The sequence below is a fragment of the Trachymyrmex cornetzi genome, unplaced genomic scaffold, assembly GCF_001594075.2.
Source record: "Trachymyrmex cornetzi isolate Tcor2-1 unplaced genomic scaffold, Tcor1.1 scaffold58, whole genome shotgun sequence".
NCBI lineage: Eukaryota > Metazoa > Arthropoda > Insecta > Hymenoptera > Formicidae > Trachymyrmex > Trachymyrmex cornetzi.
Genome location: NW_017299893.1, coordinates 260,637 through 332,725, shown reverse-complemented (window position 1 = coordinate 332,725; position 72,089 = coordinate 260,637). Strand labels below are relative to the sequence as shown.

General features: G+C 30.8%; 6 protein-coding genes and 1 pseudogene across 9 annotated transcripts in view; 4 read left to right on the top strand and 3 right to left on the bottom strand.

The window, feature by feature from the left end:
* Window positions 1-204, bottom strand: part of LOC108766409 (protein krueppel) — a 453-nt gene extending 249 nt beyond the window's left edge. Inside the window, exons 1-2 of the mRNA XM_018515692.1 lie at window positions 131-204; window positions 1-21 (exon numbers count right to left, since the gene is read on the bottom strand). The exon at window positions 1-21 is cut by the window's left edge and continues 249 nt beyond it. Coding sequence (XP_018371194.1) covers window positions 1-21; window positions 131-186 — 77 coding nt within the window. The 5' untranslated portion in view covers window positions 187-204. The remainder of the gene's footprint in view (window positions 22-130) is intronic.
* Window positions 1-13,671, top strand: part of LOC108766383 (uncharacterized) — a 29,666-nt pseudogene extending 15,995 nt beyond the window's left edge.
* LOC108766408 (zinc finger protein 880) lies at window positions 3,985-7,397 on the bottom strand. Its single transcript, XM_018515691.1, has 5 exons — window positions 7,358-7,397; window positions 5,213-5,274; window positions 4,702-4,880; window positions 4,346-4,580; window positions 3,985-4,247 (listed from the first exon to the last, which is right to left on the bottom strand). The coding sequence occupies exons 2-5, from the start codon at window positions 5,243-5,245 to the stop codon at window positions 4,188-4,190; spliced, it is 507 nt and encodes a 168-aa protein (XP_018371193.1). The 5' UTR covers window positions 5,246-5,274; window positions 7,358-7,397; the 3' UTR covers window positions 3,985-4,187.
* Window positions 13,672-15,458: 1,787 nt separating the features above from the next.
* On the bottom strand, window positions 15,459-24,158 carry LOC108766407 (poly(A)-specific ribonuclease PARN-like domain-containing protein 1). Of its 2 annotated transcripts, none has more exons than XM_018515690.1 (12): window positions 23,929-24,158; window positions 23,610-23,844; window positions 23,122-23,406; window positions 22,842-23,046; window positions 22,608-22,709; window positions 22,418-22,537; window positions 22,239-22,344; window positions 22,040-22,139; window positions 21,861-21,947; window positions 21,209-21,297; window positions 19,327-19,425; window positions 15,459-15,682 (listed from the first exon to the last, which is right to left on the bottom strand). In XM_018515690.1, exons 1-12 carry the CDS (start codon window positions 24,054-24,056, stop codon window positions 15,622-15,624), a joined length of 1,617 nt encoding a protein of 538 aa, XP_018371192.1. In that variant the 5' UTR covers window positions 24,057-24,158; the 3' UTR covers window positions 15,459-15,621. The 2 variants fall into 2 exon arrangements, with proteins under 2 accessions (XP_018371192.1, XP_018371191.1); XM_018515689.1 differs by lacking the exon at window positions 15,459-15,682 and adding an exon at window positions 17,592-17,744.
* Window positions 24,159-27,200: 3,042 nt separating this feature from the next.
* On the top strand, window positions 27,201-50,998 carry LOC108766405 (laccase-4). 3 transcript variants are annotated; one of them, XM_018515684.1, is made up of 10 exons: window positions 37,207-37,226; window positions 37,722-38,277; window positions 38,775-38,874; window positions 40,868-40,988; window positions 43,335-43,545; window positions 44,081-44,479; window positions 45,568-45,930; window positions 47,171-47,446; window positions 49,913-50,128; window positions 50,823-50,998. In XM_018515684.1, exons 2-10 carry the CDS (start codon window positions 38,151-38,153, stop codon window positions 50,972-50,974), a joined length of 1,965 nt encoding a protein of 654 aa, XP_018371186.1. In that variant the 5' UTR covers window positions 37,207-37,226; window positions 37,722-38,150; the 3' UTR covers window positions 50,975-50,998. The 3 variants fall into 3 exon arrangements, with proteins under 3 accessions (XP_018371188.1, XP_018371186.1, XP_018371185.1); XM_018515683.1 differs by lacking the exon at window positions 37,207-37,226 and having other exon boundaries at window positions 37,233-38,001; window positions 38,092-38,277; XM_018515686.1 differs by lacking the exons at window positions 37,207-37,226; window positions 37,722-38,277 and adding an exon at window positions 27,201-27,394 and having other exon boundaries at window positions 50,823-50,997.
* Window positions 50,999-51,892: 894 nt separating this feature from the next.
* Window positions 51,893-54,160, top strand: LOC108766391 (uncharacterized). The gene is made up of 5 exons (XM_018515652.1): window positions 51,893-52,274; window positions 52,336-52,431; window positions 52,842-53,092; window positions 53,212-53,461; window positions 53,864-54,160. Exons 1-5 carry the CDS (start codon window positions 52,029-52,031, stop codon window positions 53,957-53,959), a joined length of 939 nt encoding a protein of 312 aa, XP_018371154.1. The 5' UTR covers window positions 51,893-52,028; the 3' UTR covers window positions 53,960-54,160.
* Window positions 54,161-55,663: 1,503 nt separating this feature from the next.
* On the top strand, window positions 55,664-66,413 carry LOC108766390 (sodium- and chloride-dependent GABA transporter 1). The gene is made up of 11 exons (XM_018515651.1): window positions 55,664-56,001; window positions 59,624-59,929; window positions 60,561-60,695; window positions 61,001-61,129; window positions 61,934-62,063; window positions 62,837-63,208; window positions 63,674-63,890; window positions 64,827-64,979; window positions 65,087-65,290; window positions 65,722-65,892; window positions 66,066-66,413. The coding sequence occupies exons 2-11, from the start codon at window positions 59,629-59,631 to the stop codon at window positions 66,201-66,203; spliced, it is 1,950 nt and encodes a 649-aa protein (XP_018371153.1). The 5' UTR covers window positions 55,664-56,001; window positions 59,624-59,628; the 3' UTR covers window positions 66,204-66,413.
* The last annotated feature ends 5,676 nt before the right edge of the window (window positions 66,414-72,089 follow it).

The window sequence follows — 72,089 nt, the reverse complement described above, 5'->3', positions numbered from 1 at the left end:
CTTTTTAGATTCCCTTTTTGACTACAAAATGATCGTAGCAACATTTATCGTTTGTTATCAATTAATTTAAGCATAGACATTGAATTACCAAATAATTTATCTAATTTTTGTTGTTCACTTAAATACTCACGTAAATGATCTTTCACATAAATCGCATTGATGAGGTTTTTCATCTCTATGAATCATTTCATGCAGATGCAAGTGCGAATGACAATGAAACTTTTTATCACATATTCTACATTTATAGGGTTTAAGTTCATTATGTACCTCCTCATTATGTTGTTTCAAAGCTATCGAGGTGGCAAGTTGCTCATCTTTAAAATTAAGAAAGATTATTGTTGTAAAATGAATATGATAATGGTAACATAAAACGGATAACTGTTGAAATAATACAAAGTTGCCAAAACACTAAAAATATCAATTATAAGAACTATATAAATCTTACCGCAATGATTGCATACATATTTTTTTGTGTCATCCATTATCTTCGACTATCGATTCAAATATTACGAAACTAGAGATTGGTGGATATTCCTCTTTTTTTTCAAATTCACTTCTCAAACTCTTCAGATATATTCCTTGGTTAACTTTATTTTAACGTTCCCTAAATTCTTTTCGTTTAAGTTTATATCCACCTAAAACTGTAAAAAAATATAATTTCTTAATAACATAAATTGTTTATCGAAGAAATTGTATCACGGAAGATCGCGGTTAACATATAATTATATTTCTCATTAAACAGCTTAAAACACTTGAAAATGGCAAGTGAATACATTGTCTAAAACAGCCGACGTAACATTGACAATTTAGATATAGAATTTTCAAAGATACGTGTACTGGTTCTTTGTGGATATCGAATATATTTTATCAATTTACACTTTAACAATAAGAAAATAACTGTATGAAATCTTTGTCGAAGTCTACCATCATCTTTTAACGCTTTTTACTGCTAAATTGATATATTTTATCGTTAGTTATACTCGATATGTAATTAAAAATTTTTATTCTATATATGAATGTTTCTTTATTTTTCTTCTAATTTACGCAAATAAAATATTAGATTGAAATTTACGCAAGTAAAATGTAAGATTGAAGACATGAGACGTTAAAATAGATAAATGTAATTCAAATGGACAATGAGTACGAACAGGAACATGTAAATAAGAAATCGCCATCAAGGTTGAAAGCAACATCTTTGGTCTGTTTTCTGTTCCTATACTATAGACTGTTCTAGAACTTTCTTTCTCGCTTTAAACAAATATCAAACGTATATCTATCTCACTTTTAGTTCCAAAAGTGGTACACTAGTCCAGCCACAGAAAACAGACCTATTGTATAAATGATTATTAAGCATGAAGAAAGGAAGATTTAGAATAAACCGTACAATTGTTTGTCGTACTTTAATATCTGTTAATAAGAAATTAGAAAATTTAATGAGCAATCGACAATAGTTAAAATCTATTTGACAATGAGAACAGTTTCCAGGCAATAAAGTTATAATAAAATTATAGTTGTCACGAAAAGTAAAAGAGAAGAAATGGAACAATGTGTCAAAGGTAGACTAAATATTAAAAAAAGAAATTTATAAAATTAGAATGACGCCTAGATTAAAAAATGACGTTAGAATAAAAACCAAAATTTTAATGATATAATAACTTACATACAATACTTACATACAATGAGCTTACGGCTTAGACATAGTAATCAAGATTATTACGATATATACGGAATTTCAAATTGTTTGCTGACAACTAACCACGTCGAAATCTTGAAAACAACTGAGACACAAAACGAACATATATGTATATATATACATATATATATATATATTTTTTTTTTATGTATACAGGGTTGGCAACGTTATCACATAAAAGTAACTCGTTATCATCACTCAAAAAAAATATAACGAGTCGTTACTTTTTTTCTTGACATTAATAAAATATTTTGTAGCGTTACTCATTTGCAGAATATACTGAATATTGCAGCCTTTGTACATTACTCGACTAATCATGAAACTTTATCCCTAGGATGAAAAATGAAAAGTGAAAAATTTCTCCATTAATGGTTAAAATTTTCACTTTTCACTTTCCATCCCAGGAATAAAGTTTCATGATTGATACCCTGAATCGCAAATGATTTTCGCTTGCTGATTGGCTGACAGCGGCCATCAATCAAAAAACCAAGAATATTGTGTCCGCAAACTAAAAATGAATTGTTTAGATTATTTATTGTTAAAGAATTATTACACATAACATTTTATTTCATCGAAAAGATCGCACTGTAGATCGCACGCCAGTCGAAATGTTGCTCACTTTAGTAAGCATTCGATTCACTCGCACGCGCAGCGATTCTCCGAACTGAAGAATTTCAATAAAATTTACCAGCGTAGAAAACGATAGAAATATTCATGATGAAATCGCATATGCTAATAGAGTGGAAAATGCGATTATTGATGGTGGACAAGACAAAACAACGTCTTTATCGTTCTCAAAACAAAATATAACTGATTGGCTGAAAATTTGTGGTCAAATTTTATACAAACTACAACTGACTAAAAAAGTAGAAATTTCTAAATTTTCTAAAACAGCCGAGATTATTGGAAAGAAAATTGCGGAATTTGTAACAGAAAAGATTCGTAATTTATATATAATACATTTCGAATAAATTAATAGCAAATAGGCAATTACTAATTTAGGTAATAATTCATTAATTATCAATTGTCAATGTAATAAAGTAGTGATGAAATGTTAGAATTAATCGTGTTAATACCTTCTTGTGTGATGCATTCTTCCGCCAAAAGTAATTCTTCATCTTCTTCGAAATGAAAATCACGAATCATTTCTGATATAAAAATTCCGCAATTTTCTTTCCAATAATCTCTGCTCTTTCAGAAAATTTGAAACTTTCCATTTTTTCAGCCAGTTGTAGTTTGTATAAAATTTGACCACAAATTTTTAGCCAATCAGTTATATTTTGTTTTGAGAGCGATAAAGATGTTTTGTTTTGCCAACATCAATAATCGCATTTTCCACTCTATTAGCATATGCGATTTCATCATGAACATTTCCATCGGTTCCCACACTGGTAAATTTTATTGGACTACTTCTTCAGTTCGGAGAATCGCTACGCGCGCGAATGAGTCGAATGCTTACTGAAGTGAACAACATTTCGACTGGCACGCGGTCTACTCACTGCGTTCAGAATCATCATTCGAAATTCAGAATCATCCACCCAGGTGTAATTTTATCATTAACATTCGATGAAATAAAATAAAATTTAGAAAGATATTGATATTTTTCTATATACATAGTACAGTTTTCAAATTATTACAATAATTATTTAAAAAATCGATTTCTTCAAAACTATGGGTCAATGGCTGAAACGGCCGAATAGGTATCGTTTTTTTTCGCTCGAAAAGTGCCTGTAAAAAGCGCATCAAAATCCCCGATACCGTCATCTAGTGTTCCCCTTGCAAGTACGAAAAATAGCTAAAATAGATAAATTTCTAGCAAGTATTGCGATATTGGATATGTATTGCATTTGATCATATAGATAATACAGATAAAATTTAGATTTGTTATAAATTCTATGCGTATAATACATAATATTCTATCAGATACAAAAAACAGCTATAATTCTAACTGAAGCAGTAAAATATTTTTTTCGTGTTGCTTACAGATCGATCGCCTACATGCACATGAATATAAGATTATGATTTGTGTTTTTAAAACCGAGAATTTACGTTTTTAAAGTAGAAAATGGTGCATGTGGACAATCGAGGAAATAATTTTTGTGCGCAAACCAACTGTCGGCAAATATAGGCAAACGGTACTGTAGGCAATTAATTTGTTGGCAAACGGAGTTCTGCCTCTTCGAAATTGCACGTCTATCTATATTTATATTAAGAGGTTTTTACGTAGACCTTTATCATAAGATTATTATGGCGATGATTCAATAATCGAGACAACAAATTACTAATGCTGTATAATATCAATTGCTTTAATATAATTCATGTTTCCTAGCTTACAATAGTATATACATAATATGTATGTACTATTGTACATACATATAAATGTATCACATTATATGTGAGTAATAAGCATACATACAAAAATATAATCATCACGTACAGTCAAACTTAAAAATTCAACCTTGTCACACATCGAACACTCATACGGCTTTTTATCTCAATGTATAAACCTGTGATTGTTTCTGTCATATTTTCTAAGGAAAGCTTTGCCGCAAATCTAAAATACAGAACATTTATTATTACGGAAAGATAAAAATAAACAGTCAAATGAGAAATAATTAGAAAAAATACTAATAATAATTTTGTAGCACGTACCTCGCAGGCATATGGTTTCTCGCCTTTATGTATTTTTATGTGCCGTTTTAAGTAGCAATGATAAGCAGATGTAAATTGACATTGGTCACATTTATACTGCTTTTGGGAATGAATTGTGTTTACATGATAACTCAAATAGTTCTGAGTTTTGAAAACTTTCTCACATATGGTACACTTATAATTTGTATCAATACAATGCATGACCTCTATATGCCTTCTTAGAGATGATTTGCAACTACAAAATGACAGTAGCAACATTTATCATTTGTTATCAATTAATTTCAGCATATATATATATATAGACATCGAATTACTAAATAATTTCTCTAATTTTTGTCATTCACTTAAATACTCACTTAAATACTTTTGCGCAAAGCTCGCATTTATAAGGTTTTTCACCTTTATGGACTTTCTCATGTTCGCGCAAATTCCGTTTATTTTTAAACGCTTTATCACATTCTCCGCATTTGTGGGGCCTATCGTCAGTATGTACGTTTACGTTGTTGCAAAGTTTTTGAGGAAATAAACTGTTTATCTTTAATAATAAAAAAGAAAATTGTTATAAAACGAATATGAAAATAACACGAACTATAGCAATCAATGCCTTAAACGATCTAGCTGGATCTTAAATGATTCTATGATTCTGTGTGAATTTATATACTACGTATGTAGTCTTTTGAAACGTACATCGATATGATTTTTTGGTCTTTAAAACGCTAACTCTACTAAACTACCGCAGTAATATCACGAATTAAATTGCCTAGCAATTTAACAATTTTGATGCTTTTTCGCACGATCTTATAATGTTAAAAGACATATTAGAATCTGTAAATAATTAATTATATATATTATTGCGAAAAATATTACCTCGGCCGGGAGTCGAATCCGGATTTTTTGCATTCTTGCGAGGGTCCTAAGTCTTTATATTACTGAGATTAAATATGAAAATATTAAGATAAAACGTATAGTTGAGGTAACATAAAGTTATAAAAATATTCGTTATAAAAAATAACAAGTGAGGATTCAACAAAATAGCGAGACATTTAGCTCTGTTATTTATCGACGATACATAAAAGCGTATTGAATAAATTTCATTAACAGATTCTTTATATACATTATTATAGATTAAAAACGGGACAAAACAGTAAAGAAGGTTCTACTATAAAAACGGTTCAAAAAGAAACTAAGCAAATTGAGCAGCTGCAATTCTTCTTTAACATTTCCTAAAAAAAAAAAAACAGAAATGCATTTAAAAAATTAAAAAAGACTTTCTAGTACCTATCTATAATATTTTGAGGATTCTGTACCACAAGCACGTATGTTTAAATTGAATTTAAAAAGACAAAGGAGATTAACTATGAATTTTCTTTTTCTTAACGTCAAAGTTGTCAGGTGATACTATTGTCTTTATATCTAAACGTATTAAGAGTCGAATAAAAATAGCGAATGAATGAAGGCTGAGATGTGAGTGCTGACATCCCCAGGAATTCTGCCGTACTTTAAAGATCGGTCTCTGTCTATCTTGAGGAAGGCAACGTCACGGTTTCATGAACGTCATGGTTGTTGCATGACACATAACGTTACATCATGAGCGAATAAATTTATGCCTCTCTGAATTGTCAAGAGAGAACATTCTACAATTATTAATTTATAATGCTAAATTAAATGTTAGATTCGAGATCATTTTCCATACAGCACAGAAATATTTCAAAAATGTTTTAACTGAAAAGTGAAACATTTCATAAAAGTTACGAAATATATCTGCAACATGTCTGAGACAGCTCCGAATAGCAAAATGTCCACGATTCTTGCACATGAAACCTTGTTGAAAGATTGCTGAAATGTTACAGGAAGAATCTGCAATCTTTTTGAAATATTATCAAAAAGATTTCAGCTATTTCTAGTACTTATATAATAAATTTAAATACTGTTTAAGTATCAATGAAACATAATAATTTATATATCATTTGAAAAAATAAAGTGTTTATAAAAGGGTAATAAGCTTAGCACACTGACAGTGCAATTAGATTTTTATCGGTTATTTACTTCGAATGATAATTCTTGGAGTAACCGACGTTGGAATAAGACCTTAGCAACTTCGTAATGGAAGAAGAATTTGGAGGTTTTCATAGAACAGCGTATCAATATTAATAATGAAGACTAGAATTATGTTATTGTAAGTTTTTGTGCACTGAGAATGGTTCTGTGAGAACCGAAACGTTTGGAGAGAATTATTATATTGTAAATGTTAAAGTAAAAAGCTAGTTGCAGTCAGGGTGCTAAGTTCATTACCCTTTTATAGACACTATGTTTTTTCAAATTATATTTTATTGAGCTTTCGGAGACTTAGTTTTAATTTAAATATTATTTCTGAAGTATATTTTAAAATTTATTAAGAGTTTTGTGATCTGTTTACAGATTAAAATAAACTTAAAGTATTTCTCAAAAAAATGGTAATTATATCGCCAACTATTTTGATTAATTGATCACTCAAATAGCACCGATTATTGCGGAAAGTTTTTAAAAATGTTTCAATCTTTCACATTTCATATGCAACAATTCTAAAAGGATTCTGCGATATGTCATATGAAATGTTTTAACAGAAATATTTCTAAAATCTATCATATGCAATAAATTGAAAAACACATTTAAACAGAACAAAAAATTATGATGTTAAAATGGCTCCAAAACGTTTACTAAAAGTCATTTTTTAAATCAATTACGATTCGATTTAACGTTATTTTGATGTTATTGCGAATTGTTCTACTTTAATTGCAAAAAACTTTTCTATATGAATAATAAAACATATTTACAACAACGGATGAAGATCATTATATATTTTCTGTTGCTGTCAGGTTTTCATCATGATGCTCAAGATGAAACGATTAATTATTCGTTGCTACCACGTTGCTATTGTTATGTATCACGCAAGGATTAAAATAAATTAACAACTCGCGGCGTTTCTTCCCTTGTAGAAGAGAACTATTTTATTTGGCAAATGATGAGAACTACCTTTCACGCAACCTCTTACAAGTTCAACCATCTTAACTTGACGGACAACTGCTCCTAGTGGCGAAAGAACAGTGCACAAGAGGGACAACACTTCAATCACGCCATCTAGTAAATTTCATTGCCGTGGATTCCCATAAGGCGCTTTGTACAATGTACCATCATTACTTAAGGAGGTTGTAAGGCAAATGCAATATGTTAAGAACTACTTGAAAAAATTACAGACTATTCTAAATTTCATTTAATAATAATAAAAAAAAAATAGAGACAAATGACCATCTGGATCAAAAGTTATTTAAATAAGTAGTAATATTTTTTAAATTTGTACTCTAATATAAATATATGAAAATGTATTATAAAATAATGATAAAAATCTTAATTTTTTAATATAAATACTCTAGGAATTCAACAGTATTTTTGTGAAGTTATCTTGAGATGCAGACATTAATTGTTCAGTAAATAAATAAAATTTGTTATTTGTTATAAACTAATGGTGAATCTCAATGAAACTTTGCATAAGTCATGTTTAGTACTTAATATATCTATATAAAAACATTTAGATTTTTCTTATTATTTTAACAATTTTTGTTTATAACAATAAAACTAATAACAAATAAAATAAATAACCTATAAAAATGTGTTGCTCAATAAAACCAGAATGTTATGAACACAAATTTCACATGTATGTAGTTTGTTTAAACCGAAAATATTAATATAGGTATGTATTTTATGCCTTTACAACCTCCTTAAGGCACATAATGCGAGGCAATAGCGATACTCGATAGACATAGCGATAGCGATAGGAATCCAACAATAAGGCGATAGCGACAAATTTCCGATGAGTTGGAATTCTGTTTTGTGTCTATAGTCTTATAGCCCAATCAGCGTTCAGATTTTTCATTCTATTTATACACGCTATAATCTCTTTTCACGTTCAATTCCAGTTTCGATTCCTATTTTCATTGTGATAAACTTAAAAAATAAATCATTTCAATTATTGTGATAATAATTATACCATATGGATAGTACATTATGATATACAAGACATCAATGATAATCAAGTGGGCGATAATGAAAAATTCGGTCAACTTTTAATCGATCTTGTAAAAAAATCGATCTGCTTAAAAAATACTTAATTGAAGGCAATTTTTGTCCTGTAATATACAGTTTGCTCTAGAAATTTCGACAATTGATTACATATACAGGATGTCCGGAAAATCGCCCACAATACTTCGGGAAGTGATTCTGGAAAAAGAAGGAAAAAAAGCTATGTAAACTTAGGTCAGGAAAGTCGTCTCTGAATTATAATCACTTTTATGTAAAAGAATTGTAATTAATTTTTTATAATCATAATTATAATTTATTTTATAGTGTTTTAACATACATAATTACATTTCAGATTATTTTGACGTTATTTAGAATACACCACGTGGAGGCATAGTCCGCTTGGCATTCCTCTTTTTTTATTCTCTTTATTTAAAATTTTTTTGCCAAGCGGACTATATCTCCATCCTAGATAATGCCGAAATGTAATTATTTATGTTAAAACATGTATTTTACTATTGGAAAACCAATGTATAGCCAATATTGATCAAATATTGAGGTCCCAATATTGGTCCAATATCGGAAAACCAATATTAGCCAAATAAACTTTTTGTAAATAAAATAAAGTATAAATATATTCAAGATAAAAATATAGAAAAACTTAAATTCTGAATTTCTTAATTTTTTAATTAAAAATTCTTGAATTTTAAATTAATTTTTCTATTATCTTTTCAAATCTTTTTGATTTAAGTGTAATATGCAAGCATCTCCGAAATAACTCATTAACAAACCCCAATCACTTTAATTCATAACATAGTTTGCAAGTACATGTATGGTTTTCCTCGAAAAAAAAAATCTCGACTACTGCGACAAGCATGCACGACAGGTATCGTCCGTGATCCTAAATTATTCGTCGTTCTCTATTACGGAGCCGGGGAATCTTTGGCAGGTACCGCGCGACCCGACGCGACGTCGATGAAACGCAGAAAAGTCTCATCTATCATGTCGAAACACGTAACGCGAAAATAGTCGCAAGGATACGTTCGGGGCTGGACTTGGCGTTGAGCTCACGCGAGTGTGCGCGACTATGCCCGTGCGAGATTATCGGATTCCCAAGATCCCTGATAGTAGCAAATTATAGTAGCACGAGGCTGTGGATTGATCTCACCAATTTTGATTAACCGAATCAGTTGATGGCTCACAATCATTTCCAGAACTCACGGTTAATTCTTAACCGCGAGGTTCAACTTATCCTTCATCTCTTTTCAATTCTAGAATTTGATAAGTTAATAAACCTCGGTTAAGAGTTATGGCGAATTCAATTGGAAGCACTAGTACACACTGGTGCATATTAAAGCATTGTACACTGACTTAACTTGAGTATAAAAATGAAATGCAGATATTTCGAATTATGAAATACATATTTTATCTAATAGTACAATAAAATTAATTGAGTATTTCACGATTTAATTGATTTCTATGTTTATTTATAGACATATCTTCACGTTATTTTGTGTACAACGGCTTTAATGTGCACCAGTGTACACTGAGTGCGTCCAGTCAAATTCGTTATTAGCTACTGTGAGTTGTGAAACTGAATCTAATAGCGTTTTCGGCCCGATCGAGTTTGCACCAACCTGGGTTATTATGTTTATTTATAGACATATCTTCACGTTATTTTGTGTACAACGGCTTTAATGTGCACCAGTGCACGCTGAGTGCGTCCAGTCAAATTCGCTATTGTGAGTTGTGAAACTGAATCTAATAGCGTTTTCGGCCCGATCGGGTTTGCACCAACCTGGGTTGGATTAATGACGTTTTGTACTCTTCTATTGGTAGAGCGGGTGACGTCAACCAATAGGAAAGATTAATCACACCAATGTTGGTGCAAACCCGATTGGGCCGAAAACGCTAAGTGTCAGTCGTGATTGGTCAATTCTGCTGAACAGCAAATGAGATTGATCAGTTTCAACAAAGGGGTAATCACTCAATCATTGGACAGAGTCCTCGAAGTCATTATAAAATTTATATGAAATCTCTATGTATAATTCGATAATTATCATATGCAATCACGAGAAATCATTGTATAATATTAAATAAAATCGTATATTTTAACAAATGACTCCATATATGTAGTAAAAAAAAATGATTTATATTCAGATGAAATCATATGAACTCATGTAATCTGTGGGACAATATTTCAGCTAGTGGTTACCTCCTCGAGTAACAAACGATCGATTAAGTTAATCGGAGTTGATGAGATCGGCTTTATGTTATTGTCGTTACGTTATCACCGATTTCTGTCACAGACAGATCACTCGGAAGTGGAGTCAAGGGATATGGACTGGATATTACCTCGAGATTGTAGACAAATTCGCAAACTCTATGATTTTTCTACCGTTCCTGATTTTATCCACATTTATAAGGAATTTCAGTTCAGAATACATATATCTTCTAACTTAATTTTATCTTTTTATTCTGTCTTGGTATACGTTTTATTCTATTTTCGTATATGAAAAAATCAAAATTTACAATTACAAAATTAATTAATAAATGGAAATTGATTATTTAATAAAAGACTTAATTAATTCTTGCGTAAAGAAAGATGCATTTTTTTAAAACTGTGTTTCTAATACGACCAATCGAACCAGATATTTTAATCGTATAATAATAAATATAGATACCTCTGGAAAATCTATGTACATGCCGTGCTTCATTGGTTTGCCAAAGATATTTCAAGCCGTGGGAAAGGGCAAAGTAGGCTCATTCCTTTAAGAGCATGCGAAAGATGTATTATTACGCAATGATAAGAAGAATATTACGAGATGCAACATGAAGGCAAGGGCTGCTGTCGATTACGGACACGCTGGGGATGATAAAAATATGCGCCGAGAGTCAACTTTGACTTCTTTGTATATCTACCTAATACGTAGCACCTCTTTAGCTTCATAAATGTCGAATCAATTTTTATTTAGAGAAAAAAAAATTTTATATAAAATCCTTTTGAATTTATTAATTTATCGCTAAATTTTCAAAATTAAATGTCTTGATAAATGTCGAATCGATTTCTACTTAGAGAAAATTTCATAGAAAATCTCTTTGAACTTATCAATTTGTCACTCAATTTTCAAAATTAAATACCTCAAATAATTAAATTTCGATTAAAATTTTGTTAAAGTGCGATCTATCCAGTTAAAAAACAATTTTTAGTTTAGAAAAAAGAGAATAACAACATGAGTAAAACTTCAATTTTTGGAGATGCTTCATACTATTTTTTTTACATATATAGAAGGCTACATGTAATAAAAAATAAATTAATAACCGTTTTATTGAAAAATCATATTTACTTTTATAACAATTCTAATATTATATACCGTTAGTTTTTCCTTTGGCTTTTATTTTCGCCAGCACTCTTTCGGAGGAATAAATTGAGGATGCTTTATCGTTCAAAGCTATAGCTTTATATTTTTTATATATTTCGCAATAGATACGGGCACGCGGTATGCAATGTACGTGAAATATTTCGTTCCAATATTTTCGAACACTAGGAAAAGTGCTTTCTATCCGACAAAGAAGGATGGAACAAAATGAACGTGCGAAGTATTAATAATTTCACGAAGGCAAATGCAGCAGACACGGGGTTATTTCTGCGAACAACGCGATCCTCGGGAGTCCGTCAATTGTCGGTCGGCTATGCGATAAATATATCACGTCTACAACGGACCAGCATCCGCATAATATTGTTGCTAGCGAAGAAACACGTCATACAAATACCGTTCAGACGCGAGAAATTAATCTCCCGCTATCTCCAATTTGTGAGACACGAAAACGTGACGTCCCGAAGGATCCTTGAGAAAGCTGCTATTACAGCCGGTCAAGCCTACGCTCTAGGCCAGGGGCTAGGCTAGGCTATTTCCGCGATTCAGCTTATGAACCGAAATAGTCGTAGAGAGGAACTTCGGAACGAGAAAATGTTGGGACTATCCACGGGGATCCCAGTGTGTCTGGCTAGCGCAAGATTGTCTCTGCACTTCTTTTCACCCAATTTTTCATCGTCGTTCAACGGCACCGTTGAGAATTCAAATTTTCATCCTTGTGTTCACTTAGTTTTCTAAACACAGCGGGATCAAGCTAGACAGTCTAACAGAGACATCGATATAGATCTTTGTGGATTATATAATATCTCTTTCGAAAATACGTGGACACAGCGGCGAATATAAATGCGGCTGGCTTTCGTATAAAAGTATAAAAGGAATTACAAACACCGGTTATTTCAGTTTGAAAAATCTTTTTGGAAACTTTGTTTTTTCCTCATGTTTTAGAGATACTTATATAGAAAATTTATCATAACAATCAATATATTAATTAACATATATATAATTATAAATATATATATATATAAACTTATAATTATTATTTTAATTTAATTTATTGTTTAATTCCAAATGTATGCATTTTCATTAAATCATTAAATAATATAAAGAAGACAAATATAATATATATATAAATTCTGTGTACGAACGGCAGTAAATTTATATAAACTTATTAAGAAAAGGAACTGATAAACGCACCTAATACATTGAACAAGACATATCTCTAAAGAAATAAAAAAAAGAAACATATTTTTATTTTCTTTGCTAAATAGTTCACTTAAATAATTTATAATTCTTGACAGAATTCGGAGTAGAATTCTGTTATAATTTTGTATTCGTGTAATACGAAAGATATCTGAGGAATCAGAATATACATACGTAGATAAAAATATACATCAAAATACATAGCATATTTATTTAATAATAAAGCAAAATTCGTGAAATCTGACGTGAATTATAGTGACGTTAATTACAGTATCGTCTAGTGACTTCGAAATATAATGGAAGAGTATAATTCGAAAAGCCAAGCTTTTTCCCCTTTTTTAATTGTCACTGTGAGCGGCAGGTACATGTCGGCGCGCTCACACTTATTCGTACCACTCGGATCGTGATTGCTCTCCGGTCTGTGCACAACAGCTATTTCCACTGCCGTCGGCGACGATGCGACAGGTGCTAAGTTATGCCAGGCGGTAGTGCATCGGCGACGAGGCGAGGATTTCAAAATCCGCCAACGAGAGAAGCCCGCAACGGAGTATTTTCAATCGTCCGTATGGTCGCTGGGCGATATTCCTCCGTCGTCCTGGGAACGGCACCGGGCCGATAGGTGAAGGCGAACGGATAGGTGGGTTCGCAGAGCATATTTCTGGCCGAAGTCACGAGATACGATTTTACGGGCGGTGAGCGAGCGGTAACGAGCCCGTCATTCGAGAGGGAGGAAAAGATAGAGAAAAAGAGGGAGAGAAAGAGAGGAAGGGAAGTGCCAAAGACGAAGACAAAGGATACGCGTAATATACATGTGACGATGAAGAGGGACGGGGGAAGTGGAGGAATGGTATTCGAAGAGAGGACGGACTCACGTTGCTTTTGGTAGACTCGACATTGCCGAGCAGCAGCCAATTTTCGGGAAAATTCCATTAATACTCGTGGCTTTGTCCCACTTCGAATTGATGATTCGTCGTCGTTCTATACGCGCGTTACACATTAAGACAAATTATTTCATATGATTATTATGTGAATATTCATATCGTGTCTCTTTCCTTCCACATATACAGTTTTTAACAAATTTACTATCCATTTTTTTTTCTCGATATTTCTTCCTTTGAAAAATTTTTTCATTATTTGATGTTAGAATCATTTGATGTTATCTCAAATCCAAATTGATCCATGAATTTTAAAATACATACTACTCAAGATTACAATGACAAACAAATTCATTATAAACACTACAAACAATGATGGGCGAGATACTCTTAAAGTTTATCTAGATACAGATATAACAGTTACATGTACGAAAATTTATCTAAATACAGATATAAATACATATATTAAAATATGTATAGGTATAGATATCAGATACTTTAAAAGTATCTTCAGATACGTTTTAGATACTCTTAAATTAATTTTATTGTAATAATGTGTAAAAATGTATTAGTTATTAAATTTATTCATTGATTTTTGTTATATTTAGATAATTGAAAAAACTTATAAAATTATCGTAAAACGATTTAGGATATACCCTGGTAGCAAGCTGACGTCAAAATGACGTCATTTGACGTCAAAAAGACGTCATTTGACGTCAAAACGACGTCAAAATGACGTAGCTTGCTACCTGAGTAAGAATTATAAGACGATATCATTCATCATTATTCATCATAATTTTACAAACTAAAAATGCTTCAAACATTGTATTTCCAGCTTAACTATATGTTAGGAATTCCACAATCTAAGATCAATGGCTGCAAAAAAAGCAGCTGTGTTAACTGTAAAATTCTTTAATATCACTGATTTGCATTTAGATCTAGTGAGGAACTAAGGGAAAGACCAATCATGTTGTAGAATTTTGCAATAGTAAAGCTGCTTTTTTTCTGCGGAGTGGAATCAATCGACAATCACACATAAAATAGAATTATGACTAAGCTGAGGAAATGTATCTGAAAAATGCATCTGAAAATCAGTCCAGATGCTGTGTTTTTTTTATTTAGATACAGATACAAATACTCGAATTTGAATGTATCTCAGATACAGGTTGGATATACAAAATCTAGATACATGTATAGAGATACTACCTAACACTCATTATAAACAATATCTTTCAATTAAGGTGTTAAAAATTAGTAATCACCCATTTAAGTTGGTGATAACTCGATATCAAAGCAATCATTCACTCCTTCTTAAAAATATATTCAGTCTTTTGTTAAAAGGAACACGAGACATCTCATGAAAGGCGATATTGGAGTTAATAATGCATGAGGAGTCCTTACACAGAAATCCAATTTAATATTGGAAATTACTTATTCTGAGTATCAAAAGTTGTTCAGTTTTTTTATTATTCAGAATAATTAATTATTACCTTTCAGTATCAAATTTCTGTAAGCGAGGTATAGAAATATATATTATAATATTATGATGATAAAATAAAATTTATACATCGTACATGATACAATAATTGCGATGATGTGCGATCATATGTTCACATGATAGATGTTCCGGTATGTTGAAGACTCGCCAATGGATTTCAATTTCACAGACAAGCGCCGGCGTGCGTTTACACTGCTGCCAAATGTGTTTACGTGTGTCGTGATCCAGTACCGTTTTTATAAGTTTGAGAAATGTCGTCCGCCCACGCCGACGTTATATTTTCTGTATTTGTACACGTTGATCGTCCGCCAGGATTGCATTTGCGTACGTGGAACTGCACGAGATTGATATCTCAATACGATTTTTTTCAACGCGTGTTATAAGTCATTAAATCGTAAAATAGCGTAATAAGATTAAATAAGATTAAAAAGCAGTGAAAAAGATAATTAAATCTAATAATCGACCAAAAATGTTAATTGTCTAATTAATCATGTTAGAAGTAGTCTATTATGTAAGATCTGACTCTCCTTCACACATATATTTGTAACTCAAGGATCAGTTAAAAATATAGTATTATACAAACATTAGTATTATATAAACATTATGAAAAAGACAGTGTTCACACAAATTGAATTTTTGTTACAAAAAATTGACTTAAAAATGTTAACGATTACTTAGATCCTTAAAATATAATGTGATAACAATGAATTTTTCGGCGACGTTAAACCTTGCAACAGATGATCGTTGTTTGTTGCAAAAAATAAGATTCAAATATTAAAACTTTCAATTTTCAAATCTCCAAAAACATCCATCACCATATAGACCATATAGACAATCTTATTTTTCTTCTTATTTCAAGATCTGATCGAGCGAATCACGATTATTGCATCGTGAGTATCAATCGATTTTGAGACGTTTCGATTTTAGCAGTTTAATTAACCCAATTCCGTAGTCCTGGGTCCGAGCCCATGCAGTCGACCTTAATTTTGTCTATGTAGTATGAGAGGAGGGACCATTTCTCGAGGAGTCCACCTGCCATCAGATACCAGCGCGACCAAGCTGACTGTCCAGCCGTACGCCCACACAAATTGCTGCCGCATTATTTCGAGTGCTTTGGCCTTGGGTAGTGGCCAGAGAAAACTTTTGCGAGGATATCGGTGGAACGCAACGTGATTCTTCCTCAGGACTTCGATCGGAAGATGGGTTGCTCGGAAGCGTAATCGGTGACTCTAACTTACGAATTCTTTATTTTCAACACTTAGCAACGGATACCTCGGAAGAAATTTCGATACAATTTTGTACTTTTTTAAATAAAACCGTACGAATAAAAAGGCATAATAATAAAAACATAATATAACTTTAATTATATTTTTTCTAAAGCATAAATTGAAAGAAAGATTTTATTTCCTAAGTGCATTTTGCAATATTACAATGAAAATTGCAGTTTTACTTTTTCAGAACCTATAATAAACCGGACGCTGAAATATAGTTTCACAAAGGATTTGCCTCATTTTCTTTCGCAGATAAATTTCCGCTTTGAGAAAAGTATCACGGAACACACGTGAGGAAGTTCTAACATACGATTATCCGGAATGGCTGGACGATGACGAGAGGAAGAGAATCGAGGAAAAAAGAACACGACGAATAATCATGCGTGGCAATCGATGGTTCATGATTGCGGTATAATTGGATTTTTTTTTTTCAAAAAAGAAAGAGAATCTTTGGTAAGTGCGATCACTTCCTGCTCGATTCGAAAATGAACTTCAAGCTTCGTCCAACTTAGAACTCTCGCGACGAGTCAAAATAATAATAACTCCTGTGAAGATTCCGTTCCTGAGCTGAATCTTAAATTTAAACAGAATGGCGACAAGCATTGCGGCGAAGCGTAAAATACTTGTCGTTTCTGCATCTCGGTCGCGTACCGCTTTGTGTTCCGCTCTCTTAACTCTACGGGATAAACAACCTTGTTGTTCGTGTTACAAATGACTTTTTGTACGCAGTGTTTCAGAGCCGTCAATTTTCATTTCGGTGACAGATTCGTTCACCAATCTGGAATCAATGTTCTTAGAGGTTCTGGATTGCAAACAAAAAGACATCGTGTAAAATAATTACGGAGTTACTAAAACACTTCATGTTTTATTATTATTACATTAAAAAAAAGTATCTCATTATCACATCTTCAAAATCTTATTCTTTTAAATAATATTCTTTAACTCATATCCTTTTTTTAAACTTAAATAGAGTCAGATAGATAATATATTCTTCAAATATAGGTATTATAAAACACTGGATTCTTTGCTACATCTTCAAGATATTTACAGTCCGTTTAAGAGCTTCTCTGAAACTTTTGATGCAGTACCCATGCGAAGATCCCGCCAGAAACGACTAAACTGCCCCTGTAATTAAAAAGAACAGCCGATTATATTATATTGTGTATATTATATTTTCATACATATAACAATGAAATATTGATATGACAATGAAATAAAATACATTTGAATTACACGAATAATTCTGTATCATAGTATTTACGAAAAAAAAAATTAATTTTGATTCACGTATTTTTTATTCGAAAAAGACTCTCATTACTATACTTATAGTATATAAATAAACCGCCAAATTTTATTTCAAATCATAGAAATAATAAAAAAAATTATTGTAACTATTTTTAAAATATATTTAACATTAAAATTTTAATAAAATATATTTGACTTTAAAATATAAATTTTAATTCTTCCGTTCGATATGTAAAGATCGTATATGAAATAAATATGAAAAGAACACTTTATTGGACAGGTCAAGTTATTTTGATAAAGTTGAATGTTTTACAAGCAATCGCGGAAAAAAATCATGAAAATACTGAGACTATCGAGTCTCTATATAATAAAATAGAAGAACTTTATTATACGGAATATGAGAGTGCGAATGCAAATTTGGCGACCTAAATATAACATTTTCATTGCGCTCAAAACGCGATAATGACGAACGCGGATTGATATATCGATCACACGGGACAGCCAGGAAAACAAGGAACGCGAATCTTTTACCCGCAAACGTTAGGTAACGTAACGACCGACTAGATCGGTCGTTAATGCCTTCGCAACAATTGGCAATGCGAGTTGCGGCTTCTGCATCCATGGCAATGTCGACGCTAATTAGAGACTTCGCAAACGCAGCCCAATTGGGAGCCATTAATTTGTTTGACGTAATATGTTCAGTGGCGTTCCGCCACTTATAGGAATCAAATCGGCCTTGCGATTGCTGATTGAAATCGTAATTATGACATCGTGATGTGCTCGGAAAACGGTACATCAGGACAAGGTGTTCCAAAATCATCTATTTTTTTCGGCCGCAAACGGCTAATATTTCATTTTTAGTCTCTTCTGCATTGATGCTTAAACAAGTCGCCAAATTTTATTTTAAATCATAGAAATACACTTAAAAAAAAGAATTGTAACTATTTTTAAAATATACTTAACGTTGAAATTTTAATAAAATATATTTTAGTATATTTTAAAGTATATTTCTATGATTTGAAATAAACTTGGCGACTTATTTAAACATCAATGCAGAAGAGACTGTAAGAATCAAATTTAACTTTAAAATATAAATTTTAATTCTTCCCTTTGATACATAAAGATCGTGGAATAAATATAAAAAGAACACTTTATTGGACAGGTCAAGTTATTTTGGAAAAAGTAGCGATGCTTTTAAGACACTTTGAAAATATGATATAATTACCGTAAGTGAATCATGAAGCAATGAATATCGATAATCAAAATCTCTTCCAGATATAAACATCGTAGATTGCCAATAAACAAAAATAATTGCATGAATTTCTTCAAATAAGTTGAACAGGCTGATACGTTTATTCCACGCGTCTGATTTCGAAAGACCATTTGTTAACGGGATGCATGCCAAATTATTATGCTATGTCTGTGTAGAACAGTCTGATTAATTATCAATTCTTATACGTACCATAGGATAAATTGAACCGAGGGTGAATGCCGTATTGGATTATAAGGCACCACGTATAGCTCATTGTTTTTCTTGAAGTGTAGTAATATGTCTCGTGCGCTGTAACAATTAAACAATTAAAGAAATCGTTTTTGATCATTGCGTCGCAAACGAGAACGTGTCCAACAATCTTGATCGTCCCGCGCGACAAGATAAACGTAATAACGCGTTAAGCCAATTTCGCGTGACAAAAGTTGCACACGTGTGGCAACATCAAGTGTAATAATAGACCGTTAATAATAATGTACACGGTGGTGTAGACAGTGGCGGTCTTTTAATAAGCCCTGTAAATATATCTGCAAAAGTTCGTTGGTAAAAGCGACATAAAGACGGGAACAGTGCCAATGACGAAGAAAATCTTACGCGTACAATATGACGGCATCGAGTCAATTATCCGTTGTACGAATATTCGGAAAAGTTTCATAAAAAGTTTCATTTCTTGCAATAATCTATGAGATAATTTACTTTTTAATTTCAACGAAGAAAAGTCTTCTGTATTATCTTCTGTGCAGAAACGCACAAGTAAATGTTGCAAAGTATTTTCTTATCAAATCATTTGGCGATAGGGAGACAAAATTACTCTCAAGAATGATAACAGCAGGTACAATCTAGCAAACAATCCGTAACGATAGACCAGTGAATGCAGCATATAAAACATTATTTTATTTCATCAATAAAAAAAAATGAAACTGACGAAAGTGTACTGTGCGAATATTTGCAGCATTCAAACAGTCGCGAACAGTACTTAATACGCGTCCTCCTTAGAAAATAGGCGAATTGTAGCAAATTTACTGAATTAGCGATATATATTCGTCGGTTTGTGTTTTCAGACTATTCGGATTAGACAAGCACAGTCGATCGATCAATCGTACAACTAGACCAGAGAAATAAACTTTGGCCGAATGTATTTCGGCATTACAAAGCACTGTAATAATTCGGAGTAACATTATGTCAATCGAATAAATAAATCGATCACCTTAGTCATAAAATATAGTTTGAATGAAGATTTTAGATACAACTGAGATAAACATGTCTATCCGTTAAAAATATTGTACGATCTTTATTTTCTGACTGGCATTTTCAGTTTCTCTTTTATTAAATCTACAAACTCTCAATAACTCTCAATAACTTATTTTTCTAAATAAAAATAATTATCATTTTTCTAGAAATATAAAAATTAAAGACATTTGAGCTTATTTGATTAATAAATATTTTTTGTTTTGTGACAATTAGAAAATGATATTTTAAAAAATACTAAATTGATTGGAAAACTATCAATGTTTTATTCACGATATTCTGAATGCCTAAGTAAGATCGGTCTCTAATTTATTCTATACGTAGAAAAAGAAAAAATGTGAGTTTCGTACTGTAATATAATTGCTTTATATGAAAATGGATAAAGAAGGTATACTAAAATCACATTTTGTACGGTACATTGATGAGTATATGCGACTGCCCTTGAAGATTATCCAAAATAGTTCTGCTACCTTGTATTGAAGCTTCATACTATTATAAATTTTCCTACTTTTGTATAACTATATATTTAATATTTATATTTATCCAATATGTAGAAGAATAAACCAAAGATAAGTTTCAGCCTCTATCGAAAAAATAAAGATTTAATTTCTTAGGATTTTTCGTGTCGCGTTGTGATATTTTCACATATATCTCGAAATCGGACGCAGTTGGCAGCAATCGCTTTTTCACTATATGTGTAAAGTTGCGTCCTATTTCTTATACATTTAAAATTTGTGTAATCCTTCTCGTTATTTATATATGTAGAACATGGGAAAATATTTTAAATAAAAAAAAAGAGATTTAATAGAAAATAAAGATTACTAACCTTCCGTGATTTGCTACTGCAACTAACATGCGTTTCGGTGTACATTGTTTCACGTCAACCATGCCAAACTTCGACATTTTTTCAGCTATCTGAGCAAATATTTCACAACAATACAAATTGGCAATAAATCATTCACTTTATACATATATCGCATGTATATATACAGCGATATACGAAATAAATATTTAACTCCCAAAAGGAACATATATTTTATATGACGCTAGAAACGTCCTTGGGACCCATTGAAGCTTTTTATTAGTATTTCTTTAAAAAAAAATTTGCAATACACTTGACTTAGACGCAAATATATATTACGAGACTTACAATTAGCGTACACGAATAGAACAAAAACTGTGAAAAAAATACGATTGTGAAATATAACAATTATTCCGAATTATTACACCAAAAATTAGGGCTACATTCCAAAACGTCCTCTCTAAGAAAAATTGTACTCAAAATATATATTATATACGCGTAACGTATATTACTTTGAGCAAAACTTTCTCTGAAGAGGACATTTTGGAATGTAGCCTAAGAAAATATAGCAGAGTCACCAAGTCCTATATATGTTTCAGTCAAGTACGGATTAAGATTCCAAGGTTTTGAATGAATTTTCAATATATATATTATATACAATAATTAAATATAATACCTGTAGAGGAGTTACTGGGTTTGATGTTAACATTTTCACATAAAGCCATTTTGGTCGAGTGGATATAGGATCAGGCCCGTTAAATCTCTATAAAATGTATGTCTTGTATATTTAAAAAAAAATGGTATATAGTCGACTATTCTTTTTGCAAAATAATAATAATTTCATATTTTTCTTACCAAATATGACGTATTGCCACGTATGATATTTACACAGTTTGCAAAGCTTTTTATGCTATTTATCAATTCTGTATGTGTAAACTCCTTTGAATTTAAGCCTCTAAAATTATACATAAGACTGAGTATAATATGTATGCTTATACTAAGAGCGGAAATAAATAATTGTTGCTTTTTAATTATGTAACAATCGATAACTTACTGTCCATATTTCTTTGTAGCAAATACGTGAGTCATTCTAATAAATAAATAACCGGCAAAGTAAGCATCCCATCCGGCAGTATGATATTTTTTAGAAGAATCAGTATCTAAAAATTAAAGAATATAATTCATAAATTAATAATAATATTAAACAGAATCAAGGAATATAAAAAAATCTACCAATTAATTCGTCTGAATCTGTCGTCAGTTCAATAACAGGTGATCCTGGCATTATATATTTTCCATTACTTCCTGTAAAATGACTCATTAAGCCGCTTAAAGTATTATGTTTCCACTTTTCTGAAAAGAAAAAATTACTTAATATGTTTATACATAATCATACAAATAAATAAATATTTTAAATAATTACCTTGTGTTTCGAGAGTTCTTTTCAGTTCATAACTTAAGAATTTGGTGTCAAAAATTGTTGGAAACAGTTGATGTATGTTATTCTTAAAATTAATATATTTTTCTGCAAAAAACATTATATTCATAATTAATTACAATTTAATTTTCATCTCCATGATATATATTGTAAATAATAAATTAAAAAAAAAAAATATATATATATATAAATATGCTATTATTACACAATTATACTTACGTGGTAACGGCTTATAAAATTGTTGATGTATAAACATAAAATCTAAAAAAGCATTATGTGCAATTATAGGTTTTTTCAAAGTAACCAAAAGATTGAATACTTTTGAAAAACCTACATATGATTCAAGCAATGCATTTTCTAATATAGAACCTTCTTCCTGTTCCAGAATTTGTCTCGATTCTGGTAGTACTTTAATTACAGTTATCTAAAAAGTTACAAAAATAAAAATTTTGAAAAAAATATTTGAGCGTTTATCTCCTAAAGAGCAGCATGATCATACCACATTGTTCCCAGAGAAAGTCCAAATATTTGAGAAACGTTTCCTCAATTCTTTATGCATAAAGTATTGAAAAGTTGGAGTAGGGGATTCAACTTTAATAGAATCTACTTCATCACTAGCTGTCTTTAGCCATTCAAATATTTGAATGACTGCATCTTTAAAATCATCTTCCTCCTTGTAAGAAATAGATTGTTCCACATTGTTGAACAATGTATTCTCTTGTAGCTGTCGTTCTAAGAGTGTCTTGTCGACCTGATCAAGGTACGAAATACCATTGTAAGCAAGCTGAAACATTTTTACACATATATTCTTTTACTAAATAAAACATTAGATATAATTTGAGATTTTTAAATCAGATAGCAAGTTAACGTTATTTATCATCATTTTGAAGTCAAAATGACAACAAATAATGTCAGCTTGCTATCTACGAAATGAATTGCTAGTAAGAAATAATATCTGTAACGGATATATATAGAATGCATATATACTTCATTAAAATCAAATCCATACATGGTCAGGAACTCTAGCGACGCTATCTGCCAAAGAAAGTGTCTATTTTTTGACGGTATAGTTCTAGGCAGCAGAAAGAAATTAAAAGCCTCCGCAGTGTATTTATTCTCATCGTGAACTCGTTGAAATGCCGAAATACCGAATTGAATTATTATGTACGGCTGAATGTGACTCCTATTTTTCTCGTAGCGCTCGTGTATGGAATCGAATAAGCTACGGTAAAACATCAAGTATTATCATCTCATTATCCATCGAAACCTTACTTATTCGAATTCGTTCCCGGCAGTATAAACTAACCTATTTCTTACATCATCGCCTTCTATGCCTGTGAATTCTCCATCAATCGCTATGAAGCTAGCGTTTTTCAACGTGTGCTCCAGGTGTGGATACACCTTGTTGAAATTCTGATTCGTGACTTCAATCATATTTTTTCACACGTTCGAAATAATTTTAAGTGCGAAGTAACTTCGAGCGCGACCATCTACTCCAAAGTGCAAAACAGTGTGATGGCGCCATTGCGAATTAAATTCAGCTCACAGCTGTTTGCGGTGGTATCGCCATCATGCTCGTTCATGGTACACTAATTTCCAATTTCTTCGTCGGTGGCGTCGGTGCTTTCAATAATACTAAAGCCGGTATTCATAGTCGATTCTTATTTCAAGACCGTCTTAAGTCCGGATCTACAATAAGGTTTTAAGCCATAAGAAATGGGCGAATCACAGTCGCTTATTCTTCTCGGATTCGACTGTAATTGGTCAATTTCTTACGGCTTAAAACACCTATTGTAGATCCGGGATAAGTAATGTCTTAAGACGCTAATGCAGCTCTCTGATTGGTTCGTAACTTCTTAAGACCGTACTTAAGGCAGTCTTGAATATAAGATCTGACTACGAATACCGGCCTAAAAGTGCTTTTTTCAAATACATATTATGAAAGTCTTCTATAACATTAGGAACAAATGTATCACGTTAATGAATATATTTATAAGAAATTTTTTTACATTTCTTTAAACTTGATTTTTTTCTAAAACAAATAGTGTGAAGATTAACCTTTTAATTTTTTTTTATGTTTTCACATTACTATTAATCTTTCTATTACTTTTTAATGTAATAGAAAGATTAATAGTTTATAAGATTTATTTTAAATATTTTGTAAATATTTTTGTGGCTTTAGATTGCACAGATTATAAATATTTATTATAAATATTATGAAATACTTATTAGAATATATAGTTATAATAAATGCTATAAAAATATTTAATGAGACATTATAATCCAAATAAAAAATACTTATTAGAAATATTTATTTATATTTATCATAAATATTGCATAAAATATTTAGTCTATATTTTAATAATATTTCGAATAAAGCTTTATATAAAATATGTATAAAAAATATTTATATAACACATTTCAAAAAATGAATATTAATAAATATTTATCATAAATATTCTGTGCTGTCTGGGATATATATGCCATGGACAAATTTTATATAATATATGATTATGCATGTTTATGAATATTTATGTATGTTTATACATATTTATACATATTCCTACAGGAAAATCTTTTTACCGGATTCTGGAATGTTATTGTAAATGAATTTTTATCTAAGTGCTAATTCAAATTTATATTACTTTACAGTTTTTATTATTAAAGTTTTGATAGCTTAAAATAACATTTATTAAGACTGTTTAACATTAAAGTTTATTTTTTACATTAAAATTTATTTTAGTTATTCTACATCTTGCAACTTATAAAGATATAAAAAAATGTAAATAATTTTTAATTATGAATTTCATCCAGAGTGTTAAATGTAAGAAAAATATGAGTAGCATTCAAAGGTTAAATAAAATTTCCTTTTAAGAGACACAGTCGACACAAACAGTTGTTCTATCCTTCTTAACATTAAATAACAAAAATAGAATGAAACTTCCCAACAGCAAGTTGATCAAATAATGTCTTAACAATGTCTTAATGACGTCTTTAACATCAATAAAATGTTATTAAAACATTTCCTATTAAAAAAAAATCACGTCACACAGTTGTATGATGAAATCATGTAATTAAAACATGTAAATTACGTAACGAATTGTTCCAAATCAGTACGTGATTTTTTTAAATCACGTAATTTGAAAAATATATTAGAAATAATTTCATCTATTATGTGATTTTATAGTTATTGAATTTTAAAGAATTGAATGATAGAAATAAAAGAAAAAAGAACGTATCATATATATGACTTTTCATCTTCTTACTGAGTCGACTTTGTCTCCTAAAAGAAAAGTTTAAATAAATATGGTATTATTGATTACTCTTTTTTATTAATTCTTGAAGTTCAATTAACATTGACTTTTGCTATTCAATTAATTTTATTTTTTTAAATTAAAAATTTGTGTTAAGAAAGGCTATGAATCAAAAAATCAACATAAATATGTAAATAAAAGAAAACGATATAATCAAGAACACATATTAATAACAAACATCGTTTCGAATCCGATTGGGTCATCTTCAAATGTTACATAAAAACATATTCAAATTGAACAGTTAAAATGATATAATAAATTACAATATCTGGTACGAGCCGGTCACAAAATAAATTTTTATTTTTTTAGCACATTATTTGTAAGAACGATTTTGTTGAAATATTTAAAAGTTTAACTATTATATACAAATCTGATTATAATATATTTTAGTTGGACTATCAAAATAATTGTAGGACGCTTAAACTGGTTGCTTAGGATGTTAAAACTTTTTGCAGCGTTATTTGCATCATCATCATCTCTCTCTCTCTCTCTCTCTCTCTCTCTCTCTCTCTCTCTCTCAACGTTCTACATAATTATTTTATTGGTCCAATAAAATTATTTTCAGATTTCTAGCTAAATTTTTAGATACAAAACCATTCTTCCCGTGTGTGTAGGTATTGAATAAACTATAAATTGTTAAAAATTTTAAATATCTATTGTGTAAATATAAAAAAGTATATAATATACATTTTATGAAAAATAAAGCCTCTTATAATTGAGATAAATTGAAATAGTTCCAAAAAATAATCTAAAAAATTAGTAAGAATTTTTAAGAATAGATAAAATATAGAAACAAATAAGAAATAACATCATTAAATATAAATTTACGCACAAATAAAAATTTAACAAAATATCATAATTCTAGAAAGAAGCGGTTATATTACAAAATATAATCACTCCAATTTTCGCGTTTGCGAAGAATATAATTTACAAATTTACATATAAATTATATGCGCTATCAGAATAATTAATTAATTAATTAATTAACAGTATTTCGCGATATCGTTAATAACATCGTTGAGAAATGCTCTGAGTAAGAAGGATACTATCGCTAAAAGGTCAGAGTTCACGATTTCCCTGAAGATTAACAGGTATCGTGCAGATCCTTCGAGGAAATACATGTATGTAATCTCTTCCGTGCCAAGAGACTGTAAACGGCACGACATACACGTTATAGTGTTTCCGTACTTGAAACATCTTTCTTTTAATCGAGAATCGACTCTCTCTCTGGCAATGAACTTACTCAAGCAGCGCTAGTGTGTCTGCGGCAACGACGCTGGACAGTCCTTACCTTCTCTCGGTGGCTTGCTTTTCCACGCTCTCGCGTCTCTCACGATTCTCTGGCTATCTCAGCTAACAAGTCCCGATCCGCCAGGTGCACCATGCTCTTCAGATTCGGGATCTTTGTTGGCCTGAGTTCCGTGGTCACAACCATCATCTACTTCACGCCCATACCAGGTAAGTAAAAAGTCCATAGAAGGAAAAATTTTTTAAATCAAAAGCAAAAACGTCTATTTTGTGAAATAAACGCGAGATGAAAGTATATCCTGTGCTTTATTTGTGAGAGCAATTTTCTTTGTTTATCGTGAAACATTCAGTTTATATTTTAAAATATCAGATCAGATTGAAAGATCGTCTTGTGCGGCTACATTTGGTATAGCTTTCTTGACACCGCAATACTTTTAGCAGAAACGGATAAAAAAGTAAAAAAAGTTGCTAATAAAGGAATAACTAATAATGAAAGATTACATATATCTATTTTATTTGTTCTTATCTTGCTTCAAAATTTTTTATTAACGCTTGTGAACTTATGGATTACATTTATTTAGATAAATATTTTTTACTCAGATTTTTATTTGCTCTACTTTTTTGTTGTAACCTATTTAAAATATAAATTTACAAATATAAGTATAATTTAATTATATTAAAAACAAGTATTTAAACAACTAAAAAAATCTAAGTAAAATATAATATTTATCTAAACAAATGTATTCCAAAAGTTCAAGCATTCATTAAAAAATTTTAAAGTACATATAAATTTCATTCCAAACATGATCAAATGTTTTAGTATCTATATGTTTTTATATTTTTGCTTTGATAAATAAATGATGCCTTTATTTCAATTTATTTATGCACTATCCCAGGAAAAAATGTATTATATGAAATTATATAAAAATATATATAATTGTATATTACATATATTTGTATATAATTATATATAAAATTATATGTAATTATTATATAATTATATATATAAATTATATTTAAAGTATGTCCATTTATATACAAATATATAAAATTGTATATAATTTTATATAATTATAGGTATATAAAATATTTTTCTCGAGATATTATCATATAAATTATGTAAATATCTATTACTATTTTATAATTAAATATGCAAAAGAATTCGAATAGAAACTGACAAATGATTTTTTAATATTATTTATTCATGTTATTATTTTTTTAGTTTTATATTTATAATCAGTGTGATATTATAGTTATTTCCAGACTATAATCCACACTGAATTTTATCCACGCTGAATTTTATCCAAAATAAATTTTAAAAGTACACAATACAAAAATATCATAATAAAGATCAATTTTTATCAATATTTTATTATTAAAACAGAATTTTATATCAAAATATAGAAAGTATGATATGAAAGACTAAAATACTACAACCATAACAGATAAACCGCAAATATTCTGACACGCCCTAGATCGTACTTATTTTATTTATTTATTTATTATTTATTTTTTATTTTAATCCTTAGATCGTACTTATTAAATTTAAAATAAAAATCTAGCTCAAGATTTTTGCAATGCAAATGACGGTAACAGAAAGCTCAATTTATGAGCAAATAATTAGGTCAAAAATATAAAATGATTTGTTAGAGTGTGTGTGTGTGTGTGTGTGTATGTGTGTGTGTGTGTGTGTTACTTAGTTAAAATATAATATATAGGAAACATTTCGACTTTAGTCTTCCTCAGTCCATTAAAATAATAAATAAAAGATATTAAATTCACATTAAAAAAATCAGCATTATATATAAATTCGTATGCGTCGACATTAACTATATATTATTAAATTGTTTCTCACATGACTCACAGAGCAGAATATTTTTATTAAAATTATAACACGATTCTTCTCTCTCTTCGAAAATTTTGAGATAAGATTAAAATATATTCAGGTTATGTTTTACTGTTTACTGGTTACGAAATTGTTTACGAAAGATTCCCATATATGGAAAGAAATATAGAAGCTTTCCTATTCCAAAGCACAATATATTTACAAGTTTCTTTTAAGCATGCTTGAAATATTCTGATAGTGAAGAGGTGAATGATCTTAATCAAAATTTACCGTTATTTTCATCTCTGTTACTAATTTCACTGTAAGGATGCTGATTGCTCGAGGCTACATTTCTCGGGTATAACAAGCGAGATAGCATTTACTATACGTCAACTTGACATACTGTACTGTACTGTCATGCTTCTAGACATACCATCAATCTTAGCATTATCTGATGGAAAGCGGGTAAAGAGTATCTTTCTGAAATAGCAAAAAATAGAAAAAACCATTTATTATTATAAAAACAAAAATACAACAAAGATTTAATTATCTAATAACATTTCTGTCATGAATGTATATACAATGACCTCTTTTTCATAAATTGATAGCAATTAAAGAATTTTATTTTTATTTTATGCGTGCAGAATATAAAATATTTCTATTTCTAAAGAAAAAAATCTTGGTATTATTTATTTTTTAAATAATATATAATTAAATAAAATTTTACTTGCAATTTTACGTTTTGTTTATGCGGAAAAATCGTATACCTATATGTAATTATTATTTTTATTTTTACAAGTTTTGTGTGTGTTACCTTGTAAAAGTGGTTTGCTTTCTCATACTCACAAAAAATGCGAATGTATTTTTTTTAGTATGTCAATGAAATACAGCAGTCAATGCATACATAACACCAAAAGTTTATTTTGTAAACACATTTATATGCATTTAATTCTAAAAGTGACTCGAATGCCTTGAATACAAGGAAGTAATTATATTAAAGTAAATTTAATTTTCTTTTATACTCATTATATTGCACAAACCCTTAGCAGTATATCTTTATACCGAATTTAAGTATATTTTTAAAATCATATTTTTATCATTTGGAGGTCATCTTTGTTGAGCATATTTGGATATAAGAAAAAATATATATTGATATATGTACGTACTTGCTACTACTATTGATATATGTACATGCTTTCCTGATAATACATGCATCATAACATTATTCATAGATAATACATTTATCCTTAATTTCATTCCGTAAACAGTACAGCAATAAATTTCTTGGTCAATCCTTTCTAATTCGAAAGGAAAAGAAGAATGCTTTTTGTATGTCACATCCACGCCAGTCATAAATGTTGCTAAAATGTACCAAAATAAAAATCGGGAGTCCTGTGTAAAAGTACAACGCATCGCAATGATTTATACGCTCACACGATTTCGCTTTTCAATAATGTCACTTCCGTTTTAGAGATGCATTTGTTTTAGAGCTGAATTTGTTATTAGTCGTAATGTAACAGTGGTCAAAGTGTCAATACTTTTTTTATAGCTGACTAAATATCTTTTACTTTCTCCTCTTTTATACTCCAAAGCAGTACGTCGTGCCATATCCTTTGATTGCTTGCACCTTTTGACAGCAAATTTCACCGGTGTTTTACTTTCTAATATTTTAATTGTACCTTATAAATCAGTATATTTAAAAAAGTGCTAGAAATTTATAATCTTCTTGCTATAACATTTTACTCACTTGCTAATAAGTCATTTATTTACAATTAGGAGATAAGATCTTGATGAGGTTAGCTTTTTCATTTACGTATAAAATATATTTAAAACTTTTTAAATTACTTCGAGATTATAACAATACTTGAATTCTTCGAAAAATTTAATATTTTAGTTGTAGTATTATAATTATCATTTTAATTTACAATAAATTAATTATATTACCAATTTTTATCGAAAATGATTAAGAAATCTATATATTCTTTATCAGCTTTTCAAACTTGATTATTATAATAAAGGATATAAAATTGTGAAACTGTTAGATTGAATAGATATTTTTTCAACTTTTAATAACTATTTTAAAGATTATTTATTTATGTATATAATAATGTTAAACTATTTTTATTTTAACTTTCCATGATATTTACAACAATTGTAATATAAATTACAAATCGCGTGTAAAAATGTTCCGATTCATGCCAGTTTCTCGTAATAATTTCTACACGTTTGCTAATCAAATACACAAATTGTATAAGAAATAATTAATTTGTATGAAAGATGTATTGATTAATTATGTCGACAAAATGCTATAATTATACTGTCAACTTTTATTTATCGTATTATTTGGGTAATGAATAAATGAGCGTATATAATTTCCGTAGCTTCATCAATGATTGTATCGGGATTTATATCGCATATTTTATAGGTAATCGATGTATCATATACAGTATACACATACGCGATTGTGTATTTGCAAATATTTGGTGATGAATCGATCGTCCCGATCAGCCTTGTGTAAATGTAACTCGCACACGAAACCATTCATTTCCTAGAAATTGTATTAGCGAAATACATATACGAGATGCTTGTATTTAATGGATTGTGAAAAGTACGAGAGATGCTTTTCGTCAAATTAAACGAGTGAAAGCGTCAATTATTACACAGTAAACGTGGAGTTTTTCTGTGTACGAAGCCGTCCCAACTGTTGTGATACACATATTAACATTTCGAGAGTCTTATTTCGAAAATTGATAAATAACAAAAGAAAATATTTTGTTATCATTAGATTGAACATAATGCAGAAAATGTGAGAATATTTGCAACCTATATAGGCTTTGTATATAGAATTAATGTATATACTTATATAGAGTAAATAAATTATTTTATATTGTAACTATAATCCTCCGCTGGCAAAATGAATTTTAATTCTTCCGTTAGTAATAGTTTTTCTACACAAAATATAGATGATGTCTTTAAAGATCTCAGTTGCGAAGAGATAAAATAGTTTATTCAACTGTGTACATTAATTCTACATAAAACTTGTATAATTGTCATGTTTATAATTGTTATTGCTATGTTTTTTCTCTGGGTATATATTCGAGATTACATTTTCTATATATAAGTACGTCAAAATTATTAATCTCTTTTTTAAATCAAATAAAATCTTGGTTACCTAATGATTCATAGAAAGAAATCAATTGTTAAACGCAAGATACGAAGTCATTAAGTAAAACATTTGTACACCTGAGAGATTTTTACTCAAATGCTGTTTAGCATAACGATTAAAACAAAAATTTATCAAAAAAAGAGAGATACAATTTTCTCCTTGGGATACGTCTTTCACTTTCTCACGTGATGTCTTCAGTCTCTTATTGATGACTTCGATAATTTCACGACTGAGCAATTTCACTTTGAGCAATATTCAAGCAGTGTTACAGTTAAGTTACAGTGAATAATTGCATTACTAACTCTCTCTGCTGCATTTTCACAGGCAAATGAAGACGGAAATACAATATAATAGAGTTAAAGGAGAGATGCCAAATAAGAGAAAGAAATAATGTAAATTGTTATTCATGACTGATTAGAATGCGATTATTACTTACGAAGTTAGAAAGTAATATTTGCTTGGCGTGACGTGATAATGACAACCGTTTTTTAAAATGCCGATTAGATAACTTAATATCATTACGGATCTATGTAATGCAATTTAATGTTATCTAATATGCATTAGATAATAACTCGTAAAAGAAACGTAGAAATTTCACATTTTGCGATATGTTTGCTTCAGTTGTCGTAATTGTGTGAAATATTAACTATCAATTATTGTATTAAAAAAAGTTTTTATTTATGTAACATCCTCCATATCGAGGAGGTAAATACTTAATCGTGGGATAGAGTCTTCAAAATCATTATAAAATTCATATAAAATCTCTATGTATAATCCGATAATTACGTATGCAACCATGAGGAATCATTGTATATTTAAATAAAATCGTATATTTTACCAAATGACTTCATATATAGTGAAAAAAATTATTTGTAATCAGACAAAATCATATAAAATCAAATGAAATCATATAATCAGTGAGACAATATTTCAACTAGTGATTTACCTTCTCGTTTCATATCATTAAGATTACTAAGAGATTAAATTCGGAGAAAGATATTTTAATGTATATCAATTTCAAAGTATAATGAGTTTTCTACAATAAGCCATTAGTTACCACTTGTAACATATACTAGAGATAAGTTAGAATTACATCATAAATCTTAAAAAACTTACATCCAGCATAAATCACATAAGATCGTTACGTCACAACACTTCAGTCAATTAGAAGGGTAGTAGTTCTCAGAGCAAACAATATACTATACATATAATTGATTAGTCATAACTAGACTGCGGAACTTTATGCAAAATACTTAACTGAATGTTTTGTATAAAATGCATATTTTGCAATTTTGTAAATTTACAAAATTGCAAAATATGCATTTTATACAAAACATTCAGTTAAGTATTTTGCATAAAGTTCCGCAGTCTAGTCATAACATAATCTAAGTTTTAAATGGTTTTAAATTATAAAGAAATAGAATTTAGCCATCTCAATGCAGTCAGTGATTACTAACTTATGATACACTACTGACTCGCTTATAATACGCTCTGATGACTTCTGATCATCTGATGTACATATAGAAAAGACGGTTTTACTAAAATATCTAAAAATTAGCTGGATACAAATCTGGAAATAATTTTGTTGGACCATCAAAATATTTATGTAGGATGCTCAAATTGGAATGTCAAAACTTTTTTCAGCATTGCTCATCATGCTTGAAAGTCCTATGCAGTTATTTTGGTCCAACAAAATTATTTTCAGATTACTTTCTGTATCTAGCTGAATTTTTAGATACTCCAGCAAAATTGTTCTCTGTGTATTAATGGCTTATTATAGAAAGCCCATTGTACTACTCGTGTCTTTATAGATTCACACGACTATTAGTCTTCGAAACTGATCTTTCCTTTGTCTACTATCTTTAACATGTTTGTTTGCAACATGTAGAGAAAATGCTTAAATTGTTACGATGACAGGAAATACAATCGTTTTCTCTATTGTTTTGTATGTTATCCGTAATTCATTTCCGCAAAGAGAAATGCAAAGCAATGTCGTTTTCACAAATTTTCATTTTATTTAATCTTTGTAAGCTTAAATGGACTAACATATCTTAATTAGCTTTACTACATTTGTCATTTAATTCTTTTGCTTGCTATACATCTATAATAATTTTTAACTTAAAAAGAATTCGATTGTTTAAAGAAAAGAAGCGGTCTTGTTTGAAAAAAATTTAAGATTTGATTGAAAAATGGATTTAGAAAAAAGAGGCATTGCATTATAGGTAATAAATTTTATTACAATTTTCATGATTTCTTTCTTTTCTTTTCTTTTTAAAAAATTAATTTTTATTATTATTATTTTCTATCAATTCAATATATATTTCTTATAAGTTTTGCTTATATCAATTGTATTTAATTTTATATTTCCAGAGTTTTATAAACACTAATATCTATATATCTCTTTCATCTTTCCTTTTTTTCTTTGCTACAAAAGGAAATTGTTTAATATTGATTTTATATCTTAAATAGCGCATAAAGAGAAAAACTGTATTTATATTACATACGTTTTGTATATACATATTGTGATAATTTGAATAATTCTTTTGATACGATGTTGTAACAATTTTCGCGAGCTATACTTCCGCTTAAATAATCGAATTTATCGATTTCATACCTTCATCTGAGTTTATTATACAGATACATTTAAAATATCCGATTATCTTTCTCTCTAGAAAGTTTCGCTCGATCGAGCAACGATGTCGCAATCTCAGTGAATGACCGAAGAAACGCAAGCTTAAGCGTATCCCGTTAAAGCGAAACGTTACTTGTTTTCCATATAGTAGCGTGATGACTGTTTCTGTCCATCCACATAAGTAAGAGTGGAATCGATTGGGCATCAGTGAAAGCGAAATCTATACGCCGGCTGGACCAGCATGAAGGAGAAAGGTCGGGAGATGAAAGTGTTCGCGTGGTCGGCTGATGGAGATGGAACCCGGGGTCTATAGTGCCGGGGATGGTAGGGGCCCTCGATCACAGGGGGGCCCGCTGGCGAACTTTCACTCGGCGTTACACAGCCTCTGACACATATCTCGGGCATACAGGTCGCCTTATGTTTAACACCACGTAGGAAATGCGAGGCGTTGGTACAATCGCGGGGATATGTGTAAAAAACCGGTCGGCTATACGATCATGGTCCTTGGTCTTCGAGTACCTGGACCACCACTGGACGAGAGAGGGAAAATGATACGTCACGATTTGTACGATCGCGCTTCAACGAAATTGGGCCTCCTCGTTAGTTGACTACCGGGTGCGCGACGATATCGGCCGTTACACGGCGGGTTCATGTATCGATAATTGACAGTGGTGCAGTGATTTATGAAAATCATTTTGTTCCAATCATCCTTAGGCATCTTTAGGACATCATTTCGCTTCATTTTTCGATTTCATTAGCCATTGATAGAAAAATATCTGGTCACAAGTGTTGTTCCGATTCGAACTCATCATCGAGCTGTCATTTACAAGACATTCACTAGAAATCGATTCATACAATTATATTTAGATATAAAATAACTGTTACTAATTTATTATTAATTATTTCTACGGATAAAACAAGATTAAACCGCGTGTCGCGAATAAAAACAGCTAATATAGAGACAAGTTAAATAGCAAGTGACTAGCACTTTTGGAGAGACTATTTTCTATTCGCAAAAATGATCAATAATTTTTGCTAAGAAATTTTGTAGAAAAGCTGAGGACATTTGTTACATTAAAAGCTAAAGAAATTTGCTGCAGCTAAGAAGATGACATGCATTTATTTTTATGTTAATAAAAATCAATCTCAAAGTAGTAAAATAATGTACGGCAGATGGATGGAGAGATCAATATAAAATATAAAATGAAAGATGCCGCGTTGTCATTTATCGCTTCAATAATTTCAGATCGATCGATTAACTTATCCGCCATCAAACATATATATAGTTATAGTGATTTTTTGCAATAATGTAACAGGCAATTTATATTCGAGAGAGGAAAGGTTTTGATATCATCAACTTTAATAATCATTTTTACGTAACAAAATATTTTTCTATTGTTGATGACCCTATTATTCGATGCAATCTAAACAAACGTTGGTAGTAACGTTGTAATTTACAAGCAGTCTGGCATTTCCATGTAGCGAATGCTCGTAAAATATTATCGTGGATATTTTTATTACAACTTGAGTGCTATTTTGATCGTTATTTTTTTGAGAGTCCACTTGTGAGTTCACCTGCTTTAAATAGTTTTACGCGAGTAAGCGAGACTCAATCCTCACAGCGTACGTAGGCATACTTAGCTTCAGTCATAAGGCAATAAGGAAGTGAGGAGGAACGTTGAAATAGCGAAAGGGAGCGGGAGAGAAACGTCGTTCCAGCCATGAATTTCGGAGTCTCGGTGTTCCTATCAGTCTACGACGGGGAGTGCGACTGTATCCGCGGTTTCGTTGTGTCGGTTCCACGTAAATGTCCGCAGTGGTGCAGTGACATAAAGATCTATATTCTCCCTCATATACGTCTTCTCGTTATGTTTTTTTTGCGCATGATCGTTAAGGATACCTTTAATCGTGTTTCTTTTTGTGTTTATTTCTTTCTATCGCGTTATTTAAAGACATACGCTGCTTTCTGATTGATAACTTCCCGCGTGTTGCGTAGTCATTAACTGCGGGATACGTTGCACCGATCACCTATTGACGCAAATGTGACTTGCGTTTTATAACGGAAGACTACATATGTAGAAGGCCAATGCTAAAAAAAAAACGGAATAAAATAAACTGCAGCGACGCAGTGCACTGATAGTTGTAAATTAAATTGCGCACAAAATAGAATCTCTGACTCAGATTTGAAATATTTTCTAGATTTTGTATAAATACAAATTTTATTAAAAAATCGTAAACTACTTTGAAATTAATTAACGGATTAATATATTCAACAATTATTTATTATACAGAATTTTAATAATATATTATCCTATACTCTATGCGCTATAATGATTCGCTCCCGTGCATCAAATAGATTTCTGTGGTGAAATTCGTGCGTGAAGTGTGAATAATGCTTTCGATCAGGACTTTCAGATATGTGATTCTGCATGTCAGACGCACGATCGGATTACGACACGTTATATGAATGTTATACAATAGATTAGATTGGTTTCTACATAATACACTTTTACGTGACTTTTACGTGATAATGACCTAATCGGGAACGAAAGCAATCACATAAACGTCCCTGACCTTACTAGCTCTTCTGATTTTCCTCTATTTATTTGTAAAATAGAGATATTTGCGCGCATTTAAGAAAATATGATTGCTATTTGTTACATTTATCATCATATATACATCTATTATAAAATCTTTCAGTGATCTGTCAACTTGCAATTATAACCGAACGAAGAACTTGTAATTTGAAACAGTTTTTAGCAGTTAATGCGTGATAAATAGCATTTGATAAAATCAAATATGTGATTAGTCGCGGTGAATAATCATCCGTTAATTCTGTCTTTTCAAATATAATCTTAGCAATTCGTTCACAGTTGTCTCATGAAAGTTGATTGATGAACGGCTTGTTTTAAAGCCGGGACCAGGAAGGAGTCTGCCTAACGAGAACGAGGCAAGCAACGAGGCAGACTCGACTTTCAGTCTCATCTGTATAAATGGATACTCTTCTCTTTTCAGAGCCGGTTTCCTCCACTGACGTTTTCTCCATCACCATTTTCTAATTCTTGACATCGACATTTGGTTCAGTCTTCAGCAAAAAATCATCAATCCAATTAAAAAAATTGACTCTTATTAATAGAAACTTATGATACCTTGACAATTGATTATTAAAAATACACACTCGCTACTTTAATAGCGTATGTTCACAATTTTCGTAACTTAATCGACGCATATATGTATGTTTTATAAAAATTAATTGTTCATCCAAAATCTGTCAATCTTTAAAGCTCACAAGGAATAAATGCCGTCACCTCTTGTTATCGTCGGATAACAACGTTGGTTGGCGATGTATTCTTCTAAATCTGTTTCTCATCATGTGACGACACCGACTACGTATATTTTACGATGTCTGGTGGTTGTCACTATGATCGTCGCTGCGGCCACGTTTTTGCATGTTAACAATTATAGGCCCAGTAAGTTGAAATAATTAGTATGTAAAAATTAAACGCGCCGATATATTTAGCCTTGTGCTTCGTATAAGTTTGATAATCTTTTAATTTTCTCTATTCAAACAGTAAAAGTATTGAAATATATTTTTATAATAACGTAAGAAACTGAATACATGCAGAATTTTTAATAAGTAGCTGAATTTTATTATCAATTAAAAACGGCTTAAATCATTTTTTTTTCTAATGATAGGGATCAGCTTTTCTATATGTTAGCGATAATTTGTAATAATGTGCAAAGTGCATTTATGTTCTTTCTAATCTGCGCAACGACTCCGATGTATATGCGCATCATTAACTTTTCTTTACTATATGGCACTTTCTATGCAGTTTGGACTTTCATCTTTACAGATTGTCGGTTTGCATTTTTCCTCCGATTGCCGGGGGCAAGGAAAATTGTTTTCTTCGCTTCGAGTATAAAAATATTTTTTCCTTTCTTAGCTCTTTCTATCTTTCTTTTTCAGAACAAACATTCCTATCCTGTGACAGACCATGTCATCATTTGGATTGGCCTATGATCTGTCGAGTGAAACTCACGTTAGAAGTCTTCCAATCGCTCAGCAAGTAAGCCAGAAATCACTTAGTTATGCCTTACATCTGTCTTATGAGAATATAATATCCGTATATTCATGATATAAGATACAGGAAAAACTTTGTTACGAACACTGGAAAAAGAGTGTGGTTGCATTAATTGAAATTTTAGTTGAAAATGAACGAACCAGAATTTCCTGGTTGAATCCATTATAATATTAATTGAGATAACCAGAATACTAATTAATTTGAAAAATTTCTGTTTTGTTAATTTTCAACCAGAAATTTTTCTCAGCAAAACGTTAAAAGGCATATGATCCATTTTGTTCTTTACGTGTTTATCAAATAATTATCACGCTGATTATCACGCTAATGTCGATAATCGAAGGTGTTTTAATAACTTAATAAATTATAAGCGAATTATAATATTTTTATCCTTTTATATTTTTATTTCTCTTATATTTCTCCCACAATTAAAAACAATTTTTTAAAAGATTTTTTTGAAATAAATTTTTTAATTAATTCTTAATTGCTTATTTTGTTTTTTATATTTCTTAAGAAGAAATATAGTCGAGAGATATAGTTGTATTAATATTTATGAAAAATAGAAAAAGCGGCAAACAAATCGGAGAAGAAAGATTAAAAATTAGACAAAAATGCCTTATAGGAAAATATTACGAAATATTGCGCAACGTTGATTTTCTATAATTTTTGTCTTTATTTTATAAAATATTTTTATTATAAATAATAGCATCTTTATTATATTAAGGTTAACGTGAAAAGTCACATTAATTTATTTGCTAAATTTCTTACCGAGAAAAATACTTAAATATTCGAAAAAAAGATGAACTCATAGGGAAAGTATCTTTATATGTATACCTAATAAAACACGTTTCAGATCGTAATCGCCTCACGCGAGGAAACTACGATCTATTTCTCTTCATGTGCGTTTCATGATATGATTACAGAGTTCCTTTTTGCGATTGCAACATCGCTGCATTGCATTGTAAAGATTTTTGCCGTTGTTACGTTAACCAATGTAGCAATTATTTCAGCATAACGCTGCAAAAAAAACGGTTTCGAGCTCGTTGATATAATAACCGTTATGCAATTCTTAAGCGTTAACCGATGTAATACGAAAGACTCCTGTGATCAGTCGTGCGATGTCCGTCGAAACCGACATGCAAAACAAATCGCGTTAGACACAGGACTGTGTATTTCTATCAAGAAGATCAAATCGGCATACGGTACCTCATACCTATTACCTGATAAGCGCAAAGTTAAAGGATATATCAAGTGTACAGTCTCTGCAAAAAGTGACTGAAATTGAAAATTTATATTTTTCATATAAAAATGAATAAAGTTAGATATGAATCAGTTTAATAAGACTATTTAAATTTAACAATAATATAGTTTGAGTGAAAATTTTTTCATTTTATCTTAATTAGTTTTAAAAAATCTACTTCTTATTAAAATAATTTTTTATTTAGATTTTAAATTGTTGCCAAACTTTTTATATTATTTTGAAATACAGTATTAAAAAATCTGTAATTTTTCATAACATTTTCTAAAAAATTTTACTAAAAAATATGTGTAATAATATATCTATAAATAAATAATATAAATAATTCGCCTTATTCCACCTTTTACAAATCATGCAAATAGTCCATATAATTATAAGGCTAATTGCCTTATTCAATTGAAACATTGTGATCATTAGATTGTTTTTCTTTAATTGCAATTTTGATTTATTTTCGTGCGTTTTTAAACATTTTAAAAGATCAATGGCAAAACAAATAGATAAAAAAAGCTTTTTTTAGAAGTTTTATTTCGCTGATTTGTTTTTGTGCATTGATAGAAGATGGTATAACAATTCCATTTATTCCGTAGATGCTTGTCTAAAAAACAGATATAATTGCTACATAAAATACACGTCTTATTTACGTTACATGACAGTTGTATTCGATGTTTGCTTGATGTATGTGCTTTAGACATCAGAATTACGACTTTACGACATTTCTTATAGATCATGTGGTGACTGTCCATTGAATCAGACGGCTTGCTTGGCCAATCATTGCATTTCCGCGGATGGACAGAGACGAGGTATACTTACGGCCAATCGTCAAATGCCAGGACCTAGTATTCAGGTACGACCTCGATATTCAACCACCGATCAATAGTCTGAGTGCATCACACTTATCGCCGGGAATTCAATGAAGTTTATTGTAAAAGCGCAATTTGCTTACAATATTGCTCGCTATTTTTCTACACTTTCCCTCTCTTTTTAATTAAAACATGTTCCATAACGACTTATTCGCAAATTAATAAATAATTGAAAGCAGGAGATACAAAGTTATTATATTTTAATGCTTCAGTGGATGCGCATTAAGTAAATTTTCCATATTGTTTTGCTATTTTATGATCTGAGACACGGAAAATTTCATACAAAAAAAAATAGTTTTTTGTTAAAGGATTAAAAAAATTACCTGTATACAGATCTGAAAACAATTTTTGAACTATCAAAATAATCATGTAGGACGTGTTCAAATTCGTTGCTAAAATATTAAAACTTTTTGTAACAAATTAAATTTACTAAACGTGGCTTAAATATACAATATATGTATAAATAAAAGAGTAAAAAAGCCACACGCCAGATGTCGTTAGCGGCAGTCATATATTTAAAAATTACTTATTTAATTATTTTACATACTAAAGATGGCCACATCTTGGCCGAAACGTTTATGTTAACTTGATGAATTTTTAAATATATGATTTTCGCTAACGACATCCGGCGTGTGGCTTTTTTGCTCTTTTATTTATATTTTTGTAACAAAGTTTATGCTTAAATTTTCTACGTAATTATTTTGATAGTCGAACAAAGTTATTTTCATCAGATCTAAATCATGTAAATTCTTTAATATAAATAAATCGTTCTTTCTATAGAATTTGGCCTGATGAAAGTGAATATTATCAAACTAAATCTATAATTAGTTATTAATTAAACTCATGAATAATTCATTTTGAATTTTACATCAAAAATCGAGATATTAAATTAATTTGGTAGATATTATTAAATTGATTAGTAATATACGATTAATTCCACAATAAGAACGTCTTTTTACTATTATCATTGCTATAATTTTAGAGAAATGTTGAATTAATTATAGGTATGTATATAATTAAATTCATATACAGAGTCATGCATCAGTTATCGGATGGCTTCGTCAACATCAATATGCCTTCATTTGCAATCAGTAATTCGTAATTGCATGAAAGTGGATGTTTTATCTCGTGGTAAAATTAAATGTCGTGTGATGATTGAGACACGTACTCAATACTCTCGGTAATTGATTACACCGCATGAATATAGGAATAATCTCGAGCACGTACCTTATTTAACTGAGTGAACACTTTGAAGTGAAGCGAATTTTGCTAGGCATCTGATTGCTCTTCTTCGGCCGCAAATATTTCGAAGCTTTAGAAATGTTGATTGAAATTAAGTACCTTTTCTCGGAATCAAGTGGTAATTACTTCTTTTAGTAGCTTTTAATAAATCTTCTATAATGTTTTATATAATATTCTTTAATATACTTTTAATACATTTATTTTTAACGGAGGAAAAAGGTCAACGTATCAGTAGCCATGCTATTAAAATCTAATATTTGAACTTAAAAGCATTTAAAAAAAGAAATAAATGTTATGAACTTCTCAAAATAATTTCTCAATTAAATTTCAGTATTCGAATATTAAAAAACATGTAAAATTAAAAGGAAAACAAGAATTTTTTGATATAAATGTATATGAAGCTTTTAATAGATTTGTTATACGGAAAGAACAATTTTACTAAAAGATATTAAATTTTATCGAAGGCAGATCTAAAAATAATTTTGTTGGAAACTCAAAACTAGTTGTTGAAATATTAAAATGTTTTGCAGCATTGCCAATCATGTTTCAGATTCTTACATAAATTATTTGGATAGTCCAACAAAATGAATTTCAAATCTATATGCAGCAAAATTTTACATCTTACAGCAAAATCATTATTTCCGTGTACATATACATTTAATGTATTTATACCATCGTAACGATGATTTAAAGTAAAAAAAATAAAAAGAAACAATCTATAAAGATAATTTTAAAACACATTTATATTATACATATATCTGTTACAAAATACATTTATATTATGTATTATATATTACATATCTTCGTATTGCGATTAAATATAAATCAAGTTTATAATTACGTGTTCTTCTTTAATTCAATTCGAAACTATCTTTTTAAACATCAATTCAATTAGGCATTAATTTCTCAATGTGCATTACGATGCGATTGTTAAAAAATTTCTTTTAGATATTGTGCGATTATTTTATTTTGCATGATCTGATGTCGGCACAATCTTAATCAATGTCACAGTAAACATATCTAGATCGACTTTTTTTTAAAATTAAGTATCTAATTGCGAACTTTCATACAAGTTTACGTTTTTACAGGTTTGTGAAAACGATATCCTAGTGGTGGATGTAATAAATCGTCTTCCTGGTAAAGCAGCTGCGGTGCATTGGCGAGGACAAGCGCAAATGGAAATGCCTTACATGGATGGCACTCCGTTGGTCACACAATGTCCAATACCAAGTTACACCACTTTTCAATATAAATTTCGTGCTTCCATACCCGGCACACATCTCTGGCATGCACATGCAGGTTGCTAGCTAATTGTTATTTACGTTGAATGTTTCATGAATCGCGATCGAAAAAATTTACAAAATTAATATAATAATAAGTATTTATTGTGCAATGTGTACAAAATTACAAATATATAATTAACATTTATATACTTTGCAATTTATAATATTGCTATTGAATTAATTAAACTACTAATACATTTGTTTAACGTATTTAATAATAAATTAAAGCTAAATTTATTTATAAAAATATATTTTCCCGAATTTTAATTATCTATAAAGTTATTTATGAAATTCAAAATTAATTTAAAAATGTTTTTATCTTCAAGTTATTTTACATTAAATGTAATTATACAATAATGGATTTAATGATTCGTGCAGATATTCATGATATGATTCGTGAGTTGTTTTAGATTAAATATAATCAATGAATTTAATGATTCGTGATATTGATACTAGCTTTATATTATCAATTTATCTTTGATTATTAATTATTAATTATGATTTTTTTAAATTGTTTGACTGACCTGTTTTTTGAAAAAAAATGTTTTCAGGAGCCGATGTCACGGATGGCATTATCGGATCATTGATCGTGAGACAAGCGGACCTTCGAGAACCTCATCGCGCCCTTTACGACATCGACGATCCCAATCACGTAGTCCTGGTGACCCAATGGCAACATTCGCTTCCGGAAGTATCGTTTAATCAGGGTTATTTGAAACCAGCGATTCTTTTAATCAATGGGAAAGGTCGTCAACCCAACGGACCCGCAGTTCCTTTAAGTTCATTCACGGTCATTCCAGGACGACGTCATAGATTTCGTATCGCTAATGCCGGAGGCGCTGGTGCATGTCCGGTGACGCTTTTCATCGATGGCCATTCGTTTCTCTTGATCGCGCTTGACGGACATCCTATAGAGCCACGACAAGTCACATCGATTACTCTGGCTAAAGGTTGGAGTTTCGTTTAATTTCTTCGTAATCGGATCTCTGTACAATCCTTATCGACATGCGACATGTCGATACTGCATAAAAAGAATATTTTTGCTCAAGCATTTAGCAAAATAATTATGTAAGAAGCTCAAGCTGCTTGCGTTCAGCAGAGAAAGCAGCTTTGCAATTTGTTGTAAAATTCTTTAATATGATTGGTTTATATACTTAGACCCAGTGAGGAACTAAGGGTAGGATCAATCATATTAAAGAACTTTACGACAGTTGCAAAGCTGCTTTCTCTGTCAGACACAGCCAATATTAAAACTTTCTGCAGTGTTATCGTCAACGCTTAAGCAGTCTACATAATTATTTTGATGGTCCAACAAAATAATTTATTTTCAGAACAAAATTATTTAGGTAAATTTTTAGATACTCTATCGTTTTTCTGTGTACATTGAAAAAAAATTTCTTAAATCTAAGTAATATTTTCTTGAATAGCACTAAGTAAACACTTCCTTATTGCAAATAAATGTTTACTAAACTTAAATATATATTATTTGATTTAAATATGTTTCTTTTTTAATAAATGTTTATTTGCAGTAAAGAAATATTTAATTAATATTATTTAAGAAAATATTACTTAGATTTAAGAAATTGTTTTTCAGTGTAGGTTTAACGATTTTTTGATATTGTCAGGAAAATTGAATACGTTTGATCGAAACGCCTCCACAATTTACATGCTTCATATTTTTTCCATTAAGGAATTGATTGCGTAAGATTATAGAAATATTATATAGACACAAAAACGTAAAAATTTTGCAAAAGTCTCGCAAGTTATCGATTCTTCAGTTGTAATTCACATAGCAAGTGATGACATTTATTTTCTTAAACGCTTCCACTTTCAAATGTATCGGATCTTAAGTAGAACGTTCGCTCGTACGTTCTCTACGTTTACCCTTTGAGATTTACAAGAAAGTTAGGATCTTCAATACTATAAGATCGATAGCCTTAACTCTACCGTTGCTCAAAGCAAAACTTCATTTCCCGATTTCTCACGATTTTCATCGAATACGCTGAGACTGATGAATAGTCTTCAATATTCGTTAAAGGTGAAAGAGCGGACTTCGTCCTCAAAGCGAGCAAACGCATCGGGTCCTACTGGATGAATGTGCACACAGCGAAAGAATGTGGAACGAGCACGATAAATGGCGCAGCGATGCTCAACTACAAAGGCAATTCGGAAAATCCTGCAGCAACGGCGGAAGTTATCGATCAGCGTGATATCGACGAGATAGGAACAGACCGGGTGGCCGTGACGACGAATCCTACCGAGAAATGCGGCGACCGAGAGAATTTATGCGCTATGGATATTCAAAGTATTCGTAAAATCCCGCAGACCCTTACTAAGCCCGGGACGGACGTGACACTGTATCTACCGATTAATTACAAGATGCAAGCGACGGAACTGATAGGTGTGTAAAAAATTAATAGGAGCCCCTAATGGGAGTGAAAGTGCGAATTAAGATGCAATCGGGATGTAATTGCACGGGGCATTAATTAACGCGGGCAGGCTTGGATAAAATTCTGCCTCCTAAGTTTCACCGCTTTTTTCATTCATCATATTAATCATGTTATATTCAAATCCGGGTTATTAAAATTTTGCTACCGAGTATACTTCGTACGTAATAGCGTATCTGGGTTAGAAAACACTTTCACCATTATCAAATATTACTTTTTTTTATAATCACAGAACTTCTTTTCGATTAATTTTTTGGTGGATTGAGAATTTATTTATTCTCAGGTTTAATGTTTTATATATGTATATATAACATTAAATCATTAAACCTGTTGTATATATATAATGATTTTTTGTATTAAAAACTTTTTAAAGTTTTTATATAATGTAAAAAACTATTTATTATTAAAAATTCAAGATAAATTAAATTAAAAAAAAAATACGAATATATAAACATGTGTCACTCTTAAATTTCGGCCAATTTGGTTGAAATGAAAATGTTACGCGATTTTATTAGCTTAAGTATTTCATGAAAATATTAAATTGAGCGAATAAAGAAGCTGCGATGTATAGGGTAAGCTGATACAATTTCCAACATAATTCTGAAATGAAATAAGATTTGAATACAATTTTCGAGGTTCAAGTTTTGTAATCCTGATCTTATTGTGTGGAGAGTACTAAAAGATACCAAACAGAAGAGAACCAAACTAAAACTAAAAGATCAGATTTTATGTCCTTCAAAATCGTACTACTTTATTTATTAATTTCTCATAACTATTACTAAACAAGGCACTGATAGTGAAACTACATTTTCATTAAGCTCTAGAGAGAACGAAGATTTATTTTTTGAATCTTACAGCTGTTCCCAAAGATTTTTTATAATTCATTATTTTGTTATATTTCTTATCTCAAAATATAGTACTATTTCAATGCCACTATAGTGGCTTTCCTGTAAAGATTAATCACTTTACAAATGTCGTAATAGTCATCTTTATATAATCATCACCTTTTCATACACATGGAGAAGAAATTTCCTAACGCTCGCTTCGCAGTGCACATCGAGAAAACGGCGTAATTAAATTGATAAAAAGACTATATGGATAACTTTAAACTAAAAAAGAGAAAGAGAGAGCGATGTGTGTGCGATATAAACTTGATTATTTAATCGCAACGCGAACATCTTTCGTTTTCTTCAGGTAACAGTGGGACGGAGACGCGAGTGTTGAATGTGAACAACGTCACTTTCACATTTCCGCCGTCACCGCTGTTGACCCAAGGTGGAGACGTGTCCCCGGGGATGCTGTGCACCAACAAGGATGACAACGAGGATGATCTCAATGAGAGCAATGAGACCATGTCGCGACGCCGATGCCGTCAGGTCGGCGACGTCGGCGCTGATGACATATGCGAGTGCGTACACGTGCGCCACGTGCCGCTCGGAGCAACTGTCGAGATTATTCTCTTGGACCAAGGTAATCAGTCTTATTTGAACGTAATTAAAACGCAAATGCGATTAGCTCGCAATGTCGCGTGTACATTATTCCTCTCGTGTACATTTCTAATTAATTTAAGTTGTCCGCGTTTTTTATTTTCTCTTCCGTTTCCATTCAAATCTTGATGTTCGTCCAGATTTTAATGTGTAGAAAGCCTAAAGAACACGGAAAAAAAGGTTAGTTGCAGCAGCAAAAATTTGTGGTAGCTAAATTCCAGTCGTAACATATGGATACCTAACGTCGTATCTATGAGGTCTAATTTCTATTAGCTGTGAGCCTAAATATTATCATTGTAACATACAAGCATTTCGCTATTATGTCGATCTGTTAATCATTGCAGCAAACGTTTCCTGTGTAGCAGACAATTTGGTAGCAGTACAGTTTCAGCAAACTATATTTAGCTGTGGTAGAAACAATTTTCTTTTATACGGACATATTCGATAACTATGACAACTAACTTTATGCTGCTAAATAAATTGATCTGTAACAGACATGCATACTTTGCTGTCACGTTCTTATATTAGCTACAGCAGCAAATCATTTGTATGTAGCTGTTGCAATTTCAGCTAATTAGAATTAGCTGTAACCAGCAACATTTTTTTTTCATGAAAGACACAGGCAATTTTATGAGAGGCTTAAAGAGTTTTCTTTAATTTTCTTCCTTTTTTATCGGTATTATATATATTTCTCTTCAATGATAAAAATATACCTATAAGATAACACAAAATGTTCTACGAACATCTTTAAAAATACAAATAATCTCGGAATATTTGAATCGAACGTTTTATGAATATACATAGAATGTTTTATATTATTATTTGTAATAAAAAGAACATTTCTAGAAAGTTCTACAGAATATTCGTAAAGTTAATGAATTGCACACTGCGCATGTGCAGTTTATTAACTGCTATCAACTAACTGCTTTAAACTGCTACGTACTAAACTTATACGAACAAGATCAAACCCACATATAAAAAGACGTAGAATATTTTGTAAAAGAGATTACATAAAATATTATATAGTTTTTTATAGAATATTTATAGTTGTGTCCTTCGAATATATCATCTATATTTGACGGTATTTTAATATACATATCTTTAGAATATATAAATATATTTTTAGTATATAATATATATATTTCAAAACATTTATAAAGTTTGCATACTATTTGGCTACATTGAACTATAATTAAATAATCCCATATTCAACAATATTGTACGATTTGGCAAATTTGAAAATATACTAAGAAAAGGTCAAAATAATTTAAATACATTTTTAATGATTCTCAGCATTTTATGATTAGAGATAAGAAAATAATTCTTAAATCATCAAATACTCATAATATTGAACTTTAGTCAGAATCTTTAATTAAGACAATGCAAATTAATACGGAATGTGACAAGGTTACTGCAGGCACTAATTATTATGCTATTCGTTTGAAGGCATACGGTCTTCTGCGTAATATTGTACAGCGTAACTCATTAATTTAATTATTACATAGTCCCTCCAAGCACATGCTTGGGGATAATCTTACAAAATGAGTGAAGCAGCATGTGAGAGAACATTAGCAGCATAATAGAATTTACGACCCCGATATCTCTACATCTTGTATTGGCTGCGAAAGCTAAAGTTATTGATGAAGGCTCTCATCATCATAAATCACTTTTGATGAGGGAGGTATATATTATTCGCTTGAAAAATATTTGACGCGTCATTGCGATTTCTTTTAAGACAATTGCGACAGCCGGGAGAAATCCCGCGTCTTCCTATAACAGCACGTGGAACGATTGGTCTCTTTCATAAAGCTTCTCAATTACACGAAACTAATTTCAGCATCGACTATCGGTTCGTGATATTTCTCGTGAAATTATCTTCATTCGCCGTTTGTTCAAGGACCATTTTTTACACGACGCAGGTTTTTTTTATGGATTTTCTGTTAGACCCGTTCATGCTATAAACATTTTTTATATAATTTAGTATTGTTTGTAATTTAGTAGTTTTATAATTTATATAAGTCAGTTATTACACTGAGAAAAAAATGCTGTTGATTCAATTAAAGTCTATATTACGGGCTGTCACTAACATAAGTGATTAATTCATGTATATATTTTATTGACATAAAAGCTTGATTATTGAAATAATAAGTTATGCCTTTATGTCAATAAAAATATACATGAATTAATTACTTATGTTAGTGACAGCCCGTAATATAGACTTTAATTGAATCAACAACATTTTTTTCTCAGTGTATATACCTATAGTATCATAATGTAGTTTGATATCATAAAATAATTCAATATTATTAAAATAATTTTAACTGAAGTCACGAATAATAATAATAATAATATAAATAATAAATTCGGCAATGATTTTTTTGCTACGAGGAATTCTACTCAATTATAAAATTATATTATCGTTATAGGTTAATCTATTATTTTGTTATAGGCGGTTTGGATGATCTAGTTTATCATCTACACGGCTACAGTTTTTACGTGGTGGGCGCCCGACAATTTGGGCGAAGTGTATCACTGCAAGAGCTGAAAAAACTTGATGAGAGAAGCCAACTGTTCTCGCGGAGTCTCGATTGCGCATTAATCAAGGATACCATCGTCGTGCCTAAGTTTGGTGCAGTGGCACTGCGATTTAAAGCCGACAATCCAGGTAAACCTTTTCTTTATTAAACTGATACAAATACTTAATGTATAAAATCTCTATTCAAATTCAATTGCTAATTGGGTAACTTTGTTTAGCAAATTGAAGATAATTCTATTGTTAAAATATACGAAGATATTAGCAATTGATGGGATTAGATTAGAAATAAAGAGTTCCTCGCAAACTGAATTTCAAACTGTATAATAAATAGCAAAACTTTTGACTTTAAATTCAAATCTTAATTTAACTTAAAACCGCTAATCATTTTTTTTTCTCGTTTATATTAGATTTACAGAACAGAATATTAAAAATATGTGTATATAATACAAATAATTTTAATGATACAGTAATAATACCAAAATAACTTCTCACTAACACCGAAAAAAATAGGAAATTATTAAATTGACATCTTTCAGTTTTTAACAGAGTGTCATCGGCGGTTTTGGTGTTAATAGTTAATAGTTAATAATTAAGATATCTAGGCCGGTATTCGTAGTCAGATCTTATATTCAAAACCGTCTTAAGTACAGTTTTAAGAAGTCACGAACCAATCAGAGGGCCGTATTAGCAGACATTACCTAAAACAGTCTTGAAATAAGAAGGAACTATTAAATACCACCCATAATATTTTTATTAATTAAAAGACCGACCTAATAAAACTATCAACTTATTAACTCGATATAACTCTTATTTGACTTGATAGGTTATTGGATGTTGCGGGATGAGCACGCAACCGATTGGACTCGTGGCTTAGATGTTATCTTGCAAGTTGGGGAACCTAGCGACATGGTGGCGCCGCCACAGGATTTTCCAAAATGTGGATCTTTCGTTGGACCCGATTACTTCCTTATATAGACTGCTTAATCGTTAAATATATAATTGTATATAATTGTATATAATAATAGCGCTTCGAATAGAAGGTATTTTTATCGTTAAATAAACTTTACGAATTTTTATGAATAAATATTCATTTATGTTCGTTAATCGTTCAGAAATTATCGACCACTATTTTTCTTGAAAATCCGATTATCGGGAAAATTTTAATTGAATGCCAATCTGTTTACAACTTCTCCATTTCTAACTTCAAAAAACTTTAAGGATATATTGATTTATAATTTAGTTATTAATCAACTATTTCAGGGCATGTGCAGTTTAACGTATAGCGCAACTTCGTAATTTTCAACTTTTAATAACCGACTTAAGTAACGTATCATCATGATGAATCATCCCAGAACTGAGCTCCTATCACGTGACTAGTTGGAGTGGGTTCCGATTGGAATTATTCCGTTTTTTTACTCTTTAAATTTTTTAGAATAGAATCTCACAATAAAAAATAAAAATTAAGCCAATCTTAAAAAAAAGGCTCGATCAATTATGAATTTTTAAGAGTGAGATTTCATTCTTCAAAATTCATTTAAAAAAATTTTAGAGAGAAGAAAATAATAGAAATCTAAAGAATAATTGAACAATTTCGACCGAAATCCATTCAGAACACTTCCGTAATACACATGATCATGGTAGAAATATTATAGAATATTTCTACCATGCACATAATCTGTTTTGGATACTATACATATATATATAATATGCGTAATCCATGCGGGGTACCTATCATGGAATGAATCGGAATTCATTCCGACGTGTTCCATAATAGGTACCCTCAACACTTCCATAATACACTGACAAACGGAATTAGTGCGCGAATCTACATATCTATCGAGAATATATCAGTGTTTCCGCCGTTGTCACCCGTTCCTTCCTCGAACAAACGATAGGCGGTACACGGTTCATTTCAGCGCACGTCAGGCATTTCGATGTAACTGGATGTAACTATTATAACCGCGATTCGTTCCTTCGCGGTGACAGATAATTCCGAGAGGCCAGGCTGACGCGTAAGCCCTTGTCAGTGATGTCCTGCCTGAGCGCGTTGCACACGCAGATAGGGACCCTGCTCTCCATGCCCAATGAGATTCTACTTCTGCGACACAAGGTTTTCCGTGAATACGCGAAAATCGCAGTTGGGCCAGACTTTATTCACACGCTGCCATCCTTCCTAATCCTGATGGCCGTGGTACTCATCCTCTGGAAGAATCCTCCGTCCTCCACGCGGCTCATGAACATCGTAGGCGCGACATTTATTTATAAAGTATTTCAGGTACAAAAATCACCGCATCTCACGTGTTAACGCCCTTCTGTATACACGTGCATCTTTCAAGGTGTCAGTTAGCTGGCTCGCAGTTAACGCTCTTTTATGGCTATGGCTGATCCTCCAAAGGATACTCTATTGCAGCGTCTGGCATTATTGGAGTTACGTGAGTGGACTCGTTATTATATTCTTCTCGTAACGATAACAAAGAAATTGCTTTCGTAACGCTTGAATTGTCCACTTTTATGTAATAGAAAATATATATGTAGAAAAAAGGGAAATAATTTTCTAAAGCTTTTCCTGAAGAATCAAATATTATAGTATTTTCTAGAAGTAAATTTTAGTCTTAACTAATTATTATAATTAGTATAATTAATTATTATAAGTCTGTATAAACTAATTACTAAGCCTAAAATTAGATGATTACAAGAAGATAATTACAAAATGTAATTAATTAAATTCACTATATAATAATTACTTTATACAGACTTGTGATAATCAGTTGTACTAATTATAATAATTAATTTAAACCTTCTATGTGATATATAATATTTAGAAAATTTCTATAATTAATAGGAATCTGAATATCGAGATGTTTCATATCCCTGGTGGCAACATGTCTGGTCTTCATACTATCCTGTACGCGTACAGCCACCGGTGATGTCGGCCGGTTTTATTAGTTGGATTATCGCGATGTTGATTGCGATAACCGCTTTGGGATGTGCAAACTGTACAGATCGCGTGGAAACTTTTGTTAAAGAATCTTTAGCTAAATTCCGAAACGCGCTTGTGGTGGTCAAATTATATATGGAATGGTCAGAGGACGGGTTGGTATTGCAATTCGTGTTTCAATTATTTTCTTTCGTACATTAGCTTTCGTTGCAGAAGAAGGAAATAAAACGAGAAAAATGTTGTTTGTATCATAAAAACATATTTTTGTTCTCAGAGCGCAAGAGGAGATTCTCGAATCTGCTGAAACGAACGCGATATTGGACGACGGCGAAATCAGTATAGGTTGCGACGATGGCCGTTCAGAAATGTTGAACGATACAAACAACGCTGAGCGTGGGGATATACATCCGATTTCTTATGGAACGAATTGGGTGCCGCAGCCAAATTTCTCCCCGTTCAGGGAAATGCAGCGAAAAATATCGATGAAATCCTTTCACACGGTGACAGGCGCCAATGACAATCAGGTAACAATTTATGTGTGTATGTTGTGTGAGAGAGAGAGATTTACGTCTCATTTTATTATTTCCTGTTACCCTTAATTTTCGAATAAAGGATAATATATTTATATATATATATATATATATATATATCAATAAGATTTTGAATTATTTAATGTTTGTGTTCCAAAAGAATTTATAAAATCTTTATACAAACATTTTATATATAAAATCAAAATTTTATTTTACTAAAATTAGTGTAGATTGTAAACTGAAGTTACCTCTTTAAGGCAAAAAATTCTTACTTTTTAGAAATTCTATTTAAATTTTAAAGAAAATCCTAATTGTGTTAAACAAATGCGATATAATTGCAATTCGTTAAAATTCCGAGAAAAATCCTAATGATTGCAATACGGGTTTGGCTTTCAGGATCCTGACAAATTCTCGGCCAAGCAATTGCGAAACCGACGCGGCTGTCACACCGTGATACCGAGCAATTGCAGCGAGCAATCAAGTGAATGTTGAAGGGACTTGTCAATGTTCACTGAACGATCGTCATCGAAGAGCTCTTCGATTGAGCAATGCTCATGGGAAAACATATCCTCGAATGTGGCGCGTCAATTTCGCAGAGAATATTTAATTTACGTAAACAACAAGTATCAGCGCGCCGCGACGTTTATATATACTGTGTGATAAGATTTTTTTTAATTATCTAATATTTATGCTCCAAACAAATTTATAAAATTTTTTACAGAAATATTTTATACGTATAATATATAAAACCAAAACTTCATTTTTGAGATTGAACGATAGTCGAATGACCATTAAAGACGTATAATAGTTACGTAAAAATAATGTGCGTAACGTTACATGAGGTTGCACACATGCTATCAATCATATTAATACAGTATGTGTATGTATATAAAACTTTTATAAATAAATGTATACATTTTTAACACTTTATTCAAAAATTTCTCTAATATATTTGTAATATATCTTTTTCTCATATAAATATTACAAATTTATAATAAACTGTAATATACATGAATCATCCTAAGCGCTTAATATAATGATAATTTTCATTAATGTGGGATTAAAATTTTTTTATTTTATTAATAACGTTAGGACTAAGAATTAGAGATAATAAAAAAATATTTATTCGTCATTATATCTGATTAGAATGAATAAAATAGATTTATACATTATTTCTTTAATATTTTATAAATATTTTATAAACAATTTTCAAAATATTAAAATTTTATTTTGTTTCCATAAAATTTATTCATATAAGTAACAATATCTTATTAGGATAAACTCGGGTATGATGATCATAGTTTTTTAAAATGCAAAAAACATACATTTATTCTTCTTATTTTTTAACAATATTTGGGATATTACTTTCACTGAAGCTTAAAATAACAAATACTATCGAAATTAAAGAGAAAATACTTAACAGAACTTTAATTTTATCAAAATATTACAAAGTATGTATTGGCCATCTTATCTGATTTTTAGGGAAAAGATGGCCACGATATTAAGAAAGATAGCCATAGTATTTATAAATAAATAATGAAAATAAAAGTATTAATTATAGGTCATATTACAATTTACATACCTTTATTGTGTATGTAATGTTGATTATGGCAGCTTAACTGTAATTTATTAGACATTATAACAGTTTTTAGCAGACACGTGCAAAACTTTGCAGATAGTCGAAAGAAAAAATATTAGATAATATTTATAATATTGTTATTTTGAACAGTGTACTCATATGAACTACTGTAAATATTGATTATCTTTAAGAATGACTATAAAAATGCACTATTTATCAATTATTGGAGAAATTATGGCCTACGGCCATCTTTTCCATATGGCCATAAAACCTTAGTTTACTCTAACCGTTTGATTAATTTTTGTAGAAAATAATAAAAAAATATTGTGAGAAATATCGGAAAAAGAAGAGTTAAGCTGCGTAAAAAATAAGTTAACCGACTACGATCTCCTTGTTCGTATCTTAAAAAGAGCTTTATAAAGCCCAGTGTATACATCGAGTCACCCTCCTCGGTCCCTTTGATTATTTATCGAGTAAAAAGTCCTGCCGCCTCCGCCAGACCCCAGGACTCCGTCACTTTGCTTCGCCGGCTAGGGGTATGCACAGAAATGCGCATGCGTCCGGAAGGGGTAACATTCCCCATCTTGAACCGGAGCATTATTCTGTAACTACAACTCTTGTGGGGTAGGTCGCAGATATTCGTGGTCAACACGACATATATCAAGTAAACCTCGTTCATTCCGAAAGTGCGCTTTTCGATACGTCACCCTTGACAAGTGAATACCTGTGAGTCACCGTGGGATCGATTTCCGGTCGGGAAAACCACCTTGGAAAGATTCAGGAGAGAATTTGGTCTTCCGAAGCGGAATCGGGCGTGAACGGTCCTACGCGGCGTAACTAACGTCTGCTTCCTTGTACGATGTGATTATACGCAGTATTGAATTTTGCAACTGTTACCAGATACAAAAAATCGACGGTCACGGCTGCTACATCGGAATTCTGTGAACATTCCTTGGTAAGACGATCGAAGGTTTGAAAAAAGCATATTAAATTAGGATTTTTATCAATTTTTTGCAAAAACGTCGTAGACTGAGACATTAAAATATTTGCGTTAGTTTCTAGAATTTAGAATAAATAAAATAATGTTTAAAAAAAACAAAAACTGTTTTTATCGCGACTGAAACGCAAATTTCATCTAACTATATAAGACAGTAAATAAATAATTATACTCATTAATATTTGAAAGAGATTGCACAAAGTTACCCATTCGAGAATCGATAACGCTGCGTTAATGCGTTGTAATTAATAATAATAATAATGAACCTAAACAAACCTCAAACAAACCTAATTCCAGTAACCTGATAATCGATAAGTGTAATGGATCAGGATTATATTCGTACACGACCTACGCGATTCACTTAACGATTAAGTATTTCCCTCGCGCAGTCAAGCGCATGATGCAGCAGCTGCATCGTCATCCTATGTAAGGACTATTAATTATGGCAAGAATGAACGTAGCATTACACTATGTACGTATAATAAATTACAATTTTTTAAAATATTTTAACCATGTCAAACAAGAGAAAACTAATTTATACCGTTGAACATAATTATTTTTTAATTAAGCTGTAATTATTTTCTAATGCTCTTTGTACGTATATGATCATTTTTCATTGAAAAATATTGCGTTATATTAAATTTATTCGTTTATTGACTTATTTTTAAAAATATCAATTAAAATTTGCTTAAATGTAAAAAATAATTAAATAATGTGGCCTTTGTTAAACAATGCTAAATATAACTTCGTTAGCGTGTGCTATAAGAAAAAGCATTAGATGGAAAAACAATCAATTATTTTAACATTCCTTTCAGCAAAGAATTATAAAAATACGTAAAATATTTAATATCTCTTTTAATGAAACAATGTTTTTAATATGTTATATTAATGAAACGTCAATGTTTTTAATAATATATATTAATGAAACAATGTTTTACATATATTTTTTGCTTATTGCATTATAAATTCCGTAACAAAATACTTGTATTTTCGATTTACGCTCGCGTGTCGCTTCGAAATTGATCTTCCGCTTCGTTATGAAATTTTCTATGGATTTTTATTTCGATAAAGCGTACGCGTGTCATCATTTTTTACGTCACTCCCTTCCCACCCCTTAATTCAAAATACTCCCGATTGATTCTCCAGTACTATAGTGCGATCACGTTCTGACGCAATTGCAATCCAATTGAGTATCAGCGACCTCGGCGTTGCGACGGGTCCGAATTTTACGACAAGATTCACGGTCCACGTGTGTACATAGACGCGATGTAAACTTGATATTGATTTTGCGTCCAGCATCCATGAGCGCGGAGCGCGCGCACGGCCAACGGCGCGCTCGCGCACATAAACGCAAACATACGCACGTTGACGTACACACACGTACGTAGACACGTGTATACATTACTTGGCACGTGCACCCTCTTCATTGCCGATCCTGAATCGGCCGGGTTACAATGGTAAAAGAAACAGGGAGAGAATTCCTGGAGGAGGGAGATGAATGTGAATGAGCGAACACACGCGATATAACTGCAAACACGCGTGTAGCTACTACAATACGCACGAATGGCCGCGGTACGTTGAATAGCAAAACCGGTTGTATAGATTCCGCACTGGTCACCGAAATTCAAAGCGAGGTTTTGCGAAAAGTACAAAGCCGCCGGGAATACCAAAATACCGCAATTCGGAATAAATAAATCTGGATAAATAATTATCTCTATTATCCTTTCAGATTAATCTTATTGATAATATAGAGAGGAAAAAATTTAATTACGTGGTTGAATTCGGTTAATGCGATGTTGACTTTAAAACAAATGATTCTAAAAGATAGCGTTGTGCAAATAGAAATTTATCGGTTAATTCAATGTAAATTTGTTTAAAAAGTTTAATTCCGATATCAATCACGAATATGTGGAATTTTAAAAGCTGGTGAGGTGAAGATAATTCTCTCTCCGAGGAAAAATGTGATTTTAAATTGTTCGAAGAAAATATAACAAAAATAGCGAGTAACAAAATATAAATATAAAAAAATATTACGGGAGGATCAATTTTTTATTATTTTTTACATTTTTCCGTGAGCTTAAAATTCGTTTTCTTTTTTAAACTATTGTTTTATGTATATTCGCTTTGGCTTAGCGCCGAGATTCTACCAGTGTCTCTAAATAAAAATCGGCGCAATAATTGGAAAAAGTACTTAGATTGCACTAGAATTTCGAAGTTAAAAATATTAATAAAATATAGATGCAAGAGATATTTGTTATTCCCGAAAAATTTTACGAGATATTTTCTTATAAATTTAGAAATTATTTTAAATAGTTTGATACGCTGCAGCTTTAATTATTTTTATCATTTGTTATGATATTCAAATTCGTTAATTTTTTTTTAAAGAAAATTATTGTTTTGTATAAAAATATGCACAACAATCGGAAAAATATCCAATTACATTTCTAATAATTCTGAATTAAAAAAATTAATAAAAGATAAATGCAAGAGATATGTTATTCTCAAAAAATTGAATGAGGAATATTCTCTTTTATATTAAAAAATTGTTTTGAATAGTTTAAAAGCAATTTTAATATACAATGCTGAATATATTAACAAATTTACTTTGTTAGCTTAACATCTGCGATGTTATTAGCAATTCATTTTCAATATAACCGTGCCATTTAATATGGTATTATTCAAAGGTCAACGAGATTATATATCCATATACATGTTCTCTGCAAATATATCTATTGGAAAATCGGCGAGGTAAATGAAAATGAGTAGAGTTTTATCGGAAATACAACCCCGAACGACATTCGTAATTGTATACTATGTAATTGCGTGCTGGGCTTTATCAGAACGTGGGCGGAGAAATTTACTATTGTAGATGCATCGCTTTTTTCCTCCGAATGTAATAGAGGTCATGGCGAAATGTCGATGTTCGAGAAAACATGTATTTGTGCCACCGCTCACTCGGAAATATAATTGCTATTATCAGATTAGCTCGTATTGAAAAAATCAGCATAATTGGTTAAATCAAAGAGACATTAATAGTTTGCAGGGTCCTTATTCTTGAATAGTATAGCAATGTATACCATAGTTTTTTGTTTACGGTATTTTTTTCAAGAATAGAGGCTCAGAGTTTTATAAACTAATAATAGTAATAGGAGAAGTTAAAAGTTTTTGTATCTTTCTTTCGGAAAGAAGCTTAAATAAATAGAAGGAAACCCAAATATTTCGAAACTTAACTTTGAAAAAAAGGAACAAAAAGTTTAAATATTCTTAAATTAACTATTTGATTTTGAAGACTAAATTCTATTTTCACAGAATAAATGTTCATAACGTTTTATTAACCTATTTTTCAAAAAATGTTAAAAAAAAATTAATATAAAGTTTTTTAGCATATATTCTATGAAATTATAGTAAGACATCGCGTGTCCTTTCTAGGGGAATTATTACTTAACTGCATTATAAGACAGGACAAAATCATGACAATCGATCACAAGAAGGCCGCAAGAATTTGCGTTTCATCCCTCCAATTACATTCAAGGACTGGCTTCCTTCTAGATATTCAGTGTCAACTTTCGATGTGTTTCAGACTCCATGGCGGAGAAAATGTATTACTGGGGCGAGGAGAAAGATCAAGTCGACCCCGATCAGACCTTCATACAATTCAAGGCCAAATCGATGGCGACGGATAAGAAGCGTGAGCCCTCTCGTGCTGTGCCGAAGATGACGGTGTCTTCGCCACAGGGGAAAATGACTGAAATCGGTAATAGAGAGGAGGATGCCGAACGTGGCGGGTGGGACAATAAATTGGATTTCCTATTTTCTTGCATAAGTGTTTCCGTCGGATTGGGAAATGTCTGGCGGTTCCCTTATCTATGTTATAAAAATGGCGGTGGTAAGTGGATGATACTAGATTTATGTCACATATCAACAAAATAAATTATTAAATATTAAAACTTTCGATCGTCGTTTAAATTTACAATTGTATTGCAAATTACCAAAAATTTTTATCAAAATAAAAAGATTATTTTGCTAACATATATAGCTAATTAACATAAAGAATTTTTTTATAGTTAAAAGTTTTATATAACTTTTATTTATTATTTTAATGTAAGGTCGTAATAGAATTCTGTTATTCCATTTAGAAGCTTCTCTGGAGCATTAAATTTGCCACTATAGTCAGGGATGAGACAGCGTCGGATTTCAGTCCGACATTCATAATTATTCCTCTAGAGTTTAAGTCATGCAATCCTTAATATGATGGAAATGGCTTGCGTTAAAATTTAATAACCGTGGCCTTCTCGAGTTTAATTACTATCTCACTACTAACTTTTTTTTACATTTATGTAATAAAAATGAAATAAGATAAAAAAGAGCAAGAATAAGTTGCTTTAGCAATTGCGACCGATAGATTTGTTCGTCCGATAGACTTCTTCGACATAAAAATAATTGTTATTAATATTTATATGAAAGAATAAATGGTTTTTTTCCTTAACGAATTTTGGAATTTTTAAATTTTTCAATAGGCGCTTTCTTGATCACTTACGGCATTGCAATGCTGTTTTGCGGAATCCCTATATTTTTTCAAGAAGTCGCCATTGGACAATATCTTGGAGCTGGTGGAATGTCGCTAGTGGGACAATTGTGTCCACTACTGCAAGGTAATAATTATTTTCTGATGTCTTTAGGAATGGAAAAATTGTACAGCCTAAATATATCAATAAATTACATTTTTTAAAATACTAAATTTTAATAAATATTTATTTGAGTAATTTTTAGTAAATAGTTATTAAATGTAAACATATATTTATTTGATACAAAAACTATTAATTTGATTTTACTATTTGTTTACTAGAATAAATATTTATTTATTATAAGTAAATGTTTACTATTCAAAGAAATGTGTATTAAGACTTAGTAAATTTTTTTTTAGTGTAACAAGGCATAATATATTATTGGATTTCAGGTGTGGGATATGCTACGATGACCATTGTATTCTTCCTCGACGTATATTACTGCATAATTATTGCTTGGACTCTTTTTTACCTAATAAGCATGTTTGTGAATTTACCGAAAGTACCTTGGAGTGGATGTGGTAAATAACACATCTAGCTTATTATTAAACACATTAACAGTTATAATACATATATCCTTGTGTGATATTTCGAATAATACTGTCGCTTAAGGACGTTCTCCGACTGTAATTGTGCTCAACCTAATAAGCACATTAGTGCCATTATGAAAATTTTTGCGAAAATTTATTTCACTTTTATATAGTATAAGATGTTCCATAAGTATTAATGTTTTATACAAGTTTTTGTTATACAATATAAAAAAATGCCTCCCGCTTTCGCTACTGCCGCCGATTGAAAAAATATCAATTTTACTTACTTTGCTCAATGATTTCTTAAAAACGAATATCGGAAACTGATTTAGACAAATTTCATATTATTTCTTGTGATATTAAATTTTACGTTTCAAAAAATTGTTAAGAAAAACTTTTTTACAGTGAATAAAAAGACCACTTTCAAATAAGCTTTAGATGTATATATATTATATATAAGTATATATGTATATATATTTTTAACGCTTTAACTTTGAAGTGGAATATCTCGATTTTTAATCCCGCTCCGGTTATATTTATATTTGTATTGAGTTTTAAAGCACATATGTTCAAGACATTAAAACAAGCTTTTTCTGTAAGTTTCAGAAAAATCTAAAGAAAATGGATTTTTTTCGGAGAATGTCCTTAAAAATTAAAAAGTTGATTAGAAATACTTTATTTTCATATAATACGTATTTATGTAAATAATACGATATCATAAAGAGAGCTCTGAATAAATTTATTATATAATTAACCGTTCATTTTTCGTAGACAGTTATATGATTTTATTTTCAGGAAAATGGTGGAACACGGCTGATTGTTATGATGCGACTCAGGAAAGCAGTGAGTACGGAAAAATAAACTGTTCACGTTCTGCTGAAAATAATACCTGTCACCATACCACGCCGGTAGAAGAGTATTGGGAGTAAGTAAATTATTATTTAAAAAATGCTACAAAATATAAAACGCTTATAAAATATTGCATATAACAAATATGATGGAAAATGAAGAAAACGCTTAATCTTATTTAATTTTTTTTTAAATAAACCTTTAAACTGAGAAAATTTCAAACTCAAAAACTTTGAAAATTTTGAGTCGAAATGGTGGACATATATATGCGTCAGATTTATATTCCCTTATGAGTCAGGCTCTGATATGCTTGTAAATCAGGCTGTGACATAAGATGAATATTAAGGGATTCACATGATAACTACAAGAAATGCAACATTGATTTTCTTAAATCAGGTCGTAGCAGAGTTCCCTTGTGTATAAATTCGTTTACGTAATGTATAATTTCGACGGTACATAATAATGATACTAGCAATATATATACGTGTATCACATTTTTTGCAATTTAATCAACTTAATATAGCAGCTATCATAGCAGATTAGATATCCCTCATGAAATAAATCAAGCAAAATAAAAAATCATCGCAACATGAAAATGCAATTTTCGCCCGTATACATTATTAGTATTATCATATAACACGCATAATTCTAATTCAATCTGATATTTATGCTCACGTCTATTATTTATGTTTAAATCTAGATATTATTTATATTTGTATTATTTATATTTTTCTTTTCAGAAACATTCTGTAAAATAATGTTTGCGATATTTTATACAATTATAGCCACGTGTTACGTGAAATTATTTATTGGCAACATTGGATTAACAGAACGGCGTTGAATTTTCAGTCGACGAGTCCTCGGCATTACATCCGGCATCGAGAGCATCGGCAAGATCCAGTGGGAGCTGTTAGGCTGCCTGATTATCGGCTGGCTGCTCGTTTACTTGATCATCCGTCGTGGTCTTCATCAGAGCGGTAAGATCATCTGGTTTTCAGCCTTGTTCCCGTACGTGGTGCTTTTCATTCTTTTGGGAAGAGCGGTGACGTTGGAGGGTTCCTACGACGGTTTGCTTTACTACGTGACGCCACGATGGGAGGAGTTGCTCAGTCCTGGACCGTGGATAGACGGCGCTACCCAGATCTTCTTCGCATACAGCATCGGCACCGGTGCCCTGCCCGCTCTGGGCTCATATAACAAGTTCCATCATAATTGTTATAGGTAAGCGATTATGTTCCACCTGATCTGGCTGGACACCGACAAGACGTCTCGCTTCCACAGTGTTAAATTTTGATAATAATAGATTTTGCTTATTTGACAAGACGTCTCGCTCCCATAGCCTTAAATTTTGATAATAGATTTTGGCATTTTACTTATCTGATCAAATTTCATCAATTTTTCATCAGAATGTCGAGGCATCAATATATGAAGAAAAAGAAAAGAAAAAAAAGATGATAAGAACGTGTTTCCCTAATCCAACTTAATTTGATCTCGCAATTCCAAATGGTTCGAACAATCCATTATATATCGTTACTTTAGCCATTTCAGATTTCGTTGGTCTTATTTCGTAAATTAAATTCGAGAATCATAGTTATGGCTTTAAGGTGCTCTAGTCTTTAACCACGACGCACTAAACGTGGTGTCGTCGCTGCTGGAGTCTTTCAAAAAGGGAGTTTTGTCTTGCAGAGACGCAATAATCACTTGCGTAGTCAACACCCTGACATGTCTTCTGGCCGGTTGCGTAACGTTTTCAATACTGGGTCACATCGCCCAAGAACAGCAAACGCAGGTGTCCGAGGTTGTCAAGAGCGGACCTGGTCTCGTCTTCCTCACGTATCCCGAGGTCGTTTTGAAGCTACCCGGTGCTTCGTTGTGGGCCATTATATTCTTCGTTATGCTGCTCGTAAGAAATTGTTATTCCAACGACGGAATCGGCTGTCGCCGTCTATGTTTTTCATGTGCATCGCTATAAAAGGGTTTGAACACATCGCCTTCGGCAGGAAGTTTCTCTCCATAGATCGTCATTTAACATCGTTTTTTGCTTAAAAAAATTGTGAAATATCTATAGAAATTAAAATTTATGCAAGGCTACTAAAATAAGTTAACCAAGAAAGAGACTTAAAAAAGTATTTTCTTCTTTCAAAACAAATTTTACACTATTTAATAGTAAATTTAAATTTTAATCCAGTGAATTAAATTTTGAGCAGTGTAAAATAATATTAGCCAACTTATACAAAAAGTTGTATCAGTATAAGCAAATATAGTAGTAACGTTTATATTTTATTTTTTATAGATAATTTCACAATTTATGAATTTAATTAATATAATTATTCGAATTATTTTGTTCAATTTCTTATTGTAAGAATGTTAATTTGCTTTCTAATCTTATAACTCAAATTGTAATTCATACAATTATATTGCACAAGATGGATTAATAATAAAGATTAATCGTGAAGAGCTGTCCAAAATTTAACTCGCAAGCTAAACGCTTGTCTCTCTCCATCATCTCGTTGAGCCAGTAAAGAGAAAATAAAAAGCTCTGTGATTGGCTGCTCTATCTTTTTATTTTCTATCTATCTAGCTCAACAAGCTCATTATAGAGATATTTAACTCGCGAACTCAGTTTTGGACAGGTCTGGTGTAGATAATAGTAAAAAATATATTTCTAGCTAATAGATTATTAAATATCAATGTTAATGTAGTATTGTAATGTGTATCATATTAAATTTACATCTAGATTTTAGAGCAATGGCTAAGCATATGGAGGGACTAAAATTGTTTCATTTGTTATTTAAATATTGAATTATAGATATATGAATTGTTCCATTTTTTCATGCAGATACTCGGCATCGACAGTGAATTTTGCATCGTGGAATCTTTCATAACTGGTATGGTTGACTATTGGCCGGATACACTTCGTCCACACAGAATCAAATTTACCATCGCTATCTGCCTGATAATGTTCGCTCTGGGAATTCCGATGGTTACGAATGTTAGTATCTAAAAACACATTTCTATTCAATATATATACGAGAGGAACAATTGAAAGTTTCAGAAGCAATTTATCAACAAAAAGAAAATAAAAATGTTACGTTTCAGGGAGGAATTTATATTTTCCAACTGATGGATTTCTACTCCGCGAGCGGAATGTCTATTCTATGGGTTTGTTTCTTCCAAACAATCGCAATATCATGGATTTTCGGAGCAAAGAAGTTCTGTGACTGCGTGCATCAGATGATGGGTATTCGATTAAATAAATTCTGGTACATATGCTGGGTTGTACTCGCGCCGGTGATTATGCTCGTAAGTACTACATTTGCATATAATTATATCTTACAGCAGAAAAATATTACTTTCTTCAAAGGGAATTGATTGCGGACTATACTGTAAAAAAATTACATGTAAAATTACAACATTTATAGTGAGTAATTTTGGAATTCATTATTAAAGATGTATATTTACATATACACGTAAATGTCACAACTCTCTCTCTCCTCTCTCTTTCAAATAAAATTATTCTTCTTTATTAAAGATGAAAATATTAATTCTTATGAGAAACGTACTCGTATAATTTTATATATTTTCACTACAAATGTGTAATTTTTATACATATTAATTATATAATTTTACATACCCTTTTTGCAGTATAACTCGTGAAAATCATTATGTAAAAACATGTAAAATATGTTATTTACAGTATATAAAATTAAAAACTTCTTTTTTTACTTTTCCAGTTTATCTTCATATTCCAAATCGTACAATATAAACCATTGAAATATGGCAGCAGCTACGAGTATCCTACATGGGCAGAAGTAGTTGGCGTATGTTTGAGCCTTTCATCTATGATTTGGATACCCGGATATGCATTGTATTACGTAATTAGTACGCCAGGATCATTTAAAGAGGTAAATTTGAACATATTCGCGTGTAAATCATATGCATAATGCATATGAAAAAGTTGCCTCGTGTATTATCGTGATTATTATCGTGTACATCTCACGTAATGGCCATAATCATTGCTGTGGGCTTCATTTGAATTGTAGATGTAATATATAATTACGACTTTATTCTTTTTCAGAACGTCCTGAAAGGTCTACAACCGAACATAAAATCGCATGCAAAATTACCGAAAGGCGAAAAGTCAGCCGTGATACCTATGTCAGAGAGCAGCGCAGGCTTAATTACGAAAAATAACAGTTTCCTGAGTCAAACATGATTAGCGTTGGCGGCTACTTCTAACTTGTTAGGTTACACTTATCGTAAAAGTAATATTTATAGTAAGATAAATATATATATCTATATATAGTGGGTCCAGCACGATTGGACATTCAGTAGTAATTTGTGTCAAAATGGACGCGTGTCAAACTAATCAGTTTCATGTAGTATGCTCAGTTAAGCAATCATCGTACTATTATTTATTTAATAATAAGACAGTAATATATTTCTTTAGTGATGTATTTCTAATAAGAATGTCAGAGATTCTCCTTAATTCCTTAATAGCTGGTTGATTGTAATATTTAACATTATAATAACATTTTAATAAAATATTTAAATTATTTTTTGAAGAAGAAACAATTTCCGAAAAAAATTGTCTTTAAGAGAAATCATTTGTAATACATATATGTGATAATTATATAGTATCATATATTAAATTTAATAACGGATTAATGTTTTAAAAAGAAGATAAGAATATATTGTCTTATAAGACATGCTCAAAATTCGATTATTTAAAGTTTTTGTTGATATATAAACTATGCCAGCTGTTAATGTTTTAAGATAGAGAATTTTAATTGAAAAGAAAATTATTTGGCGATCGCAATTATAGATGACTCGTACGTGTTGACCAAGCCGATAAGATACTCAATAAAGGGTATAATAAGTATTGGAAACGGGACGGGAAGGAATACTTAGAAGTAATAATAGTATACACCGCGCTAGTATTCAGATAGCTATTTACGGGCAATTTGAAAGAAGTATATTTTTATATCGCGATCATATCGCGATAAGTATATAAATTTTTAACGGAGAGAGAAATCGTTTGGTTGATAATTCGGCTGGTTTAAGGAAATAGAAAGTTCTCATTGAGAAACATGCCTGCATAAGGCGAATAGAAATTTACGTTTTGATCAAAGCAATTCACTGGTGAGTGTTTATATACTTGAAGGCTCTTCCTGTTGAGCGCGTTAAGGTATTTACTGCAGCTACATGAAATAAAATAGGAACATAGCGCGTATGTAGAATAAGAATACTGGCACAGTTATGAAATATATTAAATATCTGAAGTACAAGTAAAAGTATAACTTTTAACGTTCGTATAAAAATTGTGACGACCAAATGCGTTCATCAAGAAGAGACATTTTCGATTCCAACCAGTCGCAATAATCAACTGGACTGTAGCAGGATACAGAATATTTCTATCACAAAGTTCTAGCAGTTTATACTGCATTCAACTTCGACGGCACAAGTTTTTTTTCACGTTACAATTTTTATAAAACATACATTATAATGCGTTTATGATGCGATGTAAGAGAGATTAAAGAAAATTTCCGAGTTTTTTACCTGAAATTTAATACGTACATTTTTTTTAAATATGTAACGCCGGTAATATATTTCTGTAATTTTATGGCAATTATTGTTTAAATAGGAATCATGCAATCAATTACGTTTGCATTTGCAATTAGTATCTGCGATCAATTACAATCAAAGATTTGGCGTCTGAGACACTTTTAGCAGTATTTTGTAAAATTAAAGTTAAATTTATATGGTTTAAACGAAAGACGTATATAATTATTCAAAAAAAATTGAAAATTTTATTCCACGAAGGTGGAATATCGTATTATATTTTTTATATTTTATATAAAAATAGCGTAAATTATTTTAAATCAAAGTTGCAATCAGAATTTAAATTTGATTCAAATATTAAAATATACCTTCTTACAAAAAGTAGTATATAAAATCATATTCTGTCGTATTATTAGTAACAAAATCATCACTCATGACTTTCTACTACTTTAAATCTTATCTCATTTTCTAAACGTAAAAACCATTTTGTTTGAAAAAATGTCTTATTTGCTCGAAATATAAAAGCAATAATAACAAACGGAGGAAGTGCTTTTTTCAGCCGGCCTAATTAATTGGAAATATTTTCTCTTATTTAGTCCGTAAAGTACTTGTAATCGCGAATGCTATTCGTCGAAGTGTTGCAATTGTTGACGTTGTATAATACTAAGAAATGGCTGATAGCTTAATGCGATATTTGTTTCTATTTTAGTACCGTACTGTTGCAAACTTCCAATAGTAAGCTAAGAACCGAACGATATTATAAGCCAGTTGGATCTGCGTTGAACAACGTGTATCTCTAGCATTATTAATTTGTAATTTCATTTAGCGATTGATAGATTGGTAATTGCGATGTGTATTTTATTAATTTGAACACGACTGTTTCCGAATAATCGTATTAGAATCAAATAATTGCACATGCCGGGCGCGAATCCCGACTATTTGATCATTAATCAACAAATTATTCAATGACACGCGAACATAAAAAAATTCTTTCACACCTATTACGCGAGCAACACTGCGATTGTATGTGTAACGTCGCAAACATTTGTTCATCGCGTGATAGCATAATAACGTATTTTCCGTGTGTAACTGTATTCTGTAAATGTATTCAATGTTACGTGCGCAAGCACGATCAGGTTAAACATAAATTTTCGCAATTACTTACACGGCAATGTATAGATATGCGTTATTACCGAATGGATTTGCGGTCGCATGGATAATTTGATAATGGCTCTACGAATCGATGTTCGCTGATAGAAGAATTCGTACAAGGAATTAAATCTGTTACACAAATTATATTTCTATATACACATATACATTGTATACATATTTTATACAGTGTATAATAATATGTATTACCGTTTGAAAATCAAAAAACTTGAACCCAAACAGTATTATTCTTGTGAATGGAAATTAAATATGACAAAAGAAGGGGGAGGGGGTCTGCTTTATTTTTTCATTGAAATTTTGTTGCAAATTTTGATTACATTTTTAATTCTTCGTCATGCAATGCATGAAAGGATTTTTTTTTTCATATCATTTACTTATATTGTTTGTCAGTACGAATAATCAGAATTATTAAGAAATTATTTTGTGTCCATTCGGATACGCTTTTTGCGAAATGTTTCCAAGTTATTCGCGTGCACCCTATATTCAAATTTCTACCAAAGTTTATGGAAAATATAAAATTTCGCTAAATGTAAAAAGATTTTTGTTTAGGTCTAAATTTGTTGTAACATTAAAAAAAAATAAATACTAAACGTACTTAGAACATATCTTGATATGATATCATGAAATTTTTGTGAAAATAGTATCTTAAAATTATTCTAATTTTTTCTATGACATCTTTTTAATGGCAACATTCTATGCAGAATTGTTAATTGCTACTTTTGGATTTATTTTGGAATTTTCGACACTTTCCAAATTCCTTTCTTGATACATTTATGAGATTTATCGACTGCGGCATGGGTTCATGGTATACTTTGTATCTTGAGAGCCATGTTTTCCTACATTTCCTAAAGAAATGTAAGAAAGTAAAAGAGAGTGAGAATCCTTCGTGAGGTGTGTAAGAATTTTTAAATATATTTTTAGTAAATCAGATATAATCTGAGTGTGTAATCCGAGTCACATAATGTTGTACACGTACTTGAGAACCGAAATATGTTCAGATTTACTTTCTGAGCGCGGTAAAAACGATAAAAACAACGCGAATGTGTATTGGATTGACGCATTGAATGTTTCACATATTTGTGACATTACGTATACGTTTCCGGCAAAATTGTATTGATATATGTACTCAAATAAACATTAATGCCTAATTATTGTAATGATTTCCAGTAACGTACCCACAGCAGTAAATAAAACTTCCCACTCTATTGATCCAATATTTATTACCATTGTCATATATCATCATTGTTTACACCATTTGTGGATATTGGCTTTTGTAACGCATTCATCTATTGTTTAATAATTATTTCAGGTATAGTCACGAATGATAAAAGCAGATTAGAAATGTCAGTAACTATTATCACCAATATTTCGAATGTCAATAGAATTGCGTATACAATACCGCATAAATGATTCATAATTAATGAATATAAACTTAAATTTTACGGTGACAGAGATTGTATTCGTAATGAATGAGTAATTTGTAACATATTTTGTCTTGCAAACAGTCATTATAACGAATTTACTAATAACAGTATTTACTAATAACAGGATGTTAAAATAAGTATAGAGTTAAAAAAAATATAAGAATAACGTTAAATAGATATAGAATTCCTGGTGACTCTCCTTTTTTTAAATATTAATTATCTTTTATCAAACGAAAATTCATTTCTATCGATAGTTCGTAGAAGAAGCTGTCGAAAAATATATTCGGTTCAAAGCTCTTTACACAGAGTATGACGATAACAGTGCATTTCAATTAACAGTTACAAGAGTATTTTAATTATTAACCCTTACCGTACCATGTACAATTTGATGCCTCATCCATACCATCAAGGGTCACTAGAATCTCTTCATTTTTTTCACCTCTTCAATATAATTCAAAGAATCTCTAAAAATTCACCAACATACTTTCAACTTTCTAGAATAAATATTGACTCTTTATTTTGGAAAATAATAAAATGTAGTATAATTTATAATTACCGAAAGACTCCAAGAAACTTGCACGAACAGGAATCGCTTGGTCAATAGTTACCCATATTGGTACGGTAAGGGTTAATTAAGCCCTGGACGGATATGTTATGATGGAACCGTCTTTCCTGCGAGGATTGGGTTTCATATTTCCCCGCACCACGCATATTTTAAGCTAGATTTTTTCTCATTTCGTGAAACGACGCATCGTTCCACGTTGTGTTTTACGATGGATAAAGACGACAGGGCGGTGGAAGTGCGGAAGGTCCTGTATGTCTCCCCGTTTACCACACTAAACCCGATCGTTACGTGGTCTTTTATTTTGCGGAGAGGGCTATTATCAAGGTACTAACATCCTCTCTATGGGACCCACCTATTGAGGTCGGCAACATTTCTTTTTACGTAGATGGGCGTCACCGTTAAAATCTTCTTATGAAACGCCTCTTAACTGTGTGAGCTGTGCGTAAAATACATTTTCTTAGAATAAATAACATCGCGAAAAGGATAAACTTCTATCTTATATTTTTCTTCTGTTTTTATGGTTTGACACATGTAAATACACGCGAGTACAGGTTTCCTGAGCAAAGAGAATATATCACATTGGAGAGAAAACGTTGTTAAAATGTACTGCTGTGTCTCCTAGAAAAAGAATAAGAATGTTTTTAAGTTTATAATTTGCAAAACTTTCAACGTAAAAAGTAACAAGACTCTAAAATACGTTTTTATTTCGGAATTTTGCTCCATAATGAATTCCTTCTTTTTACTGTTTTGTATATGTTTATTTAAAAAATTGTTTAAGTCTGGAAGTTGGCGCATAGGGAACGTCTACTATTTGCGTCATTTTTTTATACTAACTAGAAATGACAATCAGAGAATGACACAAAACTAAAATGTTGCAGTTACGAAAAAGATGTATAAAGCACGCGTAAACTATAATACTTCATAAAATAAAAGTTATAATTTTAATAGTTTTTTAAAACACATTTTAATATTCATTATAATTTAGTCACTAATATTTAATTTACGACTCGTTTAACTCTTTGTGGACTGTTGACCTCATTTAGGGTCACTCCCTTTTAGTTTATAAATTGCTCGCTCGATTAGTATAAAACTTTACCTACAAGGTAGTTTAATGTTTTATTCGAATTTGAGGTTTAAAATAAAAAATAATAAATTTAATACAGCAAACCAAAATTTAACTTGATCATCATAAAATTTGCACTGTTAAATCTATATTGTCAAATTTAATCAAATTTTAAAGTCGCCATTGCTTGTATTCAATATGTCGTTATTTTATACTAAAACATTGGATAAATTTGATATTATATAATATTATATAGTGTCAAATTTATCCGTTGTTTTAGTATACAATAAAATAATAATATATTGGGTAGGAATAATG

Bases quoted from the DNA above. Each gene is read 5' to 3' on its own strand.
- LOC108766408 (XM_018515691.1), bottom strand. From the start codon at position 5,245: ATGCAAAAAATCCGGATTCGACTCCCGGCCGAG. The intron at 4,581-4,701 runs GTGAGTATTTAA...GTCATTTTGTAG, and splicing joins CTTTGCGCAAAAGTATTTAA to TTGCAAATCATCTCTAAGAA. The intron at 4,248-4,345 runs GTACGTGCTACA...TCTGTATTTTAG, and splicing joins AGAAACCATATGCCTGCGAG to ATTTGCGGCAAAGCTTTCCT.
- LOC108766407 (XM_018515689.1), bottom strand. From the start codon at position 24,056: ATGATTGAAGTCACGAATCAGAATTTCAACAAGGTGTATCCACACCTG. The intron at 23,407-23,609 runs GTATATATGCAT...AAAATGTTTCAG, and splicing joins ATGGATTTGATTTTAATGAA to CTTGCTTACAATGGTATTTC. The intron at 22,140-22,238 runs GTAAGTTATCGA...GTATAATTTTAG, and splicing joins GCTACAAAGAAATATGGACA to AGGCTTAAATTCAAAGGAGT.
- LOC108766405 (XM_018515684.1), top strand. From the start codon at position 38,151: ATGTATTCTTCTAAATCTGTTTCTCATCATGTGACGACACCGACTACG. The intron at 40,989-43,334 runs GTACGACCTCGA...ACGTTTTTACAG, and splicing joins TGCCAGGACCTAGTATTCAG to GTTTGTGAAAACGATATCCT. The intron at 44,480-45,567 runs GTTGGAGTTTCG...TATTCGTTAAAG, and splicing joins ATCGATTACTCTGGCTAAAG to GTGAAAGAGCGGACTTCGTC.
- LOC108766391 (XM_018515652.1), top strand. From the start codon at position 52,029: ATGTCCTGCCTGAGCGCGTTGCACACGCAGATAGGGACCCTGCTCTCC. The intron at 53,093-53,211 runs GTTGGTATTGCA...TTTTGTTCTCAG, and splicing joins ATGGAATGGTCAGAGGACGG to AGCGCAAGAGGAGATTCTCG. The intron at 53,462-53,863 runs GTAACAATTTAT...TTTGGCTTTCAG, and splicing joins CAGGCGCCAATGACAATCAG to GATCCTGACAAATTCTCGGC.
- LOC108766390 (XM_018515651.1), top strand. From the start codon at position 59,629: ATGGCGGAGAAAATGTATTACTGGGGCGAGGAGAAAGATCAAGTCGAC. The intron at 60,696-61,000 runs GTAATAATTATT...ATTGGATTTCAG, and splicing joins ATTGTGTCCACTACTGCAAG to GTGTGGGATATGCTACGATG. The intron at 65,291-65,721 runs GTAAGTACTACA...TTACTTTTCCAG, and splicing joins TCGCGCCGGTGATTATGCTC to TTTATCTTCATATTCCAAAT.